Here is a 70,190-nt window from a genome sequence, read left to right on the forward strand (position 1 = left end):
GTGCAGGAAAGGAATTAGTCTGGTTCTAGTTGGCATGAGAGGGAAACATACGTGGGCCCATTTGACGGGGTGGTTTTGAAAACTGTAAGGGGTCCATAGAGGAGTGGGTTTGTTTTGGGGAGAGGGGAGCGAATTCCCAGCAGTGCAGGCACACGTGCTGGGGAGAGGGTGTGCACAGGTGAGCACTGACGCTTCTGTGACATCTCGTCTTGGACAGGTCTCCATTCCTGAGTGGACGCAGGTGGCTCCGCATGGGGCCTCTGAGTCTCCCCTCCCTGTACCTTGAGTTCGGAGAACTGGCCATCCTCCAGTCTCCGTTAGCCAGTGGTGGGCATGCTGTGGACATCCTCCTCACACACCGTGGGCATTTCAGCCCGAGGTCTCCTGAATCCACAGGTAAGGTTGGGGCCATAGATGCTGTGGCCATGGTTGCTGCTGGGGAGTGCTGAACACGGAGTGAGGGGCGGGGCGATCTCGTGGAACAGATGGTGGAAAGGATTGGCCCACGCTTGCCGAAGCAGGTGGCAGTCTGAGCAGGGGACAGGGCAAGGGTTATAAGTGGGACTTCTGCTGTTGGAAGGGGGATGGGAAAAGCATGGAGTGCTTAAGAGGAGGTGGGAAAGGGAGGAGTTGATGCCAAGCGATCAAAGCTCGATTCAGACTTTGCGTGCGTCAAGCTACGGTAAGGACAACGAAGCGGGAGAAGCAGGATCTCTAGGGACCTGCTGTTTCACAGGATTTGGTGCGCGTCTGGGATGAGCCAGGTGCTTTCCATTTTACTGTCTCCAATCATCATCGGTAAGGCAGAGAATATTATCCCCACTTTACAGGTGAGGAAACTGAGGCACAGAGCAGTCAAGTGACTTGCCCCGAGTGACTTAGGAAACGGCAGACCCAGGAGTCAAATACAGATGTGTCTTCTTCAAATTCGCCCTCTTTCCGCCTCGCTGCTGCCCCCCACCCCCACCCCACAACGGGTGGGGAATCCAGGGACTAAGGCGAGAGCTTCGCACACACAGCCTGGGTCCCTTGGTGGTGGGAGTGTTACACCTGAGAGTTTAACATATCTCGGTTGTGCATTCCTTTTTTTTTTAAATAGATTTTTCTTTTAAAAATATAAGGAGAGGGCTAACATAGAGCGAGTAAGTGCATAAAGGGCACTTGGGCGGACAGCTGCGTGACGTTTTACAAATGCACGCGCCTGTACAATCATTGCCCAGGCCAGGATACAGAACATTCCCAGCAGCCCCGATGCTTTCCTTCGCACAAATCAGAACGCTATTGGAACAGCTAAATATATACATTAATGGGTCATGTGCCACTAGATAGAGCCTAACAAGATTTGCTAACATAGGTACTGTGTTTTCTCTGCAAATGCTATGGTTTCCAGAGCCCAGAAGTGGAGGGATGAGGTGATGGTACAGCAGATAAGATCCGGAAGCCCAGCATTTGAGATGATTAATGGTCCCTGGGCTACAGCTCTCTTCCAGTCTGATATGGACAGAGGGCAGCCTTGTTTAAATTCTCCCTGTTCTAGCCCTCCTCCCACCCCCCCACCCCCAACCATGCTTCTCTGTTATCTCAGCAAAGTCAGAATTAACCCTTGTTTAAGCTACTGGGAGCCTTAGAGAAAGTGGGTCATTGATAGAAACCCATCTCTTAACAAAGTCAAAGAGGAATTTCTCAGGTGTCACCTGGGAAGCCAGAACGCTGCCTCCTAGCCCTTGGGGCATGGGGGGTTTCATTCTCCCTGGCAGGTGTGGGGGACCCCTCAGCCCCCTGGTTTTGAGGAGGTGAACAAGGAGGCCTGGGTGGCCCTGTGTGGAGGATGAAAGTGCCAGATGGCTGGGCAGGTGTTCCAGCTGACTTAACAACCTTATCAGATGTCCCGAGGGGCCCAGACCTCAGCAGAGAGTAATGTTTTGTGAAGGCAGCAGCGGAAGTTATCCCCACTTCTCCCTTCCCTCTTCCCATCTCTTGAACCTGTCGCATGTTAGTCAGGAGGCCACCCATTGGTTCTTAGCAGCTCACTGTTACTCTGTCCCCCTCATTCCAGATCCCTGGCAGAGGCTATGGGCCAGGTCCTTAGAGGGACCTTGGCTGTCTCCCAAACTCACCAATCGTGGATTGGCAAATGGGGAAAATCATGCCCTGGCGGGCTGTGAGGTAAGGTTCCTGTTGGAGTGGAAGGTGACTTATCCTACTACGGTCATGTGGAGGCTTTTGGCATCCCTGCACACCCACATCCTAGCTGCTCTGCCCTCCTGTGCACCCTGGCTTGCAGCCTTTGGTTTTTGCCAGTGGGGTGGATGGGGGGAGAGAGGAACACTGGGTGACCTCACCCTGGAAGAAGTGGCTGAGCCTCACCTCCCCGCTACTGTGGTTATCCGTCCCGTATCACAAATGTCAGTTTTCAATTGCAAATGCCCACCCCACCATCTTGGGACAGAGCCCAGTTCTTTATGATGTTACTTAAAATGATGTCCTTTTCCTATATTCCTATAGTCCTTTGGAGACTAGGGAGGCTGGATGTCCCTGGGGTCACAATCTTTCCCAGCACCCCAGCTCCTACAAAAGATAGAAAGGAGTATCCAGGGGCACCTGGGTGGCTCAGTGGGTTGAGCCTCTGCCTTCAGCTCAGGTCATGATCTCAGGGTCCTGGGATCGAGCCTTGTCGGGCTCTCTGCTCAGCAGGGAGCCTGCTGCCCCCTCCCCCTCTGCCTGCTTCCCCCCTTCCCCTCTGCTTGCTTCCCCCTCCTTCTCTGCCTACTCGTGATCTCTCTCTCTGTCAAATAAATAAATAAAAAATTTTTTAAAGACTTTATTTATTTGTCAGAGAGAGAGAGGGAGAGAGAGCGAGCACAGGCAGACAGAGTGGCAGGCAGAGGCAGAGGGAGAAGCAGGCTCCCCGCCAAGCAAGGAGCCTGATGTGGGACTCGATCCCAGGAGGCTGGGATCATGACCTGAGCTGAAGGCAGCCACTTAACCAACTGAGCCACCCAGGCGTCCCAAATAAATAAAATCTTAAAAAAAAAAAAAAAAAAAGAAAAGGAGTATCCAAGTCAAGGTGGCTCCCCGAACACATGTGTTCTCCACCTGCCTTCCCAAAATCCCATGGTGAAGTCAGTGATGTACAGAAGGACCCATGGTCCAAATGTATAGCCCCGTAATGATGCAGGAAACAGGAAGAGGGGTCAACCGTGCATCAGATGATCAGCAGATTTCCAGAAGGAAGATCGTAATGGGTGGTGCTAAGCAGAAGTAGCTGAACACCCTCAGTGCTGCAGAGGACAGGGCTGTCTCTTCCCCAGGAAAGCTCCAAATTCAGTCTGCCAAAAAGAGTGGCCAGCTGCTTGACATCTGTTCTGGGAGGAGGTGGGAGAGCTCTTCTGGGCACAGGCCCCTGGGGCTCCTGCTGTGTTTGACGGTGTTCTGGAGCAGTGGCTCTCAAACCCCACTATCTTCTAGAATCCTCAGAAAGTTCTGGAATACGCCAGGCCCAGGGTGTATGCCTGGTCAATTAAATCAGGATTCAGCAGCTATAAAGCCCCCTACGACATTCACTGGCACCCACGGCTGGGAACTGTAGTCAAGAGGACACACTTTGTTCGGGAATTGGGGGGAGGGGGTAAGTCAGCCCATTCACTGCCTGCTACCCCAAAAAGAAGCCTGCTGGTCGCTAGTGGGGGGCTCCCTGGATACACCCGCTAGCCTAGGCCCTCATCCCCTGGAAAGGTGGTCCCGTGTCTCCCTCCTCCCTGTCCCCGTCTCTGTCTTCCACAGTCCCCAGGTGATCTTCCCAGCGTTTGATGCCAATCCTACCAGACCGCTGCCCTCCACTGCAGACCAAGCCCAGACTAGGGACTCTCCAGAAGATTCCCATGCTTTTCCTTCTAGCTGAGTTTCCTCCCCTGGCCCTATACTCTGATCAAATGAAGGGCCCACCTTAGTCTTCTTGCGTCCCCTCACTACCCCCAGTGCCGGCTATAGCCAGGTGATCTGCGTATAAGAGATGTTCACAGGGAGGACTTGTTTTGCTGAACCGAGCTTAGCCAAGTGCAGTAGAATGAAGGGCCGTAGAATGAAGGAAACCTCACTTGTCCTCGCTGAGCTGCTCTGGCCATGGATGGCCTGTTCTGAGGGTCAAGGGGGGATTACAAGCAGCTTGAAAACTCAGCATTTCCCGCAACCTACCATCTTATGCCATTGCTGGTGTTTTATTTTGAATACTCACAGTATAAAAATCTGTCCTGAGGTTGCCAGTCATTAAAATAAAACATGCTGATTACAAATGAAAAACACCAGAGAAGTGTATGAAGTAGAAAGTGAATCTCTCCGTGACCCTTCCCAGGAGAAGCCATTGTCAACAGATCAATGTTGAAACTTGCTGACTTTTTATTACCTGGGTAAACTTTTCTCTCCCACATACTGCTTTCCATGATCCGTAGTCATGACTGTGCTCTCCAGGCTACACTGGCTCATAGGGCCCCCTCCATTTGTTGAACCAGGGTCCCCTCTCGGTGGATGGGCTACGTCATTCCCAACTCGCGCTGTAACATTTTTAGTTTGTAGAAAAGTAAATTATCGAATTGACTCATGAAAAAAATGGGAACAAAAGAAAGAGCATTCCGTCTCTCACCCAAGCCCACCCACCGTGCCATGGTTATGTCCCAGCATGGTTCTTCCCGTACGGTTTTGCTAAAACATTTTAGACTTGGCGTATACACAGCTTGGGTCCTACTCTGACACTTACTTCACCATAAGCTTACACAATGTTATGAGTCAGCTGTCCTTACTGTTGGCTTTGGAAGCTGCTTTCTAGTCCTGGAGGGGGGCCGTTCGGTTTTGCAGCCGTTGCCCCGTTGGGGGGACATTTCGGTTATAACGAACAGTCTGGCGTGGATGGTTCTACTCCCCTAAGAACCGGAATTATAATTCCTGGTCAGAGTGATGGCTTGTTCTGTTCCTTCCGTAACCTGCCTTTGAAACCTGCCTCTCAGAGTGCAGTACGTGTTCTAGAAGGTGTCTCTCACTGTGTGCTTTCTCACCTACCCTCCCCTTCTGTGGCTTTCTCCCCAAACCGCTGTGCACCAGACCTAGTTAGAGATTACTTCTTCTTGAAGCCCTTCCCTAACGATGGGGCGCCTGGGCTGGCTGTCACCGCTGTGTGTGTCCACCCGGCCCTGTGCTTCCCTCAAAAACATGTTCCACACCCATTCCGGTTTACAGTGGGAGTTACTCACTACTGGGTCCTCTGTGCATGACAGGGAGGACCACAGGGGTTGGGGGGTGCATAGGGAAAAAAGGGACGCCTAGTCCCTCTCCCACAGGCGGCCCTCTGGTGGTCTGTGGCCTAGAATAGACAGGAGGTCGTTCTACTCAGCCACCCCTTGCCCTCAGAACAGGTGCCCGCTCCATAGTGCTTGGGCGGCCAGACCCCCAGCGTCGGTGGTGGTGGGGAGGAGGCCAGCCCCCGCCCCCACGCTCTTCCAGCCTTCCCAGCTGCCCGCATGACGGGGGCCAGGAGGGACTGTTTGTTCAGTCTGCATAACAGAGGGGTGATTATGGGCGCTGGAGGGCCGACCAGCCATCCGTCTCCGCAGCCAGTCCCGTCCCCTCACCTGATAACCTCCCCAGGTTTTATCGAATCTCTGTGTCTCACAATTGCCTGTAATTTCATTGCCTTCATGGCGGAAAGAGTGCTTTTCCCTGCGGCTAGGATTTTTCATGTTCTCTGGACTTTGCCTCCGTCGCCCCCAGACTCTTCTCTTCATTTCCAGCAAGCAGCGTGAGCAATCCTTCCCTCCGGAGCTCTGCCTGCACCCCTACCCCGGCCACTCACACCTCAGCTGTTCCCCCTCGCCCTGCCCCTGAGAGAGGAGGGAGGAACAGGACCGCCCTCAGTCACCTCCGGGTCCCCCAGTTTAAGGGAAACCCTCCAGGGGGCACCGCTCTGTGGTTAAAACAGCTACCGCCCCAGGAAAGAAGGGGCTGATGGTTTCCTACTTCTCTTATCCCCTCCCCTCCCCTAGCCCCAGACACCTTCTTCTGACCCCAGATCTCAGGCACCTCTAGAAGGAGGAGACTTCAGGTTTGGCTTAACCCATTCATTCATTCATCATTCAGTATTTTAACAAATCCTCGTTAGGCCTCTAACAGGTACTAAGCACTAGACAATCAAAAACTAGTTCTTTAATGCAGATTGATGAGGCCATAGACATAATTTTAAGACATGGTAGCTGCCTTCAGGAAGTTTCAAATCTGCCTGGGCATAGAAGTGATCGTTGATTGGATACCTAATCGGATCCAGCACTGTTTAAGGTATTACTGTTATTCCCGTTTTAAAGAGGAGCTAAGTGAACCTCAGAGCCTTTATTTTTTAAAGATTTTATTTATTTATTTGACAGAGAGAGAGATCACAAGTAGGCAGAGAGGCAGGCGGGTGGTGGGTGGGGGAAGCAGGCTCCCCGCTGAGCAGAGAGCCCGATGCGCAGGGCTCCATCTAGGACCCTAAGATGATGACCTGAGCCGAAGGCAGAGGCTTTAACCCACTGAGCTACCCAGGCACCCCCCTCAGAGCCTTTAGCCCTCTGTGCTGTCCCTGCCTGCTTTACCCTTTGTGATTTGGTAATGCCGGCCGGCACTTGGTTCTCTGTACCTTGGCCAGTGGTCCCTGCTGCCTGGAACAGCATGCTGACCTTCCCTTCGGCACCTTCTGTAGCATTTGCTCTTCGAGTGCTGAGCTGGGTGCTGGTCTCCCCACCTCGACCAGACCTCTAATTGAGGGCTCACCACTTCTGATAGAATTAGCTGTTCCTGAGTGTGTTTCCAACTAGATGCAGGAAATCACGACTTAGTCACCTTTGTCCTGCCGCATCCAGCACAGAGCTTGGCACAGAGCCAGCGTTCTAAAAGAATTGGCTGAAAATAACAGACAAGTGAAGTCCTTTGTCTAAAGCCGCACTGAGCATAGGGGAAAGATGAGATTGGAACCTCGGTTGCTACTACCCTAAGGCACCTTTGTGTCCATTAGAACAAAACTCCCCCTCTGGGTGGACTGACTGCAAAAAAGGCAAGTCTCCTGTGTGGACCAGTGAGAAAAAGACCCTTCTTTGCCTCCAAGGAGGCGAAGTCCAGAGAACATGAAAAATCTTAGCTGCAGGGAAAAGCACTCTTTTTCCCATGAAGGCAAAGTGCTGGCTGATGGAGCACTGAGCCAAGGTCCCAGCTTGACCGAGCCAGCAAGGACAAGATTCCAGCCCTGTGCTTGCTGCGCGGGCGTCCCAGCTCAGGCACAGCAAGGGATGGCCTGTTTAGACCCAGGTCAGTCCTCATTCTGAAGCCCGCACTCTTTTTCTTTGGCACGTGAATGGGAGCAATTCTCCCGAAACATTTCCAAGTCCAAAGAAAACGCGCGGGTGCGTGCATGCGCCCATGCTTTTTGGCAAGAGCAAACCTCACTCTGTTGCCTGAGCATAGGTGCCCAGGGCAGTGGGAAGATTGTTCAAGAAAGACTAGCGGCTGCAGGATCGCCAAAGACAAAGAAAAACCATTGTGGGGGCAGGAAGCCTTTAGTCTAGAGAATGGCGGGAAGGTACATCTTCAAACAGTTGGTAAGGATTTGGATTTGGAATCTGAAGGCTGAGCAACTACAAGCAGAAACTGAGCATTTCCTGCAGTTAGCCATACAGGACTTACTCTAAGGAAATGAGCCTTGTAGAACGAGAGTAGAGTGGGGGGGGATCTCAAGGAGGGCCAAGGGAAACTGAGCCTCAGTTCAGCATCTGTAAAGTGGGATAACAATGCCGAACTCACGGGATTAAATGACATAATGTAGCTGAAATGATTGGCACAGGGTCTGGTGTACAGGAAATAGGTACTAAATGGTGATTGTGATGATTTTCACAGAAGGATTGGTGATGACGCTGGCGATGGTGTTGGTGATGATGGTGATGAGGATGATGTAGGTGCTGGGAAGGAAGGGGATGACGGGGCAGGGGTGGTGTATTACTTAGGGTAAGAAATGTCTGCCAGTGAATGCAGAGGTGAAAAGAGCTCAGCCGGCCTCTTCTAGAAGGGGAGAAGGAACAAGAGCCTCTCATCCTGCTTTGGTCCCCATCTTCTCCTCTCGTGGCTAATGCACATACAGAGCAGAGTTGCTAAAAGCCTTGGCAGAAGACCCACAGGAAGACGGAATGAGAGGAGAGAAAGCTCTCAGGGCCTCCAGGTCCCCCTCCCCTACCACTCCATCAGCCCACTCACTTGGGGACCCAGTGTGCCCTGGGACTCCTGAGAGGGACAGAGGAGCACGAGCTGCGGTGGGGGTCAGGACTCAATGTTCTTTCCAGGGCTAGGAGCACAGTGGGAGGGGGGCGGTGGGCAATTAGAAGTTGGGACATCTGGGAGAGGCAGGCTGAAGAGTTCTGGAATCACAGGTGTCATCTGAGGTGCTGCCCTGCTTGCACAGAAGGCTGGTATCAGCATTCAGCAAATCTTTATTTGATGCCTCTGTCCCTGGCATGGCATTAGGCCTCTGGGATCAGTAGCTGCAAAACCAAAGGGGCGCCTGTTCTCGTGGAGATGACTTTATTTTATTTTATTTTTTTAAGATTTTATTTATTTATTTGGCAGGCAGAGATCACAAGCAGGCAGAGAAGCAGGCAGAGAGGCAGGCAGAGAGAGAGGGAAGCAGGCTCCCTGCACATCTAGCCCGATGTGGGGCTAGATCCCAGGACCCTGAGACCATGACCTGAGCCGAAGGCAGAGGCTTAACCCACTGAGCCACCCAGGCGCCCCTAAAAAAAAATATTCTTAATACTAGACCCTTATCAGATATATGATTTGCAAATATTTTCTCCCATTCTGTGGGTTGTCTTTTCACTTTCTTGTGTCTTTTGAAGCACAAACTCATTTATTTATTTATTTATTTATTTATTTATTTATTTGAGAGAGACTGCAAGAGGTAACACGAGCGATGGGGAGGAACAAAGGGACAGGGAGAAGCAGACTCCCTGCTGAGTGGGGAGCCCAACATGGAGCTGGATCCCAGGACCCTGAGATCATGACTTGAGCCAAAGACAGGTGCTTCACTGACTGAACCACCCAGGTGCCCCAACATTTTTAAATTTTAATGAAGTTCAGTTTAATCTATTTTTCCTTCTGGTTGCTTGTACTTTTAGTGTCGTATCTAAGAAACTGTTGCCTAATCCAAGGTCATAAAGAATTATGCTTATGTTTCTTTCTAAGAGTGTCAGAGGTTGGCCTTTTACATTTAGGCCTTTGGTTTGTTTTTTTAGAGGGGGGAGCGGCAGAGGGAGAGAAAGAGAGAGAATATATATTTTTTAAGATTTTATTTGTTCATTTGACAGAGGCGGGGGGAATAGTGGGCAGAGGGAGAGGGAGAAGCAGGCTCCCCACCTAGCAGGGAGCCCGATGTGGGGCTCAATCCCAGGACCTTGGGATCATGATCTGAGCTGAAGGCAGATGCTTAGCGACTGAGCCACCCAGGCACCTGAGAAAAAGAGAGAGAATCTTAAGTAGTCTGTATGCCCAATGCAGAGCCTGAGCCGGGACTTAATTGCACACCGCTGAGATTATGACCTGAGCCAAGGTTAAGAGTTGGACACTTAACCAGCTGGTCTACACAGGTGCCCCCAGTCTATTTGGAATTGGTTTTTTTTTTTTTTAAAGATTTTATTTATTTATTTGATGGAGAGAGACAGACAGACAGCAATAGAGGGAATACAAGCAGGGGGAGTGGAGAGGGAGAAGCAGGCTTCCTGCTGAGCAGGGAGCCTGATGTGGGGCTTGATCCCAGGACCCTTGGGATCATGACCTGAGCTGAAGGCAGATGCTTAATGACTGAGCCACCCAGGCACCCCTGGAACTGTACATGGTGTGAGATCGGGGTAGAGTTTCTTTTCAGTTATTCTTCTGGTACCAGTAAAGCTCCCGATTTTAATTACCAGGCTCAGCACAGAGGTAGCAGGCCCCAAACATTCCTGTCTGGGTAGCATTTGATACTTTAAACGATATTCTCTTGTGTGATCTCTCCAGTAATCAAGTCAGATAATTACCCAATTTCAGATATAAGAAAACAGACTTGGAGAGGGTGAGTGAGTTGCCTAACATCACGTAGGAACGCAAATGGTGGAGTCAGAACTTGATACTGTGGGAGAGAACCCTGGAAAAGGGGAGATGCAAGTCCTGGTCCCAGTCTCAATTCTGCCACTTGTGTTCCTATGAACTTGTACTAGTCATATCCCTCTCGGGGTCTCAATTTCATCATGGGTGGGTTAAGGGATTTGATCTTGAGTAACTGCAGTAACACTTTACTGAGCATCTATGGCATTCCAGGCTGTGTCAGGCACTTTAAGGATAACACCTCTAATTTTTTTCAGTAACCTCACTAGGCAGCAAATCTTCATTTCCCAGAAGAGAAAATGAAGACTCTGCAGTCAGTACCTGAGAACAATCAGCCTGGAAATGTCGAGACCGTTCCAAGAACCCACCTTGTTTCCTCTTAGCCACGTACCCTTCCTGAGTCTGTGTCCTCATCTGTAAAGCTAATTAGCATTCCTTCCTCCTAGGACTGCTGTGAACAATGTGATCAGAGACCCTCACTCATGGACTGAATCCTTACTGAGCAGTGACAAGATGCCAAACCCTATTGTAGGCGAAGATAGAGGACAAGACAAAATCCCTGCCCTCACGGAGTTGACTTTCTGGAAGGCGGAAGGGAAACAGAACAAAGACAGACACTTGCATGCATGCTCACGCACACACACACCAGGTAGTATCACATAGTGATGAATGCTAACAGAAAATAGCGTGAGGGACGCCTAGGTAGCTCAGTCAGTTAAGCATCTGCCTGCTTTCGTCTGGGGTCAGGATCCCAGGGTTCTGGGATCGAGTCCCCCATTGGGCTCCCTTGCTCAGCAGGGAGCCTGCTTCTCCTTCTACCTGCTGCGTTCTCTGTCTCGCTCTCTGATAAGTAGATAGATAAAATCTTAAAAAAAAAAACAAAACCAAAAAACAAAAAGCATGAAGTGGCAGTGGAATGAGAACATCCGAAGCAGTCACATGCGCTGAGAACTGAATGATCCGGAGGAGGCCGACGGGGGGAAATTGGGGGGCAGGCTGTCCAAGTAAAGGTTACGGGACTAGGTGAACGCAAGAAGCTTTTCTGCACTTCCACTATGGGCCAGCAACTGTATTGGGCAGAATGTTCGCGGGGGGGGGGGGGGGGCGGTACATTCCGCTGGTCCAAGGGCTCACTGCGCAGGAGAGGACAGAGGACAACACGGGACGGATCGATCCTCCGCCGATGAAAGGGCGAATCTAATCAAGAGGTGAAACAATTTTTATCCGTGTTTTTGCAAACGTGTCCAGCAGGCTCAGAGGCATTACCCTAAGAGATCACTGATATGCCCACGTTAGGGCTCTCGGTTAATTTTTTCCCTCACAGCTACTGGGCTCCGGTGGCTTCGATTCCCCCTCCGGACACCAGGGTGCGCTGGAATACTCTCAGTGTCCGCTGACGCCGCCGCGCTCTCCCCACACCCTCTCGCTGCACCGCACTTCCGGTGGCAAGCGGAAGCGGGGGCTCGCAGCCGCGGGTGCCGGGGCCGGAGGCATGGCGGGGGCGGGGCTGGGGGAGGCGCGTGCCGAGCAGGCCGGGGGGTTCTTCTCCCCGGCCCTTTGAACAAGGACCGTACAGGTGAGGACTTCTCCTTTCTTGGCCCAGCTTCCAAACCTGTCAGGCCTTCCCCGAGGCCTTCCCGCGTTCCCGCTGTGGGGCGGCCCCCTCCCCGCAAGACGCCAAGGTCCCGCGGCTCCCGCCCTCCCTGAGCGGTCCCTTCCCATGGAGGCCCCGCCCCGGGCTTCTCTTTCCGGGGGCGCCCCCTTGGGGGGGTGTGCCCGCCCCTTGGTATCCCCTTACCGCTTTGGAAGCCGTCGCGGCGACTTGAGGGGTGTGTGCGCCAGCTCTTGTGGGGAAGCTGAGACGCAGCAAGGGGAAAAGGACTCATAGTGCCACACGAGGAGCGAGTGGCCCCATTCAGCCAGGCTTTCTTCTTTCATTCATAAAATAACGTACCGAAGGCGTACGAGGGGCCAGCCCCCTTGCTGGGCACTGAGAAACCTGAGGTGACCGAAGCGGACATGGTTGCTTCCTGTCTAGGGAGTACGGTGTAGTGGGGAGTCAGTCCTTAAACACACAACCGTGCAAGTAAAGGCAGATGCGCGCATTGTGGCAGTTACTATGGAGAAGACAAACGGAGAAGTAATGGGGAGGCCTGCTGTAGAGAGAAAGACCAGAGAGGAGATGACACTTGGGTTGCAACTTGAGAAACTGTGCAAGGGCCCGGGGAAAGACGTCCTAGGCAGAGGGAACAGCTCCTGTGGATGTCTGAGTTGGCAAAGAACTTGGCATGAGGCAGGTCCAGAGTACGGGAAAGGAGGCTTAAGATGTGTCCAGGAGGGTGTATGTGTACTGGTCAGGAGCTCACCATTAGTGCCACAGGTAGGAGTAAAGTGCAGAGACAAAGTCGAAGGATGACAAGTGTTGTGAAGGCGAGTTGGTATTTTAGCTAAGGAGGAGGTGAAGACTTCTCTGGGGAGGAGATAATTAGGTTGATGTCTGAAATTGGAGTTAGCAAAGGGAGGAGAAGAGCTTTTTTAGATTTCAGCTAACAGCAAGTGCCAAGTTTCCAAGACAGGAGGTGGGATCCCTGTTGAAGAAATGGTTCAGGTTAATGGGAAAAGATGGGGTTGGAGAGGCAGAGCTGAGATCTTTGAGCATCTGGCTGGCGTGTTAAAGGTTTTGGTTCAGATCATAGAGAGTGGTTGGAAGATACTTTCCTGTTTTAATCCGTAGTGGAAAGGATGTGGTTACAAAAGCACTTTTGAAAAGATCATTGGCTGTTGCCAAGGAGTGGGTTTAGGTAGGAAGCTGGTGGAGTATCGCAGGTGTGAAATTATAAAAGTTGGGATAAGGGTACTGGCAGGTTGTGATAGAGGTAAGTGGAAGATGAGAGGGCTATTTAGTAGGAGAGAAAACCTCCAGAGTTTGATGACTGATCGGGGGCCGAGGGAAAGAGGTATCAAGGAAGACGGTCAGGTTTCTGGTTCCTGATAAGCAGCTGGGCCATTCACTGGACTAGGGGAGCTGGGGAAGGGTCAGCTTTTGGGAAAATAACATAAGTTACTCTGACTCCTTTTGTAATAATTCTCACCCTGACTAGAAGGGACTTTCTTTCCTTTCTTTCTTTCTGTAAATAATTTTACTTATTTTTTGGAGAGAGAGTGAGTGAGTGAATAAGAGAGAGAGCACAAGCAAAGTGGAGAGGCAGAGGGAGAAGCAGACTCCCCACTGAGCAGGGAGCCTGATGAGGGGCTCGATTTCAGGACCCCAGGATTATGACCTGAGCCGAAGGCAGCCGCTTAACCGACTGAGCCACCCAGGCATCCTAAAGGGAGTTTCATTTTATACTTTTTCTACAGTGTTTGAATTTTTATGAGTGTGTATTATTCTTTAATCAGAACAGTAAGAGAACAATTTGAAAAACCTTAAATAACTTCACCATATCTCTAAAAATCACAGTTGTGTGATATGAAATAGCGTGAGTGTGTGGAGGGAGAGAGAGAGAGCGTGCATGCTGAGAGAAGTGTTAGGAAATTCAGTGAGGATTTTCTGTATAATTTGGAGCTGAAGTTAACAGGTCCTTAACTCCACTTACCCTACCCCCTCACACCTTTCACACCAGTTTCTGGTATCTTTGCCTTTTTTTTTTTTTTTTAAGATTTTATTTATTTATGTGAGAGAGAGCACGCATGAGACAGGAGGAGGTCAGAGGGAGAAGCAGACTCCCCATGGAGCTTGAAGCCCGATGCGGGACTTGATCCTGGGACTTCGGGATCATGACCTGAGCCGAAGGCAATCACTTAACCAGCTGAGCCACCCAGGCGCCCCTGGTGTCTTTCCCTTAAGAAGACAAATCGGAGAATTTAAGATTGGGCTATACAAAGTGTGCATCAGTTTTCTTAGAATTAAGCATCTAGTTTCTTAATATGATCAGTGGCTCTTTCTAAGTTGAATGGCTGTAGTATACTTGATCCCACTCAGCAGTTTGTCTGCTAGATGGTTTCTCGTGCCTAGTCCTCCCTTTCCTGGGCCCTATCTGCTTTTGTCTTCCCATTCTGGTCACCCTGACTCCAGCCCTCATCTTAGGTTGGCTGGATTGCCCTTGGCAAGGATTGAGTGAAGCAGTTTTGTATGCTGTTTGGTATTTTGAAATGCTTAAACCTTAATAGTGTGTTTTTTAGGCTGTATTACAATAGCCGCAGCAACAATGTCACTGTTAACACAGACTAGCTGTGTGAAATTCAGTGTTTGTTGTTCGGATATGGAAGACATTGCTCACTTTATCATGCCAGGGTCCTTTGAGAAAACTTAGGAGAGGGATTGCTTTTAAACTCCAGTGCCGGGAAGAGCTATGCTTCTTCCAAGCCTCTGTTAAGTTTCTATCTTATTGGGGCACCTGGGTGGCTCAGTGGGTTAAGCGTCTGCCATCAGCTCAGGTCATGATCTCAGGGTCCTGGGATCAAGTCCCGCATCTGGCTCTCTGCTCAGCAGGGAACCTGCTTCCCCCTCTCTCTCTGCCTGCTTCTCTGCCTACTTGTGATCTCTGTCAAATAAGTAAATAAAATTTAAAAAAAAAAGTTTCTATCTTATTGGCTGTGCAGATTCTGTGACTGATTGCTTTTTCCTTTTTGCTTTGCTTGGAAAAACCAAGGCCAAATTAGAAGCTTGGCAGTTCTTCAGGTCTACATGGTATGCATTTCTCTGTACATCTGGCTTCATCTTATTGTCCTGCCTTAGTATTCTCTTCACGATGATTGTTTCCTAATAAAAGAAAAAAAAATAACTCTGAGTAAGTTTAAATAATTCTTTAAAGGTATATGTAATCTTGAAAGAATGACAGTACAGTGAATAATGACTTAAGAAAAAAATCCTACGCAGAATTGCCAGTGTGTCCCAATCCCCATCCCATTTCTTCTTATAGTTAACCACTGTTCTGAATTTTATGTTTATAATTCTTCTGTTTTCTGTAATCGTACACCATATGTATTGATAGCCTTAAACTACAAATTGTTTGAAGCTTATATAAAGAGTCACACAAAACGATTCTGCTGCTTGCTTGCTTCAGGCATTGCTGTGTTCTGAGCTTGACTTCGTCATTATGTATAAAGATTTATTTATTTATTTATTTGTCAGAGAGAGCGAGAGAGCGAGAGTGAGCACAGGCAGACAGAGTGAGAAGCAGGCTCCCCGCCGAGCAAGGAGCCCGATGTGGGACTCCATCCCAGGACGCTGGAATCATGACCTGAGCTGAAGGCAGCTGCTTAACCAACTGAGCCACCCAGGTGTCCCTCGTCATTATGTATAATTGCAGCGCATTGATTCGTTGCTTCATAAGATTCCACTGCATGAATATGCCTGGAAGAATCGATCTAGTCTTCTGTTCATGGGCATTTGGAGTGTGGTCAGTTTTTGCTGTTGCTAACAGTCCGGCTGCAGACATTCATGTCATTCATGTGCAGACATTGCTCTAGATCAGAGTTTCTCATCCTTAGCACAGTTGACATCTTGGTGTAAACATGGAGGGCTGTCCTGTTCACTGTAGGATGTTTGGCAACACCCCTATCTTCTATTTGCTGGACACTCATAACATCCCTCCTTTCCAAGTTAGGACAACCAGACATCGTCTCCAGATGTTACAAAATTGCTCCAGTTAGGAACCAGTGCTCAAGACAGGCTGATGTGAGGGGCAAGACATCTAAGTATTTCAGGCTTGTGGGCCATGTGGTCTTTGGTCTCAACTAACCATCTGTGTGCCTTTGTAGGACAAAAGCAAAGCATAGGTAGTATGTAAATGAATGGGAATGGCTGTGTTCCAATAAAACTTTATTTACAAATAAACAGGCAGGCAGACAAGATTTGGCCTGGGGACAGGCAGTAAGCACTCTCTTGCTGCAGTCTAGATCAGTAGGAAATATATTTTATATCTTCACCCGGTACCTATGATTCATATATGTAATTGAAACATGTTTCATGAAATAGTATTTGCCCGTATTTTTTATTTTATTCCACTTTTTAAAAAGTCAATTATATCCACTAAATTGATTTCAAGGCCTCATTAATGAGGTGTGACTAGCAGTTTGAGAAATTTAGTGTGGTCAGTCATGGAGGTATGCACATCTTTAATTTGATTAGACAGTATCTATGCTTGTGTAAGCACTTCGAATCCCTTTTAGAAGGAGACAGTATAAACAAATACCACATTATGTGTTACGTTTTTATTTCTAAAATATAGATGGAGAAGTTACTCCGTGCTTAAAATGTGTAATAGCTGGTGTGGTGTGGAGGGACGTGTAGAGTGTTTTCTAGTCTGGCTCCAGTCTTCTTTTCTGGGCTTCTCTTTTATGACTTACTCTGTGCTTCCTGGGCTCTAACCACTTGGGATTACTCTGTTTCCCAAATGTATCATGCCACACTCTTTCCCAGTGTATTTTTTAGGCTTCCTTCTTCCTGAAATGCTCCTCTTTTACTTTGCCTAGTGAATTCTTGATCCTGCGAGGCCCATGTTGGAATGTTGCTCCATTCATTCATTTACCATGTTGCTGAGCCCTTACTGTGCCTCAGGTACTGCCCCAGGTGGTGGGATTCACCTAGAGTTGGGCAGGGCCCCTGGGACTGGTGTGTGGTGACAGATACTTGTAAGGTAAACAAGATAATTTCAAAACATGACCAGGGCTGAAGAAAATAAAATAGGGTAGAATGAGAGTTGATATGAACGGGAAGATAGGGAAAAATCTGAAGAGTTGCTTTTATGGCTGAGATTTGACTGTTGACCCGGAGGCAGCAGTTCAAAAACGTTGTTCTGCTTCCTTCTGGTCTCCACGGTTTCTCAAGAAATCGAGACATTTGAATTGTTCCCCTCAAGGTAATGTATCATCTACCTGGTTGCTTGTAAGATTTCTACTTTGTGTTTTAGTTTTTAAGTTTGTAGTGTGTCTGGGCATGGATTTCTTTGGGTTTATCACATTTGGGCTTCTCTGAACTTCCTGAATCTTGGATTTACATCTGTGAGGGTTTGTTTCTGGATTCTCTATTCTAGTCCATCGGTATATTTGTTTTTATGCCAGTACCACAATTTTTTTTTTTAAATTACTTTGGCTTTGTAATATGTTTTGAAATCAGGAAGTCTGAATCTTCCAACTTTGTTCTTTTACAAAATTGTTCTGGCTGTTTGGGGTTACTTGAGATTACATGTGCATTTTAGGATAAATTTTTCTATTTTTTCAAAAACTGCCATTGGGATTTTGTTAGGGATTGCATGGAGTTTATAGATTGCTTTAGGTCGTATGGACATCCCTCCCCGCTTTTTTAAGGATTTTATTTATTTATTTGAGAGAGAGAAAGTGAGAGAGATCACAGAGGGCGAGAGGGAGAAGCAGACTCACTGCTGACTGAGCAGAGAGCCTGATGTGGGGTCGACTCCAGGACCCCGAGATCATGACAGAGCCGAAGGCAACCACTTAACTAACTGAGCCATGCAGGTGCCCCAGGTTGTATGGACATCTTTTTTTTTTTTTTTAAGATTTTATTTATTTATTTGACAGATACAGATCACAAGTAGGCAGAGACAGAGAGGAGGAAGCAGGCTCCCCGCTGAGCTGAGAGCCGGATGCGGGGCTCGATCCCGGGACCCTGAGATCATGATCTGAGCCGAAGGCAGAGGCTTTAACCCACTGAGCCACCCAGGCACCCCTAGTATGGACATCTTAACGGCTAGTAAATACATTTCTTTAATGAACGTGCACGAGATGTCACTCTTAACACTGAACAAATTTGATGTATTTCTGTGTTTATTCTGTTGAATATTCCCAACAGCTAAGAGTGCTTTGAAGGTGTTTCAAGTGAATTAGGTCCTTCCCTCAAACCTGTTTTTAGAATCAGAAAATCCAGGACTGTTTTCTGCCTGTGATCTGGGAAGGAGAAATGCTGATCACTGTCACCCTGCGAGCTCTTAGGTCCAGGCTATCAGGAGGAAAATCGCTTTGACTTGTGTATATTTATGTTTTGGTCAATTTTGTTTTGCTTTCTTGACGTCTTCACTTTTCCATGCAGAGATGTGATAATGGATCATCATGTTTCCACTATCAAACCTCGAAGAATCCAGAACCAAAATGTCATTCACCGCTTGGAACGGCGGCGAATCAGCTCAGGCAAGGCAGGCACCCACTGGCATCAGGTCCGAGTGTTCCACCAGAATGTCTTCCCCAACTTCACGGTCGTCAACGTTGAAAAGCCTCCGTGTTTCTTGCGTAAATTCTCACCTGATGGGCGCTACTTTATTGCTTTCTCTTCAGACCAGACCTCTCTTGAGATCTATGAGTACCAGGGCTGCCAGGCAGCTGAGGACTTACTGCAGGGCTCTGAGGGGGAGATCCTGTCCAATGGCAATGACCAGCGGTCAGTCAACATCCGCGGGCGGCTCTTCGAACGCTTTTTTGTCCTGCTGCATATTACCAACGTGGCCGCCAACGGAGAGCACCTGAACCGGGAGTGCAGCCTCTTCACCGACGACTGCCGCTGTGTCATCGTGGGCTCAGCTGCCTACCTCCCAGATGAGCCGCACCCTCCTTTTTACGAGGTTTACCGGAACAGTGAGTCCGTGACCCCCAACCCCCGGTCCCCTCTGGAGGACTATTCCCTTCACATCATCGACCTTCACACGGGCCGCCTGTGCGACACTCGCACCTTCAAGTGTGACAAGGTGGTCCTGTCGCACAACCAAGGGCTGTACTTGTACAAAAACATCCTGGCCATCTTGTCGGTGCAGCAGCAGACGATCCACGTCTTCCAGGTGACTCCTGAAGGCACTTTCATTGACGTGAGGACCATCGGCCGCTTCTGCTACGAGGATGACCTCCTCACGGTGTCGGCCGTTTTCCCGGAGGTGCAGCGGGACAGTCAGACGGGCATGGCCAATCCTTTCAGAGACCCCTTCATCAACTCCCTGAAACACCGGCTGCTCGTGTACCTGTGGCGCCGGGCCGAGCAGGATGGGAGCGCGATGGCCAAGAGGCGCTTCTTCCAATATTTTGACCAGCTGCGGCAGCTGCGCATGTGGAAGATGCAGCTTCTGGATGAAAACCATCTGTTTATCAAGTACACCAGTGAGGACGTGGTAACCCTGCGGGTCACAGACCCATCACAGGTGTGAAATGCTCTTGGGCCCTTTATTCTCCGCAGCCCCTCGGGAAAGTGGGAAGGTTCCTCTTTGCCTGTGGCCATCCTCTCGGGAATTCCCATTTTCCATGCTCTTGAATTTTTGTTAGCGTAGGCCTCAAACTTAAAATAGCTCCAATTTTCTCTGGCCCCATGTATGTATTTGGACAAATGGAAGCTAAATCACAAGTCATTGACATAGGAGTGGTCAGCTCTGTGATTGTTACCCTAATTCTCCCGCAGAGCATTTTCACTTCCCTTGAGAAAGAAGCCCAAGTGCTACAAGGTCAAAGTTTGGACTACCAGTGGATAATCTGGCCTTGACTTTGTGAGAGTGTGCTTGTTGATCTGCTTTAGTTCAAGGAATTAGAATGAGCCCACCATATCAAAAAAATTTTCTTTCTTTCTTTTTTTTTTAAAGATTTTATTTTTTTATTTGACAGACACAGTGAGAGAGAGAACACAAGCAGGGGAGTGGGAGAGGGAGAAGCAGGCTCTCCGCTGAGCAGGGAGCCTGATGCAGGGCTTGATCCCAGGACCCTGGGATCATGACCTGAGCTAAAGACAGACGCTTAATGACTGAGCCACCCAGGTGCCTCCCCTGCCAAAAATTTTTCTAAAAATTTGGCCTTTCCTGCTTAAGTGGTTGATTTCATTATACTTCTTCACAGAATCCTTAGGAGGTAACTAATAGGTAAGTTCATCTGGCAGTTAAGTTTTATGACTTTACATTGACCTTGCCCATGTGCTGGACCATAGGCTGTAGAGCAGTGAAAAGATTAAAAGAAAGCCCAAACTTCTGATCCCCCAAGTGAATCATCAGGACTGCAGATCCTAGGGTATTTCAGTTTGGATGAAAGATCTTGGAGAGGAGAGAGCTGTTTCGCAAATGGGAATCAAGTGTTAAAGGCACAGAAAGCTCACAAGACTCTTGGATTGGAACACCATGTTGAAATTCAGGCTGTTTGGGGGCATTTCTCTTTGAGAAGCTCTCCACTTTAGTGTTGGTCGAGTAAGAGACCTACCTTTCGCTACCCTTGCCCCCTGTTCTCCTGTTTCCTGAATGTCTCCTTAGATAGGAGTTTGGAGATTCAGAATAGAGAGCAAACCAGTCAGCCACAAAGAAGGCTGTCTTGTATCTCCCACTGACTTGCATTTGGTTCTAAGAGAGACTGTGCAGGACACTGTTCCTAAGACCTTAGCAGCCGTCCACAGTAAAAGGCTTTCCAGTATCTTTCTTCCGAATCATACGTTGTATGTTCTAAAAAAGGTGGGTGGTGGGGAATAATATGGTTGGAGATTAGTTTTTCTGGATTATTTTCTTTCCTATTAATGACGAAGTTGCCTGTTGAGCCATCACATAGGAGAGTCTAGTCTATCTTATGTGTCTTGGAAGATTGGCAGTGACACCCTTGACTTCTGTCCCCTTCTGTATTTCCCAGTCTGCCCTGGAGGGAAGGCTAGTAGCGTATGTGTAATTTTATATTCACGTAATTTTGGTGCATCCTGGTGGAGCCCTGATAGGGTCAAAGTGTTGTCCAGGTCTATAGAAAGGACATGAGTCAATCTTTTATTTAGGTTTGCGCTATAATTACTTTTGTCATTTGGAGGGAATAAATTGTCTCTGATAGCCGCATTTGAGATCATCCTTCTTCCCTTTGCTAAAACATGACCCACTTATTTCTGGTAGTTCTAATAAATTGTGGCTAGACGCAGTACTGGTGCTCAGTGTTTTGCTTACAGAGCTTGTAACTTTAAACCCAGTTTGCCCTAGTTGTCCTCCCACCCCCTTCCCCAGTTTAATATGATAGGTTCCAATAAGGTTAATGAGAAAAAGTGCATCTACACACAAAGCCTTGCTAATATTATGGGTCTTATTCTCAGGTTACTCTCCAGCCTCTTTAATTTACAGCCATATTTAATTTCCAGGTGACCGCAAAAGTCATGTAATGAAAGCTCTGGGAAGAACTAATGACTAGTAAAACAGGTGGACCATGTGGCTCCAGGAATTGATGACTTTAACTCCGTTGTAGGAGGGGGAAGTACTAATCCTAACGTTCTGAAAACTTCTGGAGTCCTGTTGAAAGCTTGCAGATTGGTTCACATTGCCACATTCATTGGGACAAAAACCAGGGTTCCTGGAGCTTTCTTGTTAGGCAGGGCAGAGCACTGGTGGTGTAGAGGGCTGGTCGCCCGGGGGCCCATTCAGAGAAAGTAGTGACTCTGCCACCTATGGCATTTGAATGCTTTTCAGTTTCCCCCTCCGATCTTAATTGCTACAAATCTCAAATGTATCTTCCCAATGCTCTTGGCCGAAAGAACATTTACGAAGAAAGAAAAGGAAAATGCCTCCCTGATTTTTCATTTGTTCAGCAGCAGTTCCCCGCTTGGTTGCAACTTGCCTGGGCAGTTTTAGGACACAGTGTACTTCAGGTGTCTCTCTGCATGACAGAAATCTTAAGAGGAAAAATAAATGTCCCTACATTGAACTTTCAGCTGTACATATACAAGAGAAAATAATTTGTCAACAGGCAGCTACAGCTACCAATCACTTTCTCAGCAGGGAGGAAAATTAAATCTGGCATTTTAAAAAAGTGCTTTTTATTTCAGGTTGGGTTAGGGAACAAGTCAGGAATAAATACTAGGAAGAAAAAGTGTTGAATTTGCAGAGTCAGAAATGGAAGATTGGAAACCTTTCTACACATACACGCAGGCTAGCTCAGTAATCCTAACAGCACAGATGTGGTGGGAGACCCAGCAGTACTGGCCACGACTGATGGCCCTTGACTGAGGCTTCCTGCTCTCCCAGAACCACCTGGAGCCATGTTTTAAGCTAGTGTGGGAGCAGAAGCGTTTGCTAGTTTTACTTGTTGGAATTTTCAACCAAGTGGTAAGTTTCCAAGGCATGGCAGTATATCCAGCTGTCTCATAGGTCTCTCTGTTCTTCTGCAGGCATCTTTCTTCGTGGTATACAATATGGTGACAACAGAGGTGATTGCCGTGTTTGAGAATACATCAGATGAGCTACTAGAGCTCTTTGAGAACTTCTGTGACCTCTTCCGTAACGCTACCCTACATAGTGAAGTCCAGTTTCCCTGCTCAGCTTCCAGCAACAATTTTGCAAGGCAGATCCAGCGCCGGTAAGCTCTTCCACCAGGCTTAACAGGCCTTAATTTTTCTTTAGACAATTCACTGGTGTTAGGCCAATAGTCATGTCCTCCAGAAAACCGTTCCTGTATTCTCTGTGCCCTCCTCGCTTTGGTTTGGTCTGCCTGTTGTAACCCCTTGGGTCATCCTCAACTTCTGTCTGTCTCTCAGCACCTGTGGAATTACTTGTGTGTTATCTCTGATTCGTCCTAGAGGAAGGAGAGCTGTGTGAGAGCTGCAGAAAGAGAGACCGCATCGTTATTATTTATTGCTGTATTCTCATGATGTACTGTCAAACATTTAAGTATTTTTTGAGTGAATGACCAGGGAAATAATTTTAGAACTTTTGGTTAAACATGATGTGTTGAACATGTGCATTTATCTCTGTTCCATCCTGTCACCCTACCAAAATGACAGTAGAGGAGGAAGAGGTAGAGATAGCACAAGAGCCAAAGAAAATGGGACAGGAAAGGCACTGGAGACAGGAGATGATTATCGACGGGAGAGAGATCTGAATCGGTGCTGGGAGCCGGGAAGCTAATTGATCACCAGTAACTTGACACCAACTTGGCACACTTCAGAGAACAAAAGCTTAAGACTAAAGAGCTTAGCCATCAAGCAACAACTTGCCTTGCCAGAGAAATCTGGAAGTGGTTGGGGAATTGGAAGCCCTAGGTACGTCTGAAGATACCTCTGATGGGTAGGCTTCAACAGGAGGATTGGGTGAGGGTCTGGAAAGGAGTAACCAGGCCCTCTAGCCCCCTTCTCGAAGCCTGTCTCTTCACCACCTCGTCAGAAGGCTGGAGCTTTATTCGCTGGAGAAACTGAACCACGTAGGCTCTGGTTTCATGTTCATGAGGTACAGTGGAGGTAGGGATGAGATTCGTCATGACAAAAACAAGAATTAAGTGAAAACCAACAAAACTGAAGGTGAGATTCCTGTCCCCCTTACCAGATTGGACAGCCAGGCTTATACTCCTCAGGGAGGACGTTCGAGATTTTTCCTTCAGGAAACTGACCAACCCAAAGAAGAGACCTTCAGATACTCAGAGTCCCTCCACCAACTACTGGGTCACCCTAAATTAATACCCCCCATCAGCCAGGAATTCCTGTGAACCAGTCAAATGTAATTATCTGAGTACATTATTGTACTTGGGCCGTTGGCCCAAGCTGAATCCTACTCTAGTCAGTCAGGGCCTTATTGGACGCTGCATATTAAATTGTTCCCCCAACTCTAGCCAGTTAGGGAAAATATCTGCTTTAGGTTTTAAGATAGGTCAGACCAGAGTGAACAGATGACTCAGAGTAAGCATTACTGCCACCAGAAAAAATGAACAAAACTACACTAATGTATGGCCTCATCTTTATATAAAAGGGTAGTACGCAGTTACACGTAGAGTGGTTTTCCGACAAGTTACTTGCCTTTTCCTTTTTCTCTGGTTCACACAAACTTTCTGCCTTACAGGCATTTCTCTTCAGTATAGGAGGATTTGGGGAGGCAGGACCTGGATCAGAATTCGCTTTTTTCATCTTGGAGTGTATTTTCTTCTTTTATTTTTATTATTTTTTTTAAAGATTTATTTAATTCGAGGGTGGTGGAGGGGCAAAGGGAGAGAAAGAATCTTAAGCAGACTTTACACTGGGTGTGGAGCCCAGTGAGGGGCTAGATCCCGCAACCCTGAGATCAGGACCTGAGCCAAAACCAAGATGCTCCTGACTTTTTTTCTTCTTTTTAAAAAAGATTTTATGTACTTATTTGTCAGAGAGAGAGAGCCAAACAGGGGAAGTGGCAGGCAGAGCAGGCAGAGGAGGCAGAGAGGGAGAAGCAGGCTCCCCGCCAAGCAAGGAGCCTGACCCAGGACTCGATCTCAGGACTCTGAGATCATGACCTGCAGCGGCGGCAGACACTGAACCGACTGAGCCACCCAGGCATCCCTGAATTTTCTTTTAAGTGAGCTTTAAAGTCAGGCAGATAATTATCAACTAATTACAAAGCTGGGTACAGCTGGCTGAGAGACAGTATAAAAGAAGTCACTGTAAGGTAAACTCCCACGAGGGTAGAGATTTTAGTCTGTTATATTCCCTGCTGTACCCATAGCACCCAGGATAGTGTCTTTCATGTAGAAGAAGCTCACTAGGTGTTTGTTGAATGAATGAACTCACCCAGTAATTAGAGGAGGCTGTTTTTTTGAGAGTTCTTTCAGAATGCATCTAGAATTAAGTGAAATTGTAGGAAGTCTCAAGAGGAGAAAATAACAGTTGAAAAGAAGGGCGGAGTTCCAGCTTCGTGATCCTCAGAATTTTGTATCATACCACCGAAGATTCTGACAACTGTAGATATCCTCATGCATTAATTTTTTAGTTGATCTTAAAATTCTTTTGCTGTTAAGTTGTAATAATTGCAGAAAATGCAATTTTCAGTGTATATTTAATATTGGTTTTTAGGGGCACCTGGGTGGCTCAGTTGTTAAGCGTCTGCCTTCGGCTCAGGTCATGATCCCGGAGTCCTGGGATCAAGCCCCACATCGGGCTCCCTGCTCCACGGGAAGCCTGCTTCTCCCTCTCCCACTCCCCCTGCTTGTGTTCTCTCTCTCGCTATGTCTCTCTCTGTCAAGTAAATAAATAAAATCTTAAAAAAAAAAAAGTATTGGTTTTTAAAAATGAAATTATTACAACTTTTTTTTCCCGAGCCAATTATATTGAGATATAACTGGCATATAACATTGCATAAGTTGATGATGTATAACCTAGCACTTTTATTTTAATTAATTAATTAATTAAAAGTTTTATTTATTCATTTGACAGAGAAAGCGTGAGCACAAGCAGGGAAAGAGGCAGACAGAGGGAGGAGGGAGAAGCAGGCTCCCTGCTGGGCAAGGAGGCGGATGCAGGGTTCCATCCCAGGACCCTGGGATCATGACCCAAGCTGAAGGTAGATGCTTAACCCACTGAGCCACTCAGGTGCCCCAACTCAACGCTTTTAAACATAACCTGGGGAATCCAGATGCCATAGTAATTTGGTATTCAGTATTTTATATAAAAAGGAGGGAGCAAATTATACCAGTAGTCTTTGAAATTTTACATTGTTTCCTTTTTTTTTTTTTAAAGACTTTATTTATTTATTTGACAGAGATCACAAGTAGGCCGGGGGGCTGGGGAAGCAGGCTCCCCGCTGAGCAGAGCGCCCGATGCGGGGCTCGATCCCAGGACCCTGAGATCATGACCCGAGCCGAGGCTTAACCCACTGAGCCATCCAGGCGCCCCTACATTGTTTCTTCTTATGTTCAAATTCATATATCTGTTTTATCTCCCACAGAATTGTATCGTAATGTAACATTTCATTAAGCATCTTGTCATGATTTGCTGCATTGAAAATACAATGTTTATATAAGTTGGAATTATTTTTTATTTCTTATGAACACAGGGCTCTAAAATGCTCAATTTTACAGTCTCCAGTCATCTTTTAGTAAAAATAAATGAATGTGGATCCATTATAGGTTAGAGTAAATGTTCAAGTAAAAAAGGGACACCAAGGTTCGTGAGTTACTTAAGGAAAATATTTTATTTTGAAAGAGACCACAATAAAACAAATAGTAGAAAGAATAAAGGAATAACACTGCAGTCACTGAAATAATTGATGCTACAAAAAAGAAACATTCCTAGAACAGAAACTTAAACTTTGTTAGGTATAGTTGAGGAATTCTCCAAGAAAATAGAGTAAGCTGATAAAAATAGGAAAATGGGAGAGAAATGATGAAAAGAAATTAGAGAATTTTCCCAGGACATCCAATATCTGGTTATTTCCACAAGGCGCAGTAGATAGAGAAAATGATAGGGAGGAAATAATATAAATATAGTTTTCCAGCCTTGAAGAACATCAATTTCGAGATTGACAGGACCTTTCAGTGGTGTGCTAGGACTGGCTTATGCTGGCTCATGAGAGCCCATTTGTTAAGCTTTCAGGAATTTTTGCAAGCTATTGCTAAATGTGGTCATTATTGAAAACTAATTATTTTGGGGGTGCCTGGGTGGCTCAGTCGGTTAAGCATCTGCCTTTGGCTCAGGTCATGATCCTGGAGTCCTCGAATTGAGCCCCATGTCGGGCGCCCTGCTCAGTGGGGAGTCTGCTTCTCCCTCTCCCTCTCCTGCTCGTGTTCTCTCTCTCTTTCGCTCTCTCTCAAATAAATAAAATCTTTTTAAAAAATCATACCTTTGGGGCGCCTGAGTGGCTCAGTGGGTTAAGCCACTGCCTTCAGCTCGGGTCATGATCTCAGGGTCCTGGGATCGAGCCCCGCATCGGGCTCTCTGCTCGGTGGGGAGCCTGCTTCCCCCTCTCTCTCTGTCTGCCTCTCTGCCTGCTTGTGCTCTCTGTCTGTCAAATAAATAAAATCTAAAAAAAAAAAAAATCATATCTTTAACTTAAAAATATTTTGTAGTTATTTAACTACTTATGCTTTTGAGTGTATTAGTATCCATTTTATCTGCATGGTGAAAATATTAGCTGGTGATGTGCTACTGTTCATCCTGCAACAGCTCCACATTCAGCAGTGTCATCTTGGTACCTTGAAGCTGACCACAGCAGGAGGATTTACAGCACAGAAATTGGCAAGTGCTGCAAAACATGGCTCATGCCCCCAGATAGATAATTATCTAGCTCCATCAAGTACCTAATGAAAAAAAGAGCCAGACTGAGGCATATCATCATGAAATTTTGGAACATTGAGGGGGCACCTAAACAGCTCAGTCAGTTGGGTGTCCAGCTCTCGATTTTGGCTCAAGTCATGGTCTCGGGGTTATGGGATCAAGCCCCACATTGGGTTCCATGTGGAACCTGTTGGGATTCTCTTTCTCCCTCTGCCCCTCTCCACTCACGCTTTCCCTCTCTTTTGCAAATAAATAAATCTTTTAAAATGAGGTTTGGGAACATTGGGGATAAAGAGAACATGGTTAAAAAGTTGCAGAAAGAACATACATTTCACATGGTAAAAAATAAGTCATCAGAATAGTATTGGACTTACCAGTAATAACACTGAAATCTTGAAGCCAATAAAATCATGCCTTCAGAATTCTGTGAAAAAAAATGATTTCCAATCTAGAATTTTATATCCAGTAAGGTGGAATAAGACATTTTCAGACATGAAAGTTCTCAAAAAAATTGCCTCTCAGGTACCTTTTCTAAGGAAGCCTCTGGAAATTGTATTTTCCACATAAACCACAAAAGTGTGGTACAGGAAATAGTCTGAAACTGTAGTTCAGGGGGAACTGATGGTTTAGGAAAAGGTGGGGAAGAACTGATTAAGTGCAGGAGAGATTGTGGGACCTAGTACTGGAGGTTCAGGAACTAGGAGGCCATGGTGCTGGAAGGATAATCTCTGTGAATTTAGAAGTCCCCGTGAACTGGGAGAGGCATAACTGGGCAGGGTGACAGTGAACCAGGAGTTAAACTCCAGAAGACGTCCCAGGGATAACTGCTTCATCCTTTTGTTAGTGGACAGCCCGGAGAGTGGAGCCAGTGGTGCCACTGGGGAAGACGAGCTGCTTCAGCCAAGAGACCGTCATGGAGGCTGTGACTTAGGATCATCGTGCAGCTGTGGGCCAGCCCCCAGCATTTGAAGCCAGTGAGCCAGGCAAGGCAGAGTGTGGATTGTGAAAGGTAGAACTAGATCTCGGCAGGAAAGGAACTGAAAACCTGAGAGCCCAGAGTCTTTGATTCTAGCTCATTCAAAAGGGAAAGAAAGAAGTTCTCTTTGGCCCAAGATTTAATTTTGTGATTTACACCGAGGCTGTGAAAATTACTGTCAAGAGGAGTAACTGAAAAGCAGTATTGAGAGCTAAGCTTTCTTCGGGGGAAACTGAGAACTGTTGATGTCCGTCCAGCATCACAGGTTAACGGTGAAGGCAAAAATCCGAACCCATCTCCTCAAGCTTTCTGGTCTCCACAAAGTTGGGAATGTTCAAGTTTTTAAATTTATTTCATTAGTTTTCATTCCATTAATTTCAGGGATGGGATGTTCTGTTTTCTCCCTGGACTAAAAAAATTATTTCCCTTTAAGTTTTAAACCGTATGATAGGGGCTTCTGCCTGGGTGGCTTAGTTGTTAAGCATCTCCCTTCAGCTCAGGTGGTGATTCCAGCATCCTGGGATCGAGCCCCACGTGGGGTTCCCGGCTCAGCGGGAAGTTTGCTTCTCCCTCTCCCACTCCCCCTGTTTGTGTTCCCTCTCTCGCTGTCTCTCTGTCAAATAAAATCTTTAAAAAATATATGATATACTTTGATACAGAGATTTTTAAAACTGCATTACTGATAGTTGACATTCTTTCTAAGAAACTATGGGACAATGAAAAATCAAAATGTGATCACACAAATGCAATTATCATTTAGATATATTTCTACCAGTCTTTTTTTAGGCCTAATTTTTTTTTTTTTTTAAGATCATGCCCTGAGCCAAAGGCAGATGCTTAACCGATTGAGCCACCTAGGTGCCCCTTTTTCTTTGTTTTTTTAATCATACTGTGTGTACAGACTGTAGCCTGTTTCTTTTACTTACCATTATGATAAACATTTCCTCTGTAACCATGTAATCTTTGGATATTGTAGTTTTCCATTAGGTTTTTAATTTTCTGTCAATTTATCATTATCATAAATAATACTGTATTGAATGTGCACAGAGATTTTTCTGCGTGTGGGATTGCTTCCTTAGGGTAAATTTCTAGAAGAGTAGAAATACTTGGTCAAAGGGTATTAAATTTAGTATTCTTGACAGTTGTGAGAAATAATTGCTCTGTTGTTACTATTACTCAAAGTAAATGAGATTTGTGACTCTGTGTCCATGTTACTGTTCTTTAGGTACTGATGTTTTTGTGGGAGTGCAGGCAGCGAGCTCCCAGACTTGAAACAAGGGATGAGTGTTTTTTCGAAAGTTTTGATGAAAGTTGATTACAACTGATCCCAAGAAGTCAGAGAGAGGCTCCTCTTCTCCACAGCCTTCCCTGCTCTCTGTACCTCCTTTTTAAAGCAAGCTGAGACTGCTATTTGGGGAAGTAGATTTGAGTAGAAGTGTTGTCATAGAATAGTTACACTCATTGGAAACTTCTTTAGAGAGTCTGTGTTAACTTTTCTAAAGTGATTTAGTGTTCTTACTTCAAGTTCTGTTTTCTGGTTTTTGAGAATGTTTGTAGCCAGGCAGACTTGTGATGTGTGGGAGTCCTGACGTCCTTCATTATCTGGATTTCTATTTACAGAATGAGTTGTTTTTAGACGTGTTTTATTGATCTGAGATCCAAGGCAGCTTTGCGTGCCTGCTAATGCAGCCTTCCTCACTGGTGCTTTGTTTTAGGTTTAAAGACACTATTGTAAATGCCAAGTATGGAGGGCACACAGAGGCAGTGCGCCGGCTGCTGGGTCAGCTCCCCATCAGTGCCCAGTCTTACAGCGGGAGCCCCTACCTTGATTTGTCTCTCTTCAGCTACGATGACAAGTGGGTGTCTGTCATGGAGCGACCCAAGACTTGTGGAGATCATCCTATCAGGTACACGATCGCTGCTCCAGCGGCCAACTGCCCAAGGGCTAAAGATGGCCTGCCTGCGCGCGCGCGTGCTCTCTCTCTCTCTCTCTCTCCCTCCCTCCCCACCTCCCCACCCACCCCCACCCCCACCCCCACCCCACCTCCCCCTGCCTTGGACCTCATTCCACTGCGACTATGCCCACTGGGACTCATGGGTTGATTGGAAGGACAGGCTGTTTCTATAATGTGACAAGTGCTTTTGATCATGTAGGTACTAGTCTCATACATTAAGTAGTTCTGCTCTTTGCTTCTCATCAAAGCATCCAATTCAGGTAAGTGTTGTTCCCTTTTAAAGGTACCCAGGGTAGGAAACCACATACCATTTCATAATAGTGTTTATAGTTGAGACTTTCTAATTTTATTTTACTCAAATTATTTTATCCCCTCATGTTACCTAGTAGAAAAGATAGCAGAGATAATTTGGGAAACAGGCAGGTTTCGGAGAAACACATGCGTCCTCACATGAGAAATTTTAGAATGTGGACTACTGTGTTACTGCTAGAACCTGGAAAACTAAGCCAGTCCTTCCCTCACAGATGTCCACTCCACAGACCCTCCCCGTCTCTCCGTGTTGGGAGCTTGTGTTGTTTCGTGTGCTGTGTTAGATACTAGGGAGAGGAACTGGTACCACCACCACCGGTGGGGTGATTTCAGCAGGGGTGTGTTCCTGGAACCCTTAGCTGGAGAGTGGAAGGCCTTTTTCACATGGAAGCAGTGTTAGGTAGTGTTTCACTGTCCAGCTTCATTGTGTACTAAATAGGCTTGTGTAACACATTCTGAACAGTTAATCATCGCTCATAGTATTTCCTTTGGGAAATTGTAGTCATGTCCCAAAAACCGGTTGACTTTTTTTTTTTTTTTTTTTAATTCTAGAAAGCTTTAAACATATAAAATGTGGAAGAGTATAATGAACCTGCACGTACCTACCACCCAGTTTTAACAGTTATCAGGTCATGGTCAATGTTGTCATCTCTTTCTACCTCCCCCCACCCCAAACTGCCACTCTTGATTATTCTGAAGCAAATCCCAGATTTTTTAGCATTTTACTCATATATATTTTGGCATGAATTTCTAAAAGATAAAGACTTAGAAAAATATATCCTCCATACCATTAGTCTGTCGTAAGAAAATTCTGAAAATTTTATGACGACCACCAAGTACCTAGTTTTCACATTTTCCTATTGTCTTGTGAATATTCTTTTTATGGTTCCATTTATTCCTATCAGGATCTAAACAAAGCTTATACATTGCATTAGTTGCTACTCCCTTAAATCCATTTTATTCTAAATGTTCTGCTTCCCTCTTACCTTCCTTGCAGTGAAATTGTCCTATAGTGTTGCCCACATCTGGAGTCTGCTTGTGCATCCCCGGAGTAGTGTTTACGATTTTTCTCATTCGTGTACATTTCCTGTGAACTGGTAGTTCGATTTAGAAGCTCAAACAACTCACTTTACCTTACAAGCCCTTTGTGTGTTGGAGACTCTGTGGGTGAGGTGAATGTGGTTTTCACACAAAAAAGCGTATCACGGGCCTCATTTGATATTGTCAAGGTAGTATGAGATACATTCCCCTCATTTCTGACTTGCCTTTCTAAAATGAAAAGAGAGTAACCTAAGTTAAATTTGGAAATGGCTATTGCCTCTGACCAAAGGGGTTTTTCACTTACTTTTAATTTAAAGTGAGCAATGTGAGGATATTAAAGGCATTAGAAGAGCAGATGCCATGACTTGAACACCTGTATTGTGTGTTCCATTCTAGTCTTTGTCAGTACGCATGTTCACATGTATGTTGTTGTAGTCCTGGTTAGCATTGTCCTGTGTAGCCTGCTTTTATTTTAGAAACGTTTCTTGGTGTTGTTCCATAGTCCTCAGAGTTACCGTCCAATGATGGCCTATCACTCCCTCAGTTAGATGTACCACAGTTGACTGAACTAGTCCCATCACTGAGCCTTTATTCTGTCTTGCATTTTTACGTTGGAGCTGTGCTAGAGTTGCCATCTTTATTCATATCACTATGTCCTCCATTTAAATTAAGTTCTAAGGATATAAATTTGTGGAAATGGGATTATTGAGTCAGAGGCTATGAATATCTTTATGTCTACCATATGTTTGCTTTCCAAAAGGGAAATTATAGAGCTTTGTAATTGACAGCACTTCATTTTCTAGGACTTCCCCTACCTAGTTCAGCCCCAACCCCACTGAACATCTCTAGTTCCCGATACCCGAGGACATTTATCATGCGTATGGGAAAATGTCTTTAATTATGGGGATGAATGGAAGTATTAGATGAAAAATGAAAAACTATTTAGTATTTTGTTTTTGTGTGTGAAAAAGAACCTTCCGAGAGAATTTATTCTTAAAAATGAAAAACTCAAATACAGGCCAAGATCTGCGCTGTCCTGGATAATAGCCACTCACCACATGTGGTTGAGCACTTAAAATGTGACTAGTCCATGCTGAGACGTGCTCGTGTGTCGCACATCCAATTTCAAAGGCTTAATACAAAAAAAGGAATGTGAAATACCTCATTAATATTTTTTTACCTGGATTATGGGTGAAAATGATAATATTTTGGATACCAGTATTGGGTTAAATAAAAAATATATCACTAAAATTAATTTCACCTTTCTCTTCTTACCTTTTTTAATGTGGCTACCTGGAAATTTAAAAGTATTCATGTGGCTTGCATTTCATTTCTAGCCCTAGCCTAGGCAGTCTTGGGGCAGTTTTTCTGGAAAAGGTGAGGCTGTAGTTAAGGCTTTAACTGAGGGTCATCTTGGGAAAGAGATGACCCGGGGACTCAGGACAGCTCAGGAAAATTCATAGTCACCCTGGCCATAAAATGAGCTGCTCAGACAAAGGTGGTTTTGCATTTCTGATAACCTGGGGCTGATGTAAAAGGCGATATCATAGGATTAAATAGTGAGTTGCCACGTCCTCGTGCTGTGCAGATTACAAGGTGGTGGTGACTATCTGTACCATCTTCTCTTTCTCTTCTTCTGTATAGGTTCTATGCCCGGGACTCTGGTCTGCTCAAGTTTGAGATCCAGGCAGGCTTACTGGGCCGCCCCATCAACCACACAGTGCGACGCCTTGTTGCCTTCACCTTTCACCCTTTTGAGCCTTTTGCTATTTCAGTGCAGAGGACTAATGCTGAGTATGTTGTCAACTTCCATATGCGACACTGCTGCACGTAGGTGCCTCACCAAAGCCCAATTATCTGGTCTTCCAAGACATTGCTCTCTGCTTGTGTCAGTGGACTCCGAAGCAGAAGTTCCTGGCTGCAGCTTTGTTGGATCCAGACTGTTGTACCCGATGGGGGAGAGCCAGAGAGGGGAGCGAGGGTGGCTCAGCCTAACGGAATTGTTATCATATCCAAATACTGATGGATTGAAAGTCCCCTGGTCTTTCCCCAGTGGGAATATCCAGCATTAATTACGTCCATTTAATTTTTGTCTTATTTTGCATTTTATTGCTTTGAAGATGAAAGTATTACCCCGTTCCCTTTGCTGTTTGTTCTTTGGCATTATGGTCTGTTTTGGCATTATGGCAGTCTGAAGCAGGGATGTCTTACTGACTCACGGAAACTGTGTATATCCTTTCCGTGTGGCCGACAACGGGGCTGTCTTTATTAAAAAAAAAGAAGAATAAAGCCTTGGTATTTTCTTACTTAAATGTATCCCATTTGATGATTGCCTTATGTCCTGACCTCACCGAATGCTTTTCACCTTATGGGTTCTAGGAGGGACTGTGAAAGGGGTCAGGGGCCGTGACTCCAGTGGCCACTCTTGGGAGAACTTAGTGGTGTGTGCCAGCGTGCAAGGGTGTTCTCGGCCAGGACTGTTTCCTTCCCTGGGGTTTTCTCCTGGTAATTGTTATAGCTGGAGAACTGGGCATAATTGCACATTGTCATGAGGAAGCATGCTCCCATCTGTACCATCTGTGTCGTGCGGGTGGAGGAGTGAGTAGTTCTCTTTGGCCACAGCAGATACAAACACTGTGTAGCACGTACAGCGATCAGGGAGTGAGAGCTGGCAGGCTCCTGGCGTCTCTAAAGAGATCAGACTGGTTGTTCCTGGATGGCTAAGCCATCACAGCTCCTACAGACACCTGCTGGCCCCCAGCCGACCTCCTTCCGTATGGTCTCAGCCTGTGATCTCCAGCAGCCCCATCAGGCTGTTTATGTTTCATCTGCATAACGTATAAACCGTTCATGTAGTAAGCTTGTTCAGTAACGTCCGACTTTGAAAGCCACCTCGAAATGTTGGGTTTCAGAGCAGGTTGTGAAAGATGCTATGGATGCAAACAGTTGAATTCTGTATCCCTGTGACATCCCTTGGGAACATGACAAATGCGGTGTGAGACACTGAACCCCACTCAAAGCAGTTCGGCTCATTTCATCACCTTAGTGTTGAACAGCTAAATTCATTCTTGTTCAGCATTCAACACAGGATCTGAGCACCCAGTACGAGAGGGCGATGTGCTGGGACGTGGTGGATAAGGAGAGAATTAGGCAAAGAGAATTCTAATGCGGAATGGCCAAAACCCCCGTAGTGGTTGTGTGAGAACGGTGGAGGAGAGTGAAGGAGAGGTGGCAAAGGAAAGCTCTCCTGGGGAAGGGACTGGAACTGGATAAACGGGAGAGTGTCGTGTGAACCAGGGCCGAGGACAGTCGTTTCGAGGAGAGCCCCGGCATGCCTAAAGGCGCAGAAGCATGGAAGGAAAGGGCTGTCAGGGTTGGGAATGGTAACTAACAGGGCCGCGGCGCCAGCCGTGGGGGAGGCCAGGGGAATGTGGCCAAAACACGAGGAAGAGTCTTGTGTGTGGTGCTGTGTAGGGTTTTGTGCAGTGAAAGACCTCATCTGATTTCACAAAGACCGAGTTGAGCAGTCGGGAAGGTGGTTGGGGGCGCTAGAGACTGGAGATAGGCCGACAAGCCAGTCGCTGGTAATTCAGAGGAGAGAGCGAGGGTTGGGATGACATCCCTGGGCCTTGGGAAGGGTGAAATACTGAAGCGTCCTCCTAGATTCCTCCTAAGTCATCGCAAAGTCAGGGACCCATGGCAGTCACACGTTTGTGGGGCTCAACGAATCTTTGTAGACGCACTTTACCTGCAGCTTTGTCTTTGTACCGGTGGATTGATTGTGCCTGAGGGACTCGCAGCACGGAAAGAGCACGGAGTGTGAAGTGGCTCGGGCCTCAGTGTGAATCCCTGCCTTTCTGCTCATTCGTGGTGTGAGCCTGGGGCCATTTCCTAGCCTTTTTGAAGCTCAGTCTGTACTTCCCTCCAGTCTGTACTTCCTTCCAACTCTGTGACAGAAATAAAAACAATGAGGTGGGAAATCCCTTATCTTGCACCGTATCAGCCACATGACTTGGCGTGCGCGCTCCTTCCCGGCCTTTCCTCCTGGGTAAAATAGCCCTGCTTCCACAGAAGGTCACTTCCTCCACCTGTTCCCTGAATCCTGTCTCCTCTTCTCCACGACTTCTCCATGGCTTGGCTCCCATGATGATTCTTCCGGCCATCTTCCTCTTGGTGGGTCACGCTGTCAGCATGTTAGATGCCCTTTAGGATCTTCTTTCTTTAAAACCTCCTGCTTTCAGAGTGCCTGGGTGGCTCAGATGGTTAAGTGTCCGCCTTCGGCTCGGGTCGTGATCCCGGGGTGCTGGGATCGAGCCCCGTATTTGGCTCCCTTCTCATCGGGAAGCCTGCTTCTCCCTCACCCACTCCCCCTGCTTGTGTTCCCTCTCTCACTGTCTCTCTCTCTCTCTCTGTCAAATAAATAAATAAAAATCTTTAAAAAAATAAAACCTCCTGCTTTGGCCTCTTCCCTGTTAGTTACTGCCCATCTCTATGTTACCCCTCACAGAAAAATGTCTCAGGAGAGTTGTCTAAATTAAGTGCTAACAAAAATGGCACGTTCCGTTTTTCCTCCACCCACTCCGGGTGGGCCTCAGTGCTCCCACTCCATGGAAACTACTTATCTTGGCTCCGGTGCCTCCATGGTGCCAGCTGTGTGCTCACCTCTTGGCCCTCTCGTTTGTCAGCCTCCCGACATTGGGCGTAACTCCTCTCTCTCTTATCAAGAAACACTCGCTTCTCTTGGTTTCCAGGACAGTACGTGTTTCTGGTTTTCTTCCTGCCTTGCTGATTGTTGCTTCTTGGTCCCTTTGCTGGGTTCTCCTCTTCGATTCTACGTGTAGACACTAAACGCCCCAACCCTTGGCCTTGGATCCTCGCTTCATTTCCTCTTTATGTAATTTCTTTAATTGATTTCTTCCATTCCCCAGGTTTTAAATTCTAGCTATATCCTGATGAGTCTCAAAATTATAACTTCAGCCCTGACCCCTTCCTCGATCTCCCAATTCATATATCCCATGGCTTACATGGCCTCTTCATTTGAATATCTAATAGGCATTTCAAAACCAGCACATCCAAAACAGTGCTCTTGGTGCCCACCGCCCCTCTCCCAACCTGTTTTTCCTTCAAGAATTACCATATGGTTTCGGAGTCTACCCATTTACTTCAGGCAGTAACTTGGAACTGTTTTCAATTTTCCTTTTTTCCCATCCCCTACCTCTCCCCACACCACTCACACCTCTGACTTCACCCTGGGGATGTGCCCTGAGCAGTCTAAACCAGTCGTGGTAATCCCATACTCCTTGTTAGTGACCAGAACTAGAACTAGGTGAAGAGCAGTCGGCTGAAGGGATTAGTTACGAATGTCACGTGACTTACATCAAGTCACTGATTCTGTGAGGTTTCTGGAACTTCTGCGGGAACATTTCTCTTTTGAAAATGTCACTGAGAGGGGCGCCTGGGTGGCTCAGTGGGTTAAGCCTGTGCCTTTGGCTCAGGTCATGGTCTCAGGGTCCTGGGATCGAGCCCCGCATCAGGCTCTCTGCACAGCGGGGAGCCTGGTTCTCCCTCTTTCTCTACATGCCTCTCTGCCTACTTGTGATCTCTCTTTCTCTGTCCAATAAATAAAATCTTTAAAAAAAAAAAGAAAATGTCACTGAGAAACTATGTAGCCTATAGTTCAACTGTCCACCACCTATGATCTATTCAAAAAGAATCGGCCTGAGGAGGACGCTGACCCATGGGCAGAGTGGAGAGGAAAGAACCCAGATCATAGATGACCTAGTTGGTTGACTGGATCACACAGCTTGAAACCCAGCTTACAGCTGGATTTCCAGTTCTGTGAGACAAAAAGTTTTACCTGCTGTTTAAGCCACTTCAAATTGGGTTTTCTGTTTCTTATTATTGAAAGCAAATTAATGGGTGCAAAGAGGAAAGCAGGTCCCCTGTGGAAAGAGTCATGAAATTCCTGCTGGCTGGGTACCTTCTTAGATTGGGTTTGAAAAGGCCCAATTATGATTCCTGTTTTTGGATTTCTGTAAGATTTCTGGCTCTCCTATAGTCCTCTGCATCCATACCTCTGAAGGTCTCTTGTACCTGAAAGGATGTAACTCAAATGAGAAAGCATTTAGCTCATGGAGTACTTGAGGCATATGAAGTTTGCAACCCCTGTGTGTTCATATTAACTTTGTTTCTAAGGGATTTAAGGCTGCTCTCAGTAAATTCTAGTGCCTTCTCTCTACAGATGTCCAGTGAATCTCAAGAATCTTTAGAGAAACAAGTTCTTTGGAACCAAAATGTTTAAGAAAAGCAGAGACTTCCAGGGATATAGCTTTCAGATCTCGATTCTTCCCTGAAACTCTCTCCTCCCATCCCTGCTCTGCAGGGGTGGCATGTCAGTGATCAGTGCCAAAGCTGCTCTGGCCCTTTGAAAGGCTCCATTTAATTTTAGCAAAACCTCTTTCATTCAGAGTCCTTGTGGAGAAGCACAGTGTAAATCAGTGAAAAGCCTAAATTAGATAATTTTTAAAAGAACGGTAGCTTCATTATTTTCAAGTACACCGAGTAACTCCATCTCAGCCATGAAGTGTTCCTTTGTAGAAGCCCTTAGAGACTTTCCTTAATGAATGGATTATAATTATTGGTAATCAGCATAACAGGTCTCTGCACTACGTGCTTCAAAAGGAATTGAGCATATTAAGTGATTTTGATGTTCCAGAGGGCAATTTTATTTACAACATTCATCTGCTTGGTTTATACCCTTCATAGCTATAACCCTCTGTGGTTTAAAAAAAAAAAAAAAAAAAAGGAAGACAAATTCTGAAGACTCTCTCCATCACACAACATTTGGTTATCAGAGGTCGAACTAATTCAGGAGAGCAATACGCAGTGGGACTCGTTCTTTACCCAGGTGTCCGGACAGAACTCTGGGAATAGCTCAGTTTAAACAACTCTGGGCTTCATAAAACTGGTTCCGGTTTCTCTGTAAAATGGGGCTAATGTCTACTTTGCAGGGATGATATGAGCATGAAATGAGTATTAATTAAATCTCCAAATACAGTAAGTACTTAATCAATGCTAGCTTACCCTTCTCTAGATTTCTTGGTCTGGGTGGGAGGCTCATGCCTCTTTTATGTCACAGAGCCCTCACCCAGCCCTGAGAGTACCTCTTCCTTCCTAGCTGATCGAGAAACATGAGCTTGCCCCTTCTCCAGGCCCAACCCCTGCACAGGAGACCGGTGGCTTTTGAGGTGGTGCCCTTCTGCTGCCACAGCCTCTGTCCCCGGCATACCCACATCTGAGAAGACCAGAACATCTCTGACTCTCTTTGCAGCCAAACACATTGGATTAAAAGGAGCCTTGTTTGCTGAGAGTTTGTTGTTAATTTTGAACATGTATTAAGCTATGGCAGCACGTACATTGGAAGGTGTTCCTTCATTACATCAATCCGGGGATGTGTTTTTCAGGATCGGAGTGTGTCTGATATCGATGTCTTATCAGTGGTGCTAGACAGTGACCGTGATGTCAGCGCTGTTGTCACCTGTGCGTGTACACGCTGGGTGTGCTCTTCACATTCTCGTCAGCCCTGTTGAGTACTGTGCAGTGGGGATACCACGTGTGTTAAATGTACGTGCTATTTGTGATATCTTCAGAAAGACTGTACTGTAATTTGGTATTGAAATGAAAGGTTATTTGGTATACAGAAAGGTACAGACGCACAGTAGTCGGGTTAATTTTGGTATCATTGAAGCAGAGGTTTGCCACTGAAGGAACGAACTTAGGGCCATATATTTCTTACAAAGCAGCAACCAAGGGCTTCTGGAACTAAGAAGGCAAGCAAGATGACTGCTGGTAAATGAGGTTTTTATTGGCATGCTGAGATTCGTGCACAGGGATTGCCTGTCAAACACCAAACAGGGCCCATGAATGAAGGGAAAGCTATCACCTGCCTTGGAATAAATGGAAGAAGTTTTAATGCAACGCGAGGCCTAGTGTGACCAATTCATGCAAAGCACAGGACTTACCACTAAGGTGTGAACCAGTTTGTCAGAAACCTCATGCTGACTTTGAACAGAAGCTGATTAACTTCCAGGGGCCACGTGATTCCAAATAGGAAGAAGGTGACGCTCGAGGGCAAATGAGAAATGCTGACACTGGCTGTTCTTCAGCGTGTCCCCAACGCCTCTAAATCCAAAAAAAAGGCCTAAATGCTCTTTGGATAAGTGTATGTTTTAAGAGTCCTAGGAGTTGTTTTAATTTGACCCACAGACATGGAAGTGACTGTCATGAAAGAAGAAGTCTGTTTTGCTTACAGGGCTCTGGACACAGGAGCCACGATGTACCTTGCTTCCATGGGGAAGCACCTGGGTCTTTCAGGAAGTAGGGGAGCCAGGGAAAATGTAGGTGAGAGCCTTTATTGTGGTTTCTTTTTTCTTTCTTTCTTTTTTTTTTTTTAAGAAATTTTTTAAAAATTTATTTATTTGAGAGAAGGAGCACAAGCGGGGGGAGGTGGGAGGGGTAGAGGGAGAAAGAGAGGCAGGCTCCCCACTGAGCAGGGAACCCGATGTGGGACTCGATCCCAGGACCCTGGGGTCATGACCTGAGCCAAAGGCAGACTGAGCCACCCAGGCTCCTTTTACTGTGGTTTCTGTAAGAAGGAACAGGCAAGGCAAGCTGAGTAGGTTTGGGATTGGCTAATGGGAATAATTATGGTGGGCTCTGGAACATAGGGACTGTCCCTAGTTGTCTGATACCTGGCTCTGAGGTTATTAGAGCAACCAGATAGTGGCCCAGTGTGTAAGAGCACCATGAAGGAGGTCGTTGGGGTATTGGCTCTGGATTGGTTGATGTGCAAATAAAGGTACACTCCCAGGTAAGTTGTTTGCTATCTTGAGGACTTAGCTAACCCTGGGAGGGGCAGTCCCTATAGGGTCAGTGAGGTTCTAACTTGTTAAAATAAAAGCCATGATTCTAAGTAATAACGAAGTGTTGTCATGGTATAATTATCTGGGTTCTTTTTTGTTTGTTAGTGGCACATTGTTGGTAGCCAGCCTCTGAGATGGCCCATCATGGTCGCACCTCCTAGATTCACGCTCCTGTGTAGTTCCCTCCCACAGTGGATCTGGGTTGGTCTGTATGACTGATACAACACAGCAGAAGTGTGAGTGGGTCCCTTTCAAGCCTAGGTTATAAGAGGCATTTCAGGGCTAGGCTTCTACATTCACTCTACTCCCCACCCCACCCCACCTTGAATCCCTCCCTCCGGGAAACCAGCTGTCATGAGTACATTCAGGTAACCTTCTGGAGAGACCCACTTGGTTTCTTGCTAATAGCCATGTGAGAGAGACGTTTGGAAGTGGATCCTTCAGCCTCAGTCAAGCCAATGGATGACTGCAGTCTCATGGGAAACCCTCGAGAGGAACCGCCCAGCCAAGCCACACTCAGCGGAGTCTGATTGGGATTCTCTCCCTCTGTGCCTCCCCCATTCCCCTCTTAAATTAAATAAATAAATCTTGAAAAAAAATTTTTCTTTCTCCCTCTGCTCTGCCCACTCATGCGTGCATTCTCTCTAAAATAAATAAATCTTACCAAAAAAAACAAAAAAACAAAAAAAACAAAAACCAGCCACCCAGCCAAGACACTTCCAGATTCCTGACTCTTCAGAAATTGTGTGAGGGCCGCCTGGGTGGCTCAGTGGGTTAAAGCCTCTGCCTTTGGCTCAGGTCGTGATCCTAGGGTCCTGGGATCGAGCCCCGCATCGGGCTCTGCTCGGCAGGGAGCCTGCTTCCTCCTCTCTCTCTCTCTGCCTGCCTCTCTGCCTACTTGTGATCTCTGTCTGTGAAATAAATAAATAAAATCTTAAAAAAAAAAAAAAGAAATTGTGTGAGGTTGATGTTGTTTTATGCTGCTGAATTTGGGGACTAATTTATCATATAACAATATATAATTAACACACATAAATCATGGTATGTTTTGTAATATAACACCTCGTATTTGAAAAATGCCATATTATCCTCATTTTATAAATAAGGAAAGTAACCTCAGAGAGACTAAGTGATCTGCTCATCATCACTAGTTAATGACAGGTAGAACTGTAATCCAGCCTGTGTCAGAAGCCATTCAACTCCTGGATTTATATAGGTCTCAACTGGTATTTTACTGATTACCAGTAACATTAATAGGGAAATTCCGATGTTTTTGTGCCACTCCTTCCTTTACAGGGGACACGGCCAACAAAGATATCTTTTATTAGAGGTTAAAAATATATTCCACAATTTCTCCCTTTTCACACTAGTGTATAGGTTGGCTTATTTGTTCATTTATGTATTTCAAGTTTATTGAGAACCTGTGAAGTGCCAGGAACTAGGAACATAAGAATTTGTAAGTCATAAGCCCCAACCTTTGAGTTTCTGAAAATGTTTCCAAATACAGCTACCCTTCAGAGATACCACAGATCCCTTCGACAGCACGGCAAGGAGATGAGTGTTCCAATAAAGCAAGCAAATGAATGTTTTTGCTTACCTGTGCATATACAGGCTATGTTTACACTATGCTATTGTCTGTTCAGTGTGCAAAGTATTGCTAAAAAAAATGCGATTGTGCTTTCAGTGAGTTGTAATGTTTTTGCTGGTGGAGGGTCTTGCCTTGGCCTGGTGGGTGCTGAAGGTTGGGGCAATTTCTTACAATAAGACAATGAAGTGTGCTGCGATTTGACTTTTCCTATTATGAACGATTTCTCTGTAGCGTGCGATGCTATTTGATAGTCTTTTTCCCGTAGTTGCACTTCTTTAAGCATTGGAGTCTGTTCTCTCAAACCCTGCAGCTGCTTTTTCAACTAAGTGTATGTAGTATTATTAGTCCTTTGTTGTCATCCCAACAGTCTCCACAGCATCTCCACCAGGCGTCAGTCCCATCTCAAGAAACCACTTTCTTTGCTCACCCACAAGAAGCAACTCCTCCGTTCAGCTTTGATCACGAGATCGCGGCAGTTCAGTCCCATCTGGAGGCTCCACTTTTAATTCTAGTTCTCTTGCTGTTTCCATCACATCTGCAGTGACTTCCTCCACTCATGTCAGGAACCCTTCAAAGTCATCCATGAGGGTTGGAATCAACTTCCAAATTCCTGTTAATATTGATATATCGGTATTTTGATCTCTTTCTATAAATCATGAATGTTCTTAATGGCATCCAGAAAGGTGAATCCTTTCCAGAAGGTTTTCAGTTTATTCTGTCCAGATGCACCAGAGGAATTACTATCTATGGCAGCCATAGTCTTACAAAATGTGTTTCGTAAATAGTAAGACTTGAAATTACTTCTAGATGCATGGGCTGCAGAATGGATGTGTATCAGCAGGAGTGCAAACCACAGCAGTCTCCTTGTACATCTCTGTCAGAGCTCGTGGGGGACCAGGTGCATGGTCAATGAGCAGTAATGTTTTGACGGGAATCTTCTGAGCAGTAGGCCTCAACAGCCAGCTTGAAATATTTATTACACCATGTTGTAAACATATGTCCAGGCTTTGTCGTTCCGTGGGTAGAGCACAGGCAAAGTGGATGTAGCGTAATTCTGCAGGTCGCTAGGATTTTCAGCGAGCACAGGCTTCATCAGCGTAAAGTCAGCAGCTGCATGAGCCCCTGACAAGACAGCCAGACAGTCCTTCGAAGCTTTGAAGCCAGGCCCTGTCCTTCCCTCTCTAGCTGTGAAAGTCCTAGATGGCATCTTCCTCTGCGAGAAGGCTATTTTGTCCACACTGCAAATCCGTGGTGTAGGACTGTGGAGCCCCCTTCGTGAATGATCTCTGCTAGATCTTCTGGAGAACTCGCTGTAGCTTCTCCATCAGCCCTTGCTACTTGACCTTGCAGTTTGATGTACGGAGTCGGGATCTGTCCTTAAACCTCACGAACCAACCCTGCTAGCTTCAGACCTGCCTTCCGTAGCTTCCTCCTCTCTCTCCGCTGTCCCAGAGTTGAAGAGCGTGAGGGCCTTGCTCTGGATTAGGCTTTGGCTTAAGGGGATGTTGTGGCTGTCGGATCTTCCGTCCAGACCACTGAGATTTTGTCCATATCAGCAGTAAGGTGGTTTCACTTCCTCATCATTCCTGTGTTCACTGGAGTTGCACTTGTAAGGTCCTTCCAGAACTACTACTCTGCATTCACAACTTGTCTGTTTGGGGCAGGCAGCCTGGCTTTGGGCTTATCTAGACTTTCAACCCACCTTCCTCCCACTGAGCCTACTCATTTCTAGCTTTTGATTTAAAGTGAGAGATGTGCGACTCTTCCTTTCACTTGGACACTTAGAAGCCATCATCCGGTTATTAATTGGCCTGCTTTCAATATTGTTGTGTCTCAGGGATCGGGGAGGCCTGAGGAGAGGGAGAAGAGAGGGAGGAACAGCTGGTGGGCGGAGCCATCAGAACACACACAAAACAGTTACATCACATCAAAGATCACCCTTAGGGTCCCAGATCACCCTAATATAATAACGAAAAACTTTAAAATATTGCACGAATTACCAAATGTGACACAGAGACTCAAAGTGAGCAAATGCTGTTAGAACCGTGGTGCCAATAAATTTGCTAGATGTGGGGCTGCCGTTTGAAAACACCGTATCTGAGAAGTAGCAGAATGGGAGGTATGCCTGCACCTCTCCCTGGGAAAAAGAGAGGTGCCCCGTTGTCACTCTGGCTCACCCATCGCTCCATCACTGAAGCTGCCGGGGAGCCAGTGTCCGAGCGCAGAACCGGAGGAAGGAGCCGAGGGGTGGACAACTGTGTTGTGGGAGCCCACGGCTTGTCTGCTTCTTGTTTACTGACTCTGATGAAGGCCTGGCTGTCACCGGCAGCGGGCTTCCCGGGCCCTGTGCTGCACGTCCCCTCCGTCTTCCCAACGCCAGAGATCTCCGGGTCATCGGCTACTGTTTCTCTTCCAAATTTAGGAATTAACTTCCCAGGATTAGGAGAGGAGACTGTCACTTAGCTTTAATTAATTGTTGAAAGAACAGAGAGGGGTCTGTGTTTCTACTAAAAGGAAGAAGAAAGGAGGGATTGGAAATATTCTGAATGGGGAATGCAGAAGGAAAAGTAAAGGTGATTTTCAAACTCAGTTTCTTCTCCCTTGTCTTTAAAGGTTTTTTTCTGGGGGGTGGTGGTTATGAGGTTTTAAATCTGTCCTTACGGAAGAATGTATTACTCAGAATAAATTGCCTCTAGATTGTTTTCCAAAGTCACTTGTTAAAAATTCTTTCTTTAAATGTCAGTCTGGTTAAAATTTTTAAGAATAAAGCTTATCTGAAAAATGATTGTCAACTCAGGGTAGGATACAGATAAAATTGAGGTAGTGGGCATCTTAGAATCTTGAAGGAAGTTTCTTTTGAAAAGACGAGTTGATATTTTTACTGGGAGGATGAAAAAGGTATAAGTTTTCACATTACAAATTGCAGAAAGTTAAAAAAAAAATCTCTGATGAGGTTATGCAGAAGACACAGATTCATAATGGAGACACATCTCAAAATCTTGGAGGGATGTGAGGTTGTCCTGGTTGTCAAATAGGAGGGGTGAGTTTTAGAAGGTTGAAAGTGTTGTGTTAGGAAAACAGTGATTTTTTGAAAAGGCAGATGGAAAGAGCTAGAGTGGGACTTAGGTACATTTCTGTGGGTCTTGCAACGAGTGGGTTCTGGGAGGGGCAGGCCAAGGTCAGAGAAAGACAGAGGACCCTCACAAAGTGAACCCGTGATTACCCAGGTGCTCTTATCTCGATTTTGGTTTATTTCAGAAGGGCGGTGGGATAAGCCAATGAAGTTGAATATATACAAAGGGAAACTTACAGGCGTCTCAGTTGGTTATGTGTCTGCCTTCAGCTCCCGAATTCTGGGATTAAGCCCCACATCAGGCTCCCTGCCCAGTGGGGAGCCTGCTTCTCCCTCTCTAGAGGTCTGTGTGCTCTCTCTCTGTTCAATCAATCTTAAAAAAAAAACAAACAAAAAAAACAAATGGAAACTGTGCATAACAAAAATTATCAAAAATCAAATCACAAATGACAACACATTTACCAAAGGATTACCTTAGTATAAAACATTTTTAAAATATATAATGAAAAGACAAACAATCCCAAGTGAAAAATGGGCAAAGAATCTTGTTAGCAGGGTGTTCACAGAAAAAAGAAATACACATGATCCAGAGCTATATGAAAATGTTTGTGACATTTATTTTTTACCCATCAGATCAGCGAAGGTTAAATGTTTGATGACCCCATGTTGTCAAGAACGTAGCATGCTCTCCCCACACTGCTGGTGGGCGAGTAAGCTGACTCAGACTTCCTGAAGCACAAAAGAGCAGTGTCTTCATAAATGCTCATATTTTTTAAACCCAGTTAAATTCTATGTATTAAGCACACATGAGCAAGACTATGGACAAGCTATTTCACGGCAGGTTTTTCATTATGAGAAAGTAGAAACTACTAACTGTGCATCAATAGAGGACAGACAAAATAAGTGATAAGATGTCCAGAAAATTGGATCTGGTACAGCTGCTAAAAATAACGGGGCAGGTCTGTACATACTGATTTGGAAAGCCCTATGAGCCATTATGAGTAATTGAGCAGGGGCGCCTGGGTGGCTCAGGGGTTTAAGCCTCTGCCTTCGGCTCGGGTCATGATCTCGGGGTCCTGGGATCGAGCCCCGCATCGGGCTCTCTGCTCAGCGGGAGCCTGCTTCCCCTTCTCTCTGTCTGCCTAGCTCTGATTTCTCTCTGTCAAATAAATAAAATCTTTGAAAAAAAAATGAGTAATTGAGCAACTGTGTTTAGTGTCATGACATTTTTTGTAAAAATTAAAAAAAATATAAAACTAAAATATGTACTGAAATTGAAGTCAGTATAGATGGAAATATACACATGCTCGTCGAGTCGCAGAACACTTTGGAAAACATACTGAAGATGCTTTTTTTTTTTTTTTTTTTTTTTTTTTTAAATTTATTTATTTGTTAGAGAGAGCGAGTGAGCACAGGCAGACAGAGTGGTAGGCAGAGGCAGAGGGAGAAGCAGGCTCCCCGCGGAGCAAGGAGCCCGATGTGGGACTCGATCCCAGGACGCTGGGATCATGACCTGAGCCGAAGGCAGCCGCTTAACCAACTGAGCCACCCAGGCGTCCCATGAAGATGCTTTTAACAGTAGTTACCTCTGGAGAGCAGACCTGGGAGCCAGGGAAGGTGGGCATTTACTTTTTAGCTTATTTCCTTTATCTTTGTAATTTTTTAATGTCAGCACATATTACTTAACATTTTTAATGACTTTTTAAAAAATTGTATAAAGCACAAACCATAAAATGTACCAGCTTATCTGTCTCTCTTTTTTAAAAGATTTTATTTATTTATTTGACAGAGATCACAAGTAGACAGAGAAGCAGGCAGAGAGAGGAGGAAGCAGGCTCCCTGCTGAGCGGGGAGCCCGATGCAGGGCTCCATCCCAGGACCCTGGGATCATGACCTGAGCCGAAGGCAGAGGCTTTAACCCATTGAGCCACCCAGGCGCCCCCAGCTTCTCTCTTTACATACAGTTCAGTATTGTTAAATGTATTCACATTGCTGTGCGGCCAGTCCCTGTAGCTTTTTATCTTGCAGATCTGAAACTCTGTACCCATTAAACAGTAAGGCCCATGTCCCCCTCACCCAGCCCCTGGCCACCACCACTGTGCTTTCTGTGAGTCTGACTACTTTAGTAAGTGGGATCATACAGTATTTGTCCTATTCTGGGTCTTTTTGTGACTGGCTGATTTCACTTAGCATAATGTCCGCAGGGTTTGTTGCTGTTGTAACTGTGTCAGAATTTCCTTCATGTTCAAGGCTGAATAATATTTCATCATATGGTGACCCACACTTTGTCTATCCGTCCGTCCGTCTGTCCGTGGACACTTGGACTGCTTCCACCTCTTGGCCGTCTTGAATACTGCTTTTGTGACCATGAGTATGCAAACATATCTTGGAGACCCTGCTTTCAGTTCTCTTGGATATAGACCCGGAAGTGGGATTTAATGAAGTTTTTTAGAAAGTAGTTAATCCATGAATTCCCCTGTAGCAGCCGAGGTGGGCACGCTGTGGGCTCGTTGAGCAGTGTCATCTGAGGCCAGGATCTTGTTTACTAGCCCCCAGGGGCTGAGCAATTTCATTCCTGCCCCCCCACCCCGAGCCTCTCCTTCGTACAAATGGGGGTGGGGGTTGCTTCTTGGGCTTGTGCGCCCGCTGCTCCGTGCCCGCACCTGCCTGCATTAATTCAGCACGTTTCCATGGCTCCCCGAAGGAGGAGATGCTGCAGCGGCATTTAATGAGTGGCCAGGAACATGCTTTCCCAAGGACACGACTTATTTCGCAGCCTGCTGTTGCCAGTGGCTCCCTAGCAACATGCAGCCCTCACATCGGATTGCTTCTCTCCAGACAAGGGGGGTGGCCAGTCCACCTGCTGTCACAGCCTGGGGTGGGAGCACGGGCAAGGGCTTCCTGGGTCAAGGGCTGATTCTCTAAAAGAAGTGAATGATCTGCACCTGGTATTCCTGCAGAGCCGGATGTGGTGCCTAAACCTCTTGACCCTCCAACTGCCCTTCCCATCCCTCCTTCAAGTTCATGATTGGAGCAGACAGAAAGAACATCACCAGTTTTAACACAGAGGAACAGCATGGTCTAGAGAGGTCCACTGGGATTGTGAAGTGCAGCGGAGAGACTGTGGGGAGGAGAGAATGATCTCCCCCACAGGAGGCAGAGCCTGCCTTTCAGAATGGACTTGGGGGTACCCTGGGAGCACCCCATCTTGGACAAGGGGAAAAGGAAACCCTTACCCCAAGTGGCCTGCTAACTGCTCTGGGTTTCCTGAGGCTCTGGAAAGAGGGCGTGGGAGGTAGGTGTCAGTGGCAGCCACCACCCTGAACCTGACCTTGCCATTCCTCAGGGCGTCTGAGAGATGGCAGCGCAGGGGCCTGACTTCAGGCCCCAGGTCCTCCCAGATGGTGCTTCTGTAGAGGCTGCTGCAACCGGACGTTTTGAGACGAGGTGCCGCTCAAGGACGTGCTTTATTTGACATACATGGTACTCTCACAATTTTGAGGATTTGTGAAAGAGACTGCTTTTTCATGCCGCCATCAGGAGGCCCACAGCCCATGGTGGGGGCCCCTTTAGCCTGGCTTGTGTAACCCCACTTCATGCCTGTTGCGTAGGGGAGCCCCACGCCCCACTGCGGCCACAGTGGTAAGGGAGGCTGCACCTGAAGGGGTCCCCTTGTCGTGACTCATCCGTCCACAAACGTTTCTAGCTGCTTCAGAATGTCAGAACCTGAGCCAGGCATTGGGCTGAGAGGACCTGTAATGTGGGACCTTTGCAGTCCTGCATTTCCAGACCCAGTGGGGAGGCAGACAAGGAGAGACAGGTTGGGGATTCAATGAAGGCAGCTGAGAGATGGGTGCACAAGGGCCCCCGGGAGCAGAAACCCGGGGTGCTGGCGCACACTGGGGGGTCAGGGCTAGCTTCTGACAGAGATGCCACCCGAGCCCAATCCCGAAGGACGACAGGGATTAGCCTGCTGAGGAGGGGAGGGGAGAGGGAAGGGAAGGACACCCCAGCCAGAGGGCCCTTTTGGGGACTGGCATACAAGACCGCAGACCAGGGTTGTCCCTGGGCCAAGAGCACCAAAGGGGTGGCCTGCAGAGGGCTTGGGGTTAGAGAGCCTTGCAGAGTGTCAGCCGAGGAACTGTTGGTCAGAGTTGTGTTTTCATGACTGCTCTAGCTCCAGAGGAGATTTGACATGCTAAGATCCAAGACTGGGGACCCAGGAAGAGGCCGTCATGGAAGGGACAGTATCAAACACGGCTGATGGGCTATGGGACACCCAGTGAGGCATCCACGCAGGCCGGGTAATGAGCCTGGAGGGCCAGAGCTCTGGACTGGAGGTCAGGAAGGAAGGGCCAGGATCACCCCGGGCAATGTTTTGTTGAGAAGGAAAATCAATCAGTTACTGCACGCCAAGCATGGTATTTTAGACTGCGCTCTCATTAGCTCCTTATATCCTATCCACAACCTCACGAAGCAGACACCATTGCGGTCAGCACCTGGAAGACCGGGAAGGAGAGATGAGGAGAAGTTTCTGGGTCGCTCAGCCACTGGCCCTTGGTCACTGGGCGGAAGAGCCGAGATGTGAGCCCGAGTGGCCTGCATCCAAAGCTTCTGTTGAGAACCGTCCTGCTTTGCCATGCTCCTTCACCTTCCTGAACAGCTCTGCGAAGGAAGGAACATATCCCTGTTTCCAGATGAGCCCATCAAGGCCCAGAGACGTAACTTGCTCCAAATAACACACGCCGTGCGTGGCAACGTCAGAGAGTGAATCCAGTCCTCTCGGGTTCTGATGCCCCAGCTGCTTTCAGGCAGGGCCCCCGCCAGCTGGGGAAGGAGAAGGGGGGTGAGGACCCCGCCCACGAAAGGCTGAGGTGGGAGGGCGTCTAGTGAGGGCAGCAAGTTTGGCCTCCAGAATGCTGCCACTACCCCTCCCAGTCTGTGGCCTCCTGGTGTGTCACCTCGCTCAGCCTCGGTTTCCTCACTGGTAAATAGACGCAAGAATACTGACTTCAGGGTCCTGAGGATGAAATGAGGCACCACGTGCCCGACACACATGGCGGAAAGCACCTTCTCAGGGAGCGGACGTCCTCTCCGAGGGCACGTGCTGGAAGGGTTAACCGGGCATTTCCGGGTCCTTCCTCCCGTGAAAGGAGAGGCCTGGCTTTTCCCATTTCTGGAGAGACCATGGGGGAAGACAACTCTTGGTTCTGGCTTCCCTTCCAGCTGCTGCTTGTTGATGAAGTGAAAATAGGAAGCGGCCACCTCAAGGCTCCCCCACTGTGCAGGCGAAAGCCGGCTTGCCTCGGCCTGCGGGCGCCGTCTAGGCGCTTGCTTTGTGTCTGGGAGCCACAGGACAGCAGGAAGCCTGGCTGGTGGGGGGAGTGGTGGCCATGCCGAGGAAGGCTGTGGAAGGTTGTGTCTCCTCCAGACAAAATGCGAAGTTGTGGCCAGCGCGGCAGGTGTCACAGAACTGAGGGCGGTCTCGTAGGGCACCTAATTCAGAGCCTCCCGACAGGTTCAAGTCCAAGGCCTCCGTTCACTCTTGAGTGATGTTAGTAGGCCCCGCCGACAGCTCTGCTTTTCGTACCATCGGGGGACACTGGCATTTGTTTGGTGCCCCCAGCATTCGAACCTCTTAGGTTCCAGGCTTCCTCTTGGGTTCGAGGAAATCCTACATTTTCTGAACTCTGATAGGGAGCCAGGACCAGCTCCCGTGAGGGGACATCGCGACCGAGGCTCTCCCAGCCGGTCTGCCTGCACCAGAGGTGTGGGCCCAGCTCTGCAAGAGGGACGCGGGGGCAGCTCCCCTCCTAGGGCAGTCCTGAGTCCCAGCTACTGAGGTCTTGGCGTCAGAAGTGCCTCTTTTATTTTTTTATTTTTATTTTATTTTTTTTTAAGATTTTATTTATTTGACAGAGATCACAAGTAGACAGAGAAGCAGGCAGAGAGAGGAGGAAGCAGGCTCCCTGCTGAGCAGAGAGCCCGATGCGGGGCTCGATCCCAGGACCCCGAGATCATGGCCTGAGCCGAAGGCAGAGGCTTTAACCCACTGAGCCACCCAGGCGCCGCAGAAGTGCCTCTTTTAAACACAGTTCACATCTGGAAGGAGCAACAATTATCGAGAATCTACTGCTGGAGTCTTGAGGCTTAGGCAAAATAATACCCATCTGAAAGAATGGGAGGCAGCTCAGAACAGCATGGGGGTCTCCGACAGAGCCAGAACTAGCGGGCAAGCCTTTCGCTTCCTGGTCTCTGCACTGGATTCTTAAGGTCCCGTCCCAGGTTTCAGGACACGTGCTGAAGAGGGTTATAAAGCTGTTGCTGTGGCTGTCCTCACTGGAGTGCAGACGGACAGAGCTGCAGGCCCTGCTTGAGTTAAAGGGGATGTCTGCTGCCCACGGTGCCTTCTGGAAGGTCACCTGGCATTTTCTTGGGCACGTGGGCCAGACACTGTGCAAGTTTCTCTGGGTATATTAACTTACTGAACCCTCTCAACTAATCCTCTCAGCTCTCTGGAGGGCCTCCTGCTGTCTCCATCTTCTCTCGGGAACCCAGGCACAGAGAGTAACTTGCTGATGGTCACACACCCGCAACCAGAATGCAGTGTGGCCTGCGGGGACTGCCTCTCAGTCACGGCCTCGCCCCTCTGTGTGGTGAGGGGCCCTGGGAAAGGACGTGGGACGCAGGAGGGGAGGTGGCATATCTGGGACTCACTGCCAGCATAAAGCTCTGTGGGACAGATGAAAAATCCCCATCCCTGCCATAGGTCCAAGCCAGGGGGCACAAGGGGAGATAGATGCTCCAAGGGATAAGGGCCTTAAAAGACACCCATGAATCTCAGGCTGTGGAGGGCCAGTGGCAGATGGGCAGCCGTGGAGCCCAGCCCCGACCAGCTGTTGTTTGCGGAGTGGGGCGAGCGCATGGTGACAGCTGGATTAGGTGTACCCAACAGCCCAGTGACCATCAGGTGGAGACGCACAGTCAGCCCTTCTGGCTGGCCCTGCCAGCTCCTCCCAGCCCTGGGAGCTTAGCACTTGCTAATCTCTGTCCCTGTGGCAGCAGGAGGGGACAGGGCTGTGGCTCTCGCCATGAATCTCCCACCTCTTGCTGGCCAGGGAGCTTTAGATCCCTTCTTCCTTCCAGAAAGGAAGATGTAAAACTAGAATGATGGGCCCGGAGTCCGTAACCAGGGTGGACCATGTCTCCTGACCTACTCTCAATTCCCCTCTCTTCCTGGCCTTTTTGTCACCTTCGATTTGGGTCTGCTGATTTCATTTGTTTTGTCTGCCCTTCTCTTTCCTGTCTCATTTCACTGAGGGCTTGAAGCAGCTATCAAAAATACATTCTAAACAGTAGGCCAATAAAATAAATATTTGTGTAACTCAGAGCCAGAGAATACATGTGTGAGACCCCAGAGGTGTGTGTGGAACGCTAGGGTTCCTTAGTGACCCCTTTCCAGAACAACAGCTTCTGCAGCCATTCCAGTCTGTCTCGCACCCCAAAGCTCAGAAGCACATTTTGGGCATACCTTCTTTTTCATATTACACAAGCAGCTGATTCATTCGGTAAATTTCTATTAAGTACCTGATAAGAAGAAAAACATCCCCTACCTTCATTTCTAAATTCTCTTGTCACATTTGGGAAACATTGCTGCGGGGTCCCTCCAGAACTAGACACTGGCTAATGTTTTGAATTCTGGGTAACACTCTAGAATCGGCCCCTACATATCATTTTATGATTGGTTGCTGTTGTTGGTAATCCAAAGCCTTTCTGCTTATTGTTTTGGAATGTTTCTCCAGCAATATTCTAGAAAACCATTGTAAAAATCACTTTATGTAATGCCCTCCAACACTCTCATGGTATTTTTCTGGAAAATGGCTCAGCCAGCAGCTGGGTAGGGTTCCCCTGCAGTGCGGAGCTGATGGGGGCAGCCCTGAGTAACTGAGGCCAGAGGTGATACCAACCCACCCCCCCCCGCCCCCCCCCCCGCGGTTGCTGAGCACTCATTATGTGCCGCTCTCTCTTCCTGGGCCCCCCCGAATCCACAAGCCCCTGCCTTTGTGGAGTTACATTCCTGCTGACAAGCAGAAGCTAAACAAGAAAAGCAACAAACGAGTGACATCCCGATTTACGTTTTTGAAAGACCCCCCTGGCTACTGGGTGGGAAATGGGTCGCCCCGGAGGGAAGGTGGGGCAGGCAGGACACGGGAAGGCCAGGCAGCAGGCCAGGCAAGACTGGGAGGAGCAGACACGGGGAGAAGAGGTCAGAATGGGACATAGTTTGGAGGTGAGGCCAATGGGATGAGCTGAGGAATTTGGCACTGGAGTAAGGAACAGGAATCAAAGACGCATCTACAGTTGAAAGAATTAGCTGCCTTGGGTGAGACAGGGAGAGGGAAAGGGTTTTATGTTGGCCATGTTAGTCAAGATAGCTGTTAGACATTTCAGGGAGAAGATCTGCAGTTTCCTAGTGATCGGTCGCCACTTTGCTGACTCGAGGCTGGGGCCGTGCGGGATCAGAGAGGATGGTCCCAAAGGGACAGGATGCACTGCCTTGATGGGGGCAACCCGGACTCCCCTGGGACACCCCCTCCCCAGGCATCTTGCTTTAGCCTTACACGCTCATTCACCTGACACACACAACCCATGTTTATTGAGTGCTGTGTTCAGTATTTTCCACCTGCCCCTCAAAGGCACATGTTTACAAGGTCATCTAAGTGGACAACATGTCCTTCTGTTAATCCATTTAGTATTCTAACTTTTGAAGACAGGTGAAAGCCACCCGAATAGAATAGATGGTTTATAAAATATACATAATAATGCCTGTGAGGCCGGGTTCCTGTAACCCAGGCCAGCCGAGGACATGTGAACTCAGAACCTTTTTATCCTGTGTCCCTGTGCCTGAGGCCACCACCTCCCTCTGCTCGGGGACGGTTGTCATGCCTCTGACAGAGCTCTGCTCAGGAGCTTTAGGCTCACCCCAGACTCCTTTGTGTGGCTTTCCCAGCGTGGCCTCAGGCCCCTTTCAGTCCTTCCTCTCAGCATTCCCTGCCTGCCCCTGCCCTGACGGCACCTCACCCCATCCCACCCTGTCTCCGGGGGCTGTTTCCAGAGCTTGTGGCTGGCCAGCCCCCTTTCCCTGCCCCTCAGCAGTGATTCTGCTGTTCCTTGCCCCCCACCCCCAGGATGCCCTCCACCCTGTTGCTAGTGTGAAGGCTCAGCCCAGAGCCACAGCCCCCTCCCCCTCCCAGCCCCAGCCCAAATGCCTGCCCTGCTCCTCTGTGTCTGACCAGGAATCACTGCTGACCTCTGTCTGGGAAGTGAGACTTCTTCAGTCACAAGGTGTGGAGGAGGCAGGAGGCCATGTCCCCCTTGCCCTCCAGGCTCTGTGTGCTGTGATCCTAGAGGGCCCCGAGTGGGTGTAACGCACCTTTGTGCCCCCTACTCACCTGGCCCAGCCCTGCTTGTGCAGGATGGTAAGGGGGCCACTTCCTGCTGCCTTGGTTTTGCAGCTAAAGGCCCATAGCCGAGGACAGTAGATGCTTAGTACCCTCATGGTCTGAGGCTGTGGTCTTTAGGACGCCTGTCATAGGGTTAGTGCAAAGGCACTACCAGGAACCTGTAAGAAACGCAGACTCCTGGGCCTTATCCAAGACCCACAGAATCAGACACCTGCGTTTTAACAAGGGTCTCCTGGGGATCTGTGTACACAGTCAAGGAAAGGTAGCAAAACAGATCTGGCAACTGCCACCCCATCCCAGGGAAGGAAGATACTGGAAATTCGGAAAGGTGTATAGTTGACAGGAAACAGAAACTACTCTGGCTGTTTTCAGTTGAGAAGGATTTGTTACTGGAAGTTAGGTGTTTACAACACTAGGAAGGGCCCAGAACATCCCTGCAGACCCTGTAGGGAGCTGCTACCCCTGTCCCATCAGGAAGGCTGGGCTTTCAGAGTGAGTGTGGGCATGGGTGACCTCAGACCCCTGCTTCTTCTTGACCCCAGGCTGGGGACAATGTCTCCACCACAATCGCTTCTCAACACATGCAGAGCTGGAAAAAATCTAACATCCCCCCCACCAAAATAGCGGGGTGGGATGGTCTCTTCTTCCTTCCAAATTTTCTATCTAGTGAGACCTTATTTAGGGCTGAGACTACTTTGGGCTTGGAAGTCAAGTGATGGGGGGAGGGCTGGCAGAGTTGGGGTGCCCATGTGTGCCCAGCTGCGGGAAAGCTGCGAACCTGCTCCAAGCCCCCTCTCAGGCCAGGTTCTACACAGAGTTGTTGGGAGCTCAGGGAGGACATCCATGGACAGACAATGCTGCCTGGTTCTGCTTCCTGCCCCAGGGGAGGGAGGCTGTGGAGGGAGCGGGCGGGGGCAGGGCCAGGGTTGGGTAAGACACGCTGCTGGCATTTGGTGGGGCTGGAGTGGGGTGGGGGCATCCCCAAGTTTCCTGCGGCTCGGTGGGCACTGGGGAAGGAGCCCCATCCTATCTCTACCCCGCCTTCCTGCCCTGCTTGGGAGAGGCCACAGAAGGGCAGCGAGAAGTGCTGGACAGCCATGAGATTGAAGTCTTGTTATGGGTTTGGCTGGACTTTGGATCCCTGAAAGAGAGTGCTAACTATCCAAATGGGCCTTATTCTTACAAGTCTGTAGGGGATGGGGATGAAGGAAGGCACTTCTCGTGATGAGCACCGGGCGATGGGTGGGAGTGTTGAATCACTACAGTGTACACCGAACACTAATATTACACTGGACGTGAAAAAATAAAAAGTCCAAAAATTTTTAAGTAACCACAAAGCCACGGCATCTTCCTGGGCTGGATGTTCAGCAGCGTAGAAAGGGAGGCCTGACCTGGTTGATTTGAGGCAGTGATGAGAGGAAAATAAAACCTGATCCTCTCAGACTCCATCCAAGTTCAGCCCGTTCCTGAAACTTGTCCCTCACTGAGGGGCAGCGCCGAGAGCCCCTCTGTCCTTGGGAGGCCTGGGAGGGGGTGGGCCTGCCCTCTGCTGGTGGTGTCCTGGGAGGCCCTGGGCCCACATGGTGACCCAGTTTCCTGCTTCCGTCAGAGCGATGTGAGCTCTGATTATAGGGGGTGTGAGGGCTCTAAAGGACAGCAAAGTACTTTCCAATCAGACAGAAAATAGGTGAGAAATGCATTTCCGTTAATGCTCCAATTATCCCAATCCTGACAGGACAAGAAAAAAAAAAAAGAAAGAAAGTGCCTGCTCCCAGGGACGGGCTGTCAGGATCCCCTGATTGTCCTCGGCCGGAAGCAGCTTTGTCCTCAGCTCACACAGCTCTGGGGCTGGAGAGCCACCATCCTCAGGGGGCCGGGGAAGCAGAGACCGAGAAGGGAGCCCTCCTTTCTGCCCGTCTGCACCTGCAGCCCCCCAGACCTCTGCTGTGAGACACATCCTGGGGCGTCCTTGGTGCTTCTCGGTCTCTTCCCCCAGAAATAGCAGTTTTGCCCCCTGGACCTGCCTCTGAGGGGCCCTGCCCACAGTTCTGAATGCTGCCGGTTCTCCGCCACATTCTCATCTCATTCCGGGGGCGGGGGCAGCGGGGGGAGCCGGTTCCTGGCCTCTACCAGCTTTTGGTGACCGCAGGTGGTCCTTGGCTGTGGCTGCATCCTTGCCCCTGTCTGTCTCTGTGGTCGCCCAGCCTCTCCTCTTCTGTGTGTGGTAGAGCCAGACACAGCCCCCATTTTATAAAAGGACACGTGTGATCTCATTCAGAGCCCACCTGGATAGTCAAGGCCATCTCCCTGCATTAAGATCCTTAAGTTAAGCCTATCTGTAAGGACCCTATTTGCACCAAGGTGGACATGTACGGGTTCCAGGCTTAAGCCCTGAGACCTCTGGGGACCGTGATTCAGCCCGCTAGAGCCTCCCTACCTCACTTTATGCTCCGAGCTGTGTGCAGTTTACTGCCGAGACTGTGTCATCTCTGCCCTTTGGTCATGCCATCCTCTGCTGGAAACGGTCCCCTTCACTCCTCACCCCCAACATCTGCCTTCTCGTATGCATTCTTATTTTCAGCTCAGGTGTCACCTCCTCTGGGAAGTGCTCCTTGATACACATATACACCCAGCCCCCACCTCCCAAAACACACATGGGTGCCCCCATTCTGTGGTACTACTTGTATATTACAATGGACTTTTCTAGAATTTGTCTCTCCCACTAGCCTCTAAGCTGCTTAGGGCAGTGACTGGGTTTCACACATATTGTATCTGAATGTTGGTAGATTTTCGAGGAAGAGGGGAGGGAAGAGAGACCCCTGAGGGATAGACTCTTGAGTCATCTGGCTTTTTGATTTAATTTTTGGCTGCAAATTTTTAACAATCTGGCTTAATCTACAGTTGAGTGGATTTAAGGGAGTAGGAGGACAGGTGATTGGCTCCTACAGAACATTTTCTGATTAAAATCACAGGAGGAAAAAAAAGCTTTTGAAAAGGAATGCTGATGAGGGTGGCCAGATGGGCCTGCGCTTTCGTTCATCATGTTCCCGGCGGCTGGGTCCTCATAGCCCGGAGCCCGAGGGAGTCGTTCCCCTGAGCGAGCACCTGTGGTGCAGAGCACAGTACCCGGTCATCTTAGCAAATGCCCCTAACAGCGCCCAGAGCGGGAGAAGCAGAGGTTCGGACGGTCGCAGAGCTGGTTTCCAAACACCAAGCCCATTCCCCCATCCCAGGCTAGAAGGGATGGGCCGTCGGAGGAGCCCTGGGGAAGGCTCGGGCTTGGGGCAGAGGAGCTCATGGCATTTCTGGGACACACGGGCAGGCCTTTGTCACACCCCGAGGCTCTCCCCAAGTGTGGTCTCTCGCGTCTCAGGACCTGGGCTTTCCTCCTGCTATATGCCGCCTGCAGGTTCCTGGGAGGCCAGAGCCCCATCCCACTCCACCCCCTCTTTGACCAGAGGGGCAAAATGAGGTCTCATGGGGGAAGGGGAGTGTGGCCTGTCACCAGCATGTGGAGTCTTTGCTCAACTGGGTCTTGTTGACTTTTTTTTTTTTTTAAAGATCTTTCAGTTTATTTGAACTCATTCCAATTGCCATTTCTTTTTTTTTTTTCTTTTAAAGATTTTATTTGACAGACAGATCACAATTAGGTAGGCAGAGAGAGAGGAAGGGAAGCAGGCTCCCTGCTGAGCAGAGAGCCCGATGCGGGGGCTCGGGGGCTCGATCCTAGGACTGCCGCTGAGGCCCCCCGTCTTGTTGACATTCGTTGTGCTACCCCCGCCCCCCACTCTGCTGCCCCTTAGTTGACATTTCGTTTCCCGCTTGAGGGGATTACGCAGATCCAAGGTAGTTAAGCTGCCTTGGGGCACTATGGAAACGGAGCAGTGAGCTGTCTGCCCCCTCCTTCCAGCCCAGCAATAAAGACGAATCTGGCTTCTCTGGCAAGACTTGTGATGCTAAATCGCAGAGCATGGGCACAATTTAATTTGAACCCGGGCAGGCAGAGGGGAGAAGCCAGATTAATTACCAGAACAAATTTCCAAGCCAAGTCAGCAGGATGGGGGCGGGGGGCATTACAGGGTCCTTTTAAGTATCTTTTGAAAAATGTTATGTGCATACTTTAGCAGATAATTTATACAATGTCCAACTCTGCAGCTTCTGTACAATTTTTTTTACAAGCCAGTCCTTCATTTCTATTTTTACTTTATTTTATTTTATTTTTTTAAAAGATTTTATTTATTTATTTGACAGAGACAGATCACAAGTAGGCAGAGGCAGGCAGAGAGAGAGGAGGAAGCAGGCTCCCCGCTGAGCAGAGAGCCCTATGTGCGGCTCGATCCCAGGACCCTGGAATCATGGGCCCGAGCTGAAGGCAGAGGCTTTAACCCACTGAGCCACCCAGGCGTCCCTATTTTTACTTTATTTTAGATGGTTCATTAATTAATCTCCATAAACACCGATGTGTCACATGACACCTACTGTAAGGATGGAAAAGGTAAAAAGTAAAGTCTTCTCTCCAGTTACGGTTTCCCTCCCTGCAGAGATGCTACCATTTTGGGGTATGTCTTTTCGGATGCTCAATGCATATATATTTATGGACTCATATCCTGTCCTTTGTGTAAAAATTAATGGGTGTACTTTGCACATTGCCCCCCCCCCCGCCCCCGCAACCTCTTTCTTTTTCACTTAGCAATACCTGTTGGCCTGTTTCAGGGCTAACATTCCATTATAAGGAAGCGCCCTAATGTCTTGAACTGGCCCGCCATGGGTGCTCATTGAGGTCGCAGTATTTTACCATAACTCGCGGAGCCCCAGGAAACATGCATCTTCACATCCTTGCTCCACACTGGAAAGAGTATCTGAGCTGCACTGTCCGATATCATAGCCTCCAGCAACGTGTTACTATTTACGTTTCAATGAACTTGAAGAAATCTTAAAATTCAGCTCTTCAGTCATGCTGGCCACAGCTCAGTGTTCCCGAGCCCCCGGGGCTGCTGGCTTACGAGGCAGCTGTGGGGAGACTCATTTCTGTGGCCCAGGGGGTTCTCTGGGACAGCTCGGTCCCGTAGGATAAATTCCAAGAGGGGATCCCTGCATCTGACATGGTGACAGATACTGCCGAACCTTTTCCCCTCAGTCAGAGCTCAGAGAGGAACGGCGCTTTCCTTTGCGGGCAACTGTGCAGTGTGGGGGGGAAGCAATGTCCCCTGGGTGCTGTTTGCAAGGACGTTCTGTTTCTGTTGTTGGTGACCAGTCGAACCCTGCTGTCCCTAGCTTCCAGGGGGCATGCCTGTCACCGGGAATCTCCCCACTGAGGCCTGGCTTCCTTTGCCTGTGCTGAGGGCTGCCTCTTTCCAGATCCAAGCCACCTCCCTCTCCTCCCTGAGGCCAGGGCGCCTCCCCACCCTGAGTCCTGGCCCTGCCACGTCTCAGGAGACAGTGCTGGTGTCCTGGCATGTTCCCTGTCGCCATGACACAGCCTTTACTGGAAGGAAGACTCGCTTGGCCTCTTTCCTCCCCGCCCACTCTCTCCCAGTCGCTCTCCCTTTGGCGGGGGGTGACCTCTGCATTGCCAAGTGCAGGTGGCCTTGCCCGGTCCTCATCTGGCTAGAGCTCTCAGCCACAGCCTACACTCTGTCCCTCGGCTTCCAAGACACCACCCGCTGCCTCTCTGATCACTCTGTCCCCACCTTGTTTGCAGCCTTGTCTTCCCCTGGCATTTGTAACTCAGGCTCTCGTTTTCCTGGGCAGTCTCACCCCCCTACAGTGGCTTTGATTGGCATCATTTGGGGAATGACGGTCATGCGTTTTAATTCCTGTTTCTTGATTACTAGTGAGATTGAGCTTTTTTTTTTTTTTAAGAAGATTTTATTTATTTGACACAGAGAGAGTGAGACAAAGAGTGAGAGCACAAGCAGGCAGAGCAGCAGGCAGAGGGAGAGGGAGAAGCAGGCTCCCCCCTGAGCAGAGAGTCCGATGTAGTGCTGGATCCCAGGACTCTGGGATCACCTGAGCTGAAGACAGAAACTTAACTGATTGAGCACCCCAAGACTGAGCATGTTTTCATGGTTTCTGATCTTTGTATTTTTTTATAAAAGCAGGTTAGAAGCAGAACAGGTTCCTGTATAGGCCAGGGACCTAGGTTCCTGGGCAGACTGGAGCTATGGTAGGTCCCTGTCCCCGCCCCCTCCAGGCATGACCGGGCCCTTCTGTGTGCACCCCTTTTTGCAGTCAGGCAGCCCCACCCCAGCCTGCAGCCTGTGTCCACCCCGGGATTCTAGCTACCCCCCCTGGCCCTTAGAGCTTGGTTCACCCAACTCTGCACCACACACGTGCAGCGGCCATGGGTGGGGATCACGCCATCCTTGTCTCTGGGCCACTCTGCTTTGCTTGGGGACCTTTGGCCTCACAGCCTTCTTCTCTGTCCCCTTCCCCGACTTCCCTTTGCAGCTTCAGCGGTAAGACTGACAGCTTTCTTTCCCCCAGCTTACGGTTTCTTGCCTTAAACCTCTGGGATTCTTATTCCCACTCGGTTTTAGACGCCTACATAACCTCACTTCATCACCTGTAAAGGAGCGAGCTTGAAAGTCCCTAACGCTTCTTGTCTAGAAACTTCTGCACACCCACCTCCCCTTCTCCACATCTGCTGAATCTGCTCCTTATCCTTGGTGTTTGACTCCGTCCTGTTCTCTCATCCTTTGGTCAGCTTTTCTTTCCATTCATCTTCCTGTCCGGTCTGAACCCAGGACCCTTCATGTCAACCAAGCCATACCCCGTAACCCAGTAACCCCTCCCCCCTTCACCTGGGCATGTTGCTTCGCCAGCTTCCAAGCCTAAGGACGCCCGCAGATCCAGTTGCTTCTTTTGCCTGCCGCCTCCTCCAGAAAGCCTTCCCAGCATCCCTTAAGCTGAGGGGGCCATTTGTGCTTCTTTCCTGGAACTTCTTTCTGACTAATTCGGCCCCATGTCTGTCTAGCTTCCTTAGACTGTGAGCTGCATACAGGACAGTCATGGCAGTGCCCGACCTGTTTGTGCAAAATAACCCATGTTTGCTTAATTCGGTTGAGTGGACAATTTCTGCCTTGGCAGTGACTGCTCTCCATCACTTGGCGCGAATACCACTCAGATTTAAAAAGCAATGTGTCTAGCCAGTACAGGAAGAAGGGAATTGAGAGAAAGGATAAAGGAGCCGGGGGGAAGGGATATATGCATTTTTTTTGAACGGACATGTCAGAGCGAGGTCGCAGGCGGAGGCGACTGGAGAAGGGCTTCCCCTTACGTGCAGTGATATTCTGCCGGCATCCAGGGCCTGTAGTGGTAAGCAGGCTTATTTTGATGGTGACGGTACCACTCAGGTCAGGTGACGACCTTGGCTCAAAGAAGGGAAAACACTGCATCTATGAGGATAGGAAAGAAGCCATATTTGTCCTTTGGCCTGCGTAGAGGCTTCCCTGATGTAGCCAGTCCTGGGCCACCAGCTCCGAGCCTGTAGGAGTAAAGCTGCACATGTACTCATGGAAATAATCTGAGGCCTGGGTGCCGGGGAGAGAGGGAGGGATGTATTACACAAGCTGATGCCAACACTCTGTGCAAACTCGGGCTCCCCTGCCCAGCTCTCCCTCTTCATTGCCCTCTTCTCTGCCCGGGGCAGGTGCAGGAACCCGGCCATGTGTTCTCAAGGCTGCGAGGAGGGGAGGGTCTGTGGCAGCAGGGGGCAGGGTGGCCAGCATTTTAAGTCAGTGATGACTGCCTTAGTGGGTCAGGGGCCGGCGAATGTACCTGTTTTCCCTGGGACGGACTAAGACCTAATGAGGGAGAGGCAATAGTTTCAGAGCACCCCGGCCTCACTGGCCGCTCGGAGCCTGGACATGGCACCAAGAGTTCACCATAAGGCAGTGTGTGTTCTCCAGCACCTTGACCGTGGGCACTGGCGGAGGTGCCCGGCATCTGCTTCTGGGCCTGAGACCGTTGATCTTGTACGGCTCCCAGAGTCCTGTCCATGCTTGAGCATTCCCTTCCGTTTCAAAGCCCTCCCGTAAATTAAAGAACATTTTCTAACACTACAGTGTATGGAGGGTTTCAGGAATGACAGAGGCCACCATTCTGTGGCCTGGGAGGCTGACCCAGCAGGACCTGCTCCCCTCCCTTCTGGCTTCTGGGTTCGGCCGCCGGGACACCTGCAGGTGATTGGAGGGTGGGAACAGTCAAGGCATTTCCTTCCTTTCTCAGCCAGGCCAGGGTTTGGCCTCGTGGCCCAGTTCTGGGAACTGTTCCTGCTCCTGTAGTGGGGATATAGGGGGGATGGCTTCCTGCTCTGGCTAGTCCTTGAGTGCTCTGTTTATTCTCTCAACCCTGCTCACACCTCTGTAGAGAAAACCTTTGGAACCTTCTCAACCTTTGGAACCATCTTGCTTGGGCCCTGCCTGATAAAACTGTCCGACTGTCCTCTGTCGACCCCATAAAGGCTAAACCATATCAAATCGTGAAGTGGTTCTCGGGAGCCGTGTGAGTGAGCGCTCATGTTTTTTCATGAATCATGTTTACGGGTTAGTTTGATGGTGAGACAGCGGAACTCCTTCCAGTAATGGCCTTAACCCGACAGGCTTCCAGCTGGGTTGTTTTTTTTTTAAAGATTTTATTTATTTATTTGACAGAGTGAGATCACAAGTAGGCAGAGAGGCAGGCAGAGAGAGAGGGGGAAGCAAGGGGGAAACAGGCTCCCCGCCAAGCAGAGAGCCCGATGTGGGACTCGATCCCAGGACCCTGAGATCATGACCTGAGCTGAAGGTAGAGGCTTAACCCACTGAGCCACCCAGACGCCCCCAGCTGGGTTTCTTTAGTCAGAGATCACAAGTGAAACTTCACAGGTCCTGCCGAGGACAGGAGAAGACAGTAGGGAGACATTTCCCTTTCAAGTTCATGCCTAAGTTGTGGTCCTTCCCCGCTCCAACCCTGCATAACCCAGCTGCTTTCCTGTCTAAAAGGGCACCTGTAGATGAAGTCCCTGGAGTCCAGGCCGATCGCACTGCCCAGCCGGCTGGGCCCAGATGTGGACTGGCAGCCTCTCTGCTCATGTGGGAGGAAGGGCGCTCCTGTGGATGTGCCTGCTCCTTCCTGTGATGCTCTCAGTTCTGGCCCTTTCTGCCCAAGGAGGCGGGGTCCCTCCTGTTAAGTCTCTAGAACCCTCGCCTTTGGTTCCCGTGTGGTATCCAGGGAGCTCAGAGGCTAGTCCTGCCTGGGGCTCCCAGGCTGAGCCCCCTTGTGTCCCCATCATCCCGGCTCCACACCAACTACTGCTCCTGCGTGTCCCTCCATCCAGCCAGTTTTCGAGAGAATCCTGTCTTATTCCCCTCTCCCTCCCCCCCCTTCGGGGTCCCTGGATCTCAGGTGCGGGGACTGCTCAAGTCCCCCAGCACAGGGGAAGAGGTCACCGCGAGGGAGCTCAGGCAGTCCTCCCACACCGCTGGCACGAACTTTAAATATGCCTGCTAATGGTGGAATTTCCACCACCAGAGCACTCCAGAGGGAGGAGGCAAGAAACTCTCCATTTGGGGCCCGAAAGGAAACACCTGGGAGCAGGGAGGAGGCTGTTAGGTAAGAAGTGGCTCGTGCGTATGTTCCCCCCTCTCTGCCTGGGGTCTCACGCCTCCGTTCACAGTCACCTCACCCTCAGAAGTCAGCAGGATTACTGTTTGTAACTCGGCAGGCAGAAACCTCACAGGTGACTACAGGTGGTAGAAAGCGTTTTATTTCTGCAGAGCAGAGGCAGCGTTTACTGGTTGCGGAGTCTGGGCTGCAGCTGCCCTGGGGGTCCTCTCGAGTCCCTTCTGGACACCGGTCTCCAGTTGAAGGAACAAGCAAGGCCACCACGCGAGGGGGTAAAGCTCCCCCTTGCTCCCTGAGGGTTCTCCAGAGAGCCTGGCTCTGGGAGGAGCTCCGACAGTGTGCCTTCCACGACGTCCAGCTGCAGGTGGGCCTTGAGGACAGTTCAGGGACAGGCTTCCTTTCCGTCACAGCCTCCGAGCCTTCCTGGGGCGGCAGCCGTTGTGCGGGATGGGGGTGTTGTCCGTGATTGAGATCACTTCCAGGCCCCCCATGGTGAGTCCCTTGATGGCAGACTGCAAGGAGAAGGAACAGCAGAATGCCACGGTCCCAGACACAATGACCCAGCACGTGCAGGCAGGGCTTGGAGAGGGACGGGATGGGGGCTCTGCTCCCTACGGTCCTGTGTTCCCTCCCCAGGGACTCCCAACCAAACCCCTTCCTTCACTGCGTCCTCACGGCTGTCCCTTTCTCCAGGAGCACCTGTCACTTCCCACCTTGTGCTTTATGATCTGAAAACTGGGACCACCTGTAAACCCCAACACACCTTAAGCACTACCCTTTTGTAGTGTCCTCTGCCTGGAACGTCCCCTCCCTCCCTGCACACCTAGCTAATGCCTTGCTGTTCTTGGAAAATCAGTACGGATGTCACCTCTTTGAGGATATACCCAGTGGCCTCCCAGCACCCTGGGCAGGAGCTTTACCAGCTGGACCCACCAGTCTGTACTGGGGTACCCACTGTGACAGCCCCCATGAAGCACCTTCCCATGCCCAGTGCCTGACATGCAGCAGGCACGCCGTAAGCATCTGATGAATTAGACTCGGTTACCTGGGCTTGCTTCTGAGAAGCTCAGTGGGTTAGAAGATCAGACAGAAACTCAAGCAGTCCTGGAATTCGAGGAGAGGGTTCTTCCCCTCTCCTGACTCTGTGCTCAAGCCCCGTTTCTCTCACTAAGGAAGTGCGCATGCCGCAGAGCCTCCCGGCCACTTACCAAGCGCCCTGGGCCCAGGCCCTTCACCACCACTCGGACGTGGGTCACGCCCTTGCCTGCAGCTTTCTGGAGAGGAGGAGCAAGTGGTTAGTGCTGGGGGGAAAAGGCACCCACATACGTAACCAGGCAGCGAACAGGGAAGGCAGCAAAGGACAGATGATCGCGGTGCAGGGCAGACACCAGCAGAGCACGGAATGGGAACGTGTCCAACTCTAGATTTACAGCCGCCTGTGTCCCCTGTGAACTCAGGGCAGCACTGCCACCTGATGGAGATTCCCGAACATCGCTCACATTTTTCTCAGTAAAGGCAGAATTTTAAGGCCTCGCTTAAATAACCCACTTAAAAAGCGTTACCACTGGGGGAAAAAAAAACTGTTAGCATTTTAAATTACTGAGAATTTTAAGTGTTATCATTTCAAATTTTCTTTCTTGATTATAAAAGCAGTTCATTACAGAAAGTCTGGAAAACACACAGAAGCCACTGTTAAGACTGACATTTTAAGTGTATACAATCCATACTATATTTTGATGATCATTAATATACAGCAAATAATATTTTGGGGCATCGGGCTTTGTTTGAAGGCCAAGGTTTTCCTTCAGAAAGTACTTCTGGTTTGGCAAAGTGTGAACCTCCGTAAAGCGGGCTCCATGGCAGACCGTACACAGGCCGGGCCCCCAGGCCAATGACTCAAAGCAAGTCACGCTCTGGACCTTACCTGGCTCTCAAAGACATGGGTAATACTGAGCGTCTTGAGGATTTAAGGTAATGAACATAAAGTGTCTGGTATACAGCAGATGGTCAGTAAATATACTAAAAGGAGCATACTGCCAATTTGCTCTAGAAAGGTCTGCAATAGCTCACAGTGAAATCGGTATTGCATGAGAGAAAGAGAGAGACAGACCTCTTAGACTGCACAAGGTTGGAGTAGCGAACAGGAGTTGTCAGACACCACTGCTTCTGAACGACTTCGAGGAGAATCTTCCTCACAGCGATGAGCCAGGCAGAAAGCGGGACACACCACAGAGGGAGCCAGAAAGAACACACACTTACCACGGCGGCGGCTATGCCTGCTGTTTGTGCGGCGATGCCCGTGGCCTTCTTGGCATTCCGGAATCCCTCTGTGCCACAGGAAGTGCGGGCGAGGGGCTGGTGAGCGGCGGAGACCACCTGGATCTGTGTGCTGGGGAGGCAGGGAGGGGTGCAGGACATAATGACTGGTCAGGGCAGTAAGAGCGCTAAGCCAGGCCCTTGCAAGACCAAGTAAGAAAGAAAAAGGCCCTTGGCTGCTTTCCCTTTAAGCTTCTCCAATGAATGCCTTTTGAGCTCCTTCAGGAGGTGTCAGGAAAGGTCAGAATCACCCCCTAAGCCTCATCAAAAACAGACACGTCATATCATCTGAGGACCGCTCCGTTAGGGACTGCATGCTTGTGTCCCCCCAAAAGTCATGTCTCTGGGAGGTGAGTAGGTGATGGGGCTGATGGGGCCCCAGAGAGCTCTCTCGCCCCTTCCAGCACGAGAGGACACAATGTGAAGCCGGTTCCCTGAAACTCAGAGGAATTCTCACCAGAACCCCCCCACACCCCACGCTGGCTCCCTGTGTCCAGCTTCCAGAACTGTGAGGAATCTACGTCCGTTGTTTAAGCCCCCTGTTTGTGGTATTTTGTTTTAGGGGTCTGAGCTAGGACAAGCTGCAGAATTCGGAGTGGTTAAATGTCACCCAGGAGAAGGGTGGCACGTTTCCCTCCTAGTGTCTAAATTAGATTTGATACCCATGTTGGGCTTCTTTTCCTAAGAAGTTAGATGTTTCACATCAGGTCATTAATTAAAAAAAAGAAGGCTTTCGTTAGGCAAAGTTTCAAATATACCCAAAAATGAACAGAAGAGGATATGAACACCCATGGACCCATCACCCAGCTTCAGGAATTATTAGCTCCAATCCAATTTAGTCTCATCTATGAACTCTGTTTCCACTCCCTTCTTCCCCCACAATGGGTTGTTTTGAAGCAAATCCCAGACCCATCATTTCATCAGTAAATATTTCAGTATACATTTCTAAAAGATGATGACTTAAAAAAATCCCATAAAACCATTCTCATACCTAAAAAAAGTGAGCAATAGTCCCTATTGGATCATTTTAACGCTAATGACACTCTGTTTCACGATCAAAAAGCTTTTTTTAAGTGAAACTTTTCTAGTCATCCCCAACTGACTTTAAGAAATACTTAGATAGGGGCGCCTGGGTGGCTCAGTGGGTTAAGCCGCTGCCTTCGGCTCAGGTCATGATTTCAGGGTCCGGGGATCGAGTTCCACGTCAGGCTCTCTGCTCAGCAGGGAGCCTGCTTCCTCCTCTCTCTCTCTGCCTGCCTCTCTGCCTACTTGTGATCTCTCTCTGTCAAATAAATAAATAAAATCTTTTAAAAAAAAAGAAATACTTAGATATGCTGTTCATTTCCCCTTGGCCAATGTCTCTCTATCTTCTGGTCTGAGGAGCTCCCTTCGGACTCCCAGTAAAGAGGGAGATGGAGAAGCAGCTCCGGGGAGGCCGGTGGGTGATCCCAGGTCCAGACCATCGGCTTGTCGGCCTGGCTATGACTGCCCTTTCCCCCTGGCAGGGCTCCTGGGTTTTCTGTGCTGAAAAGAAGCGCAGGAGAACTGCTTGTCCCCGACACAACTTCAATAGAGACACATGGGGTAGGCCATGGGCGCTTTTACAGAGCATGCTACCCTGTGTCCTTATCAGCCTGAGAAGGGAAGAAAAAGAAACCCAGTTTCTCTCATTTTGAGCTTATCACATGAATGCTGGACGAATCCTATGGCATCTCAGCTGCACCCACACGCCATCCCCGACCAACAGTCCCCTGTACGGTTCTCTGAATCGCTTCCTGGTCAGGCTGAGCCCAGCTCACAGTGGGGGCTGATCTGCAAAGTTGTCCCTGAGGTCAGCAAGGTTTCTGTTGCCAACACACAGCTGGGAAGGCCCCGACACTCATCTGGAAGTCACACATTAAATCACGACTCTGCATAGCCCTTCGAGGTTGGAGGTCAGGGCACTGTCACCCAAAGTCGCTTCCAAGGGACAATACTTAGCTGCAGATTTACATTTTGGTGAGTCTGTCAGTAAATCACAGACTCTTAAGCCACCTGTCTCACGTATAACGCACCCATCCTGTTCCCCAGTACCCGTAACACTTAACACACGCACCCTAATAACCACTCTCTCTGACTTCAGAGAACCAGGAAATACTAGTCCTAAGGCAGGCCGAGAAAGCTTAACACTAGGATCTGCCCAACCTAGTTCACGTTTTCATGAAATCTGAAGAAACTTTACAAAGACAGAGGTGGTTTCCCAAAATGAGGAGGAGGGGTGCCGGGGGACCCCTGCATCAACACTACCATGCAGAACGCAGCACCCTGGGCTTGCCCTCCCCCAAGAAGGGGAAGAAAGCCCACTCCCTGCCCCGAGACCTTCCCAGGTGCTCCTTCCTCTTACTTGTTGTAGGATGCTTTGATGTGTGCGATTGGGATCTCCTCGAATTTCTTCCCTGCCCACCTCAGAGGGCTCTCCTGTCCTGGAACTGGAGGGTAAATGCTGTAATTAAAGAAACACTTTAGGGAACTCCCGATTTTTTTCAAGTCAGTGAAAACCAAAAGCCCCTGCACCCCAGACCTGCTCCCGGGGCAGCTGTCCCCCGTCCACCTGGAGCTACTGCTGTTCCCACGGACACTGCGCTGAGGCAGTCTTTCCTCGAGTGTCGACTATGGACACACCTAGTGACTTTCTGCTAGGAGAAAAAGAGCATTTAATCCACCCTCCCTACCTTCCTGTGTCCCTTCTGGTACATTCAGATCACTATTTTCAATTCTCTATGCGCCACTCTTTCTGCAACTAAAAAAATTAAAAAATAAAGTCAAACCTCTATTTCTGGTTTCAGAAGATATCTTGACTATTTTATAAAAAAGAACAAAATAACTTTAATAATATTTGTAGTATCATTACTATAAAAAAAAAATCCAGTATCCCCCATGATAGAAGTCAGCAAGCCTTTCCTATAAAGGGCCAGATAGTAAATACTTTAGGGTTTGCTGGCGACGGAGTCTTTGTCGCAACTAGGCAGTTTTGCCTCAAGTGCAAAGACAGCCACAGACAACAGTAAATTAATGGGTGTGACTATTTTGACTATGTTTCCGTAAAACGGTATTTACAAAAAACCAGGCACCTGGCCAGATTTGGGTAGGGACCCAGTTTGCCAATCTCTATCCTAGACCAGTAGCATTCTGTGCTGGCTGAACAGCAGAATCTCGTGGTTCTGATGCTCAATCCCGATGCCTCACTTCTGGATGGGGCCCGAGAATCTATTCCTAAAATATCCCCAGTGAACCAGATGCGAACCCAGGGTTGAGAACACTGATCTAGACATTATGTGAAGTTCAAGATCTTTCTCTATCTCGGGCTAATCTGTCCTCTGGCTACCTCTAGGTCAGTGTGCAGGTGGAGAAACTGAGGCACAAATAGGAGAACAGGGTCAGCAAGGGAAGCCAGACTTTGTGCCTAGGAGACCTGCCTCAGTTCAAAGCCCAGTCTGCCACGCTGTGCTTCCTTTCACTCAAACACAGGGTTGTCCTTCAACATTCCAGACACGAGTAAGCCTGCTGTCGCGTCCTATCTCTATGCATGGACCAGACCCATGTTTGTACCTCCCCACGCCTCCTGAAATTCAACAGACTGCGGTTCAGAAAATATTATAAGAGCGCTATCCTGGTGCCAAGCCCCACCTGCTTTCCTAGAGATGTTTTTCAAAAACAAAACAGAAAATACCCAAATGGTCTTTAAGAGTTATAAGTGTGTTCCTCCCTGCTAGGCCTGATGTAGAGATGACTGGGCCCTTAGCAGGCTGCTGGCTTTTCAACCTACAAGCCAAGATGGAGAGCGGATGAGGCTCTGAGAGCACATCAATTCCCC

General features: G+C 48.5%; 2 protein-coding genes across 5 annotated transcripts in view; one reads left to right on the forward strand and one right to left on the reverse strand.

Annotated features, from left to right (window-relative positions):
- Window positions 1-11,614: 11,614 nt before the first annotated feature.
- DET1 (DET1 partner of COP1 E3 ubiquitin ligase) lies at window positions 11,615-40,955 on the forward strand. 3 transcript variants are annotated; one of them, XM_080808161.1, is made up of 5 exons: window positions 11,615-11,719; window positions 18,194-19,286; window positions 22,250-22,437; window positions 29,780-29,971; window positions 40,699-40,955. In XM_080808161.1, the coding sequence occupies exons 2-5, from the start codon at window positions 18,204-18,206 to the stop codon at window positions 40,754-40,756; spliced, it is 1,521 nt and encodes a 506-aa protein (XP_080664287.1). In that variant the 5' UTR covers window positions 11,615-11,719; window positions 18,194-18,203; the 3' UTR covers window positions 40,757-40,955. The 3 variants fall into 3 exon arrangements, with proteins under 3 accessions (XP_080664287.1, XP_080664288.1, XP_080664289.1); XM_080808162.1 differs by lacking the exon at window positions 40,699-40,955 and adding an exon at window positions 38,547-38,675 and having other exon boundaries at window positions 11,666-11,719; XM_080808163.1 differs by lacking the exon at window positions 40,699-40,955 and adding an exon at window positions 33,014-33,681 and having other exon boundaries at window positions 11,666-11,719.
- A 22,089-nt stretch (window positions 40,956-63,044) lies between these two features.
- Window positions 63,045-70,190, reverse strand: part of MRPS11 (mitochondrial ribosomal protein S11) — an 11,573-nt gene continuing 4,427 nt past the window's right edge. Inside the window, exons 3-6 of one of the 2 annotated variants that reach the window (XM_080808165.1) lie at window positions 68,721-68,819; window positions 66,281-66,410; window positions 65,230-65,295; window positions 63,045-64,533 (exon numbers count right to left, since the gene is read on the reverse strand). In XM_080808165.1, coding sequence (XP_080664291.1) covers window positions 64,426-64,533; window positions 65,230-65,295; window positions 66,281-66,410; window positions 68,721-68,819 — 403 coding nt within the window. In that variant the 3' untranslated portion in view covers window positions 63,045-64,425. The remainder of the gene's footprint in view (window positions 64,534-65,229; window positions 65,296-66,280; window positions 66,411-68,720; window positions 68,820-70,190) is intronic. The other variant, XM_080808164.1, reaches the window with a different exon arrangement.

This window comes from Martes martes (genome assembly GCF_963455335.1).
Source record: "Martes martes genome assembly, chromosome: 7".
Lineage (NCBI taxonomy): Eukaryota > Metazoa > Chordata > Mammalia > Carnivora > Mustelidae > Martes > Martes martes.

Coding starts and splice junctions, on each gene's coding strand:
- DET1 (XM_080808163.1), top strand. CDS start 18,204: ATGGATCATCATGTTTCCACTATCAAACCTCGAAGAATCCAGAACCAA. Junction 19,287..22,249: donor GGGTCACAGACCCATCACAG/GTGTGAAATGCT, acceptor GTTCTTCTGCAG/GCATCTTTCTTCGTGGTATA. Junction 22,438..29,779: donor GCAAGGCAGATCCAGCGCCG/GTAAGCTCTTCC, acceptor GCTTTGTTTTAG/GTTTAAAGACACTATTGTAA.